The sequence below is a fragment of the Camelus dromedarius genome, chromosome 9, assembly GCF_036321535.1.
Source record: "Camelus dromedarius isolate mCamDro1 chromosome 9, mCamDro1.pat, whole genome shotgun sequence".
In the NCBI taxonomy this organism is placed as follows: Eukaryota; Metazoa; Chordata; class Mammalia; order Artiodactyla; family Camelidae; genus Camelus; species Camelus dromedarius.
In genome coordinates, this window is record NC_087444.1 from 1,667,373 (window position 1) to 1,738,981 (window position 71,609).

The window sequence follows — 71,609 nt, forward strand, 5'->3', positions numbered from 1 at the left end:
ATGTCCTGGGAAAAAAGAGAAAAGCAAAGCACAGTTAAGAGGGCAACTGAGGAGAGTTTCTCAAGTCACAAAGATATGAGGAAATGTAAGGGCTAATGAAACTTCTGGGGTGACTAACAAAAGCAGGGGGTATGGGGGAGACAAGTTCTCTGTTCTCTAGAGCTGACGGTGAATGGAGGAGCTGTCCTGGGAACCAGGAGAGAGTGAGAACTGCGGGAGAGGAGCTACTGGGGCTGCTGTGGCCTTAGGTAGGGAACACGGCCCAGCCAATTTGGGCCCAGTGGGGAGGGAGCTGGGGAAACAAAATCCCGGCCTCTCTCTCCTGCCAGCTAACCAATCTCTTACAGAGTCTAGAGAGTATGGGAGCCTGGGCCACATGATGTGGTCCAGTCAGTGAAGGTCAACCTCCCAGAGCACAGGTAGAGTGGAGAAGGGTGAAGAGTGGACGTTGAACAGAGAACGTCCAGCCCGGCACTTCTTGTTCAGCTACTTTCCCCAAAGCTACCGTTTAAAATGCTGTGTTTTCCTTTCTTGAAATACTGCTGGCAGGTGGTTAATGAGGGACTTCCATGCCCTGCTAAAAAGTAGTCACCTTTCTTATTCCTGTCCCCACATTGTTGTTTACCAAATATGTTTCATGTTGTCTTCTAACAGCTGAAGTTCTCTGAAATGTCACAGCTGGACAGTTGGCAGCAGAAACGAGGAACAGCTTTTTAAAGGAATGTCTTGCCAGCTCCAGAGGCCCAAACCACCTTAAGTTAAAGGAAAGTCCAGGGGAGCTCTTTCTCTAGGTTCCCCCCCTCTCCAAATGCATAAGCAGAACAGTCTTAACTGGATATAAATACTTTATAATAGTCTCCTCAAATTGTCATGAAAAGATGTAAACACGTGGAAGGTACCACTGAATGAAAAAAAGATGGGACATTCCGAGAACAAGCTGTATCAGGAAATTGGAAAGCAACTGAGAAAAGATAGTGACTTCCTTTCCTCCGTAAAACAAAGGGATTCCTGCCTTTATTTTCCAAAGTTTGGTATCTGTGATAAAGTTACGTGGTTGTTTTTCACTGGAGTAGTAGGGAGCCCGGTCTAAGCAACGCCTCCCTCTGCGGACCAGACTTGTGAGGACCAGACTCAGAAGTCCAGAGGTGTGTCTGCAAACCACGTGGGCCAAAACCTATCAAATGAGGGCCATGCAGCCTTCGGGAAGAGAACAAATCCCATGAGGCAGAGTTTCTCAAACTACAGTGTGCACAGGAGTCATGTAAGATCTTTTAAAAATGCAGATTCTGATTCAGGAGGCCTCGGGTACTGCTTAAGAACCCGCCTTTCTAACCAGTTCCCACGGGATGCTGTTGGTCTTCCGAGCATGCATGGAAGAGCAGTCTATAAACTGGCGCTGCAAACTCAAGAGCCCATCCTGGCAGCAGAGGTGCGATACAGGAGGATACAACGTAACATGCTGGGAACCAGTGGGAAGCATGGGGAACCGGAGCACGCATGCTCAGACTTCAAGCCTTCAAACAGCAACCGTGTGCTTTCTCTATAAAAACTGTCAGTGGTTGAATTCCACCCCACCCAGTGAGCTCCCTCAAAAACACAAAAGGGCAGAAGGCGTTTTCCCGGTTTACAATGAGGTGCTAATTTGGCACGTTGAGGGTGCAATGGTTCCCAATGGAAGTGGCAGCCATGGTGCCAGGCAAGGTGGATGCTAACAGCTTTAGTTAATGGAACTTAATGAACGAACAAAATGTTGTCTCAAATATCAGTGCTGTCTATTTAAGTTAGAGGTTAATTGAAGATTTTAAGAACCGAAACAGTACTGTGTAGGTTTAAAGTGTCTTTAGAGACCAGTGAAGCCTGATAAAACCACCTACTCGCTTTACATGAGAATACTGAAGTGGCGGTTCAAATAAGCCGGGACCAGAGTGACCACATTTTCCAGCTTTCCAGAAACAGTGCCAGTTCATGCCCGCTGTCCCTTCAGAATTATCAGTGATTCCCCTTTCCACTCTCAAAATTATCACAGCTTAAACAGCTTTGGATAAAGTGTATGCTCACCCTAGCTACGGCACATAACGTGGTAAAAATCTTAGCATTAACTGAAGTTTAAATTTAAATTACTGACATGTATAGCTTATACTTAAACACAAAAACCTCCTGTGTTGAGTCTTCCTATGTAAAATCTGGTGCTCAGCGTAAACAAAGAATGAAGGGCACGTCTATTTTTTTCACTCTTCATTCCAAGACTATATTCAATAGATTTAATTTACTACAAAATGAATTCTAGAACATTGATCCGTGGACATAACAGAGTCACTTTATTGTCTGTGTTTCACTCTAAGATTACTTATTTTGTTCCTTATTTTGTGCTGACATAGGACTCCCACCAATATGTTAGTATGCAAAAGTTTTTTCCAAAAAAGAAGCTATGTGGATGTAATTTATTCTTCCTGCCACTAATATAATTACTTATTTTCAAATAAAGTAAGGAAAATATTTTAAGCAGTTTATTTTAAATCACAACAGTTCGCATAAAATGGCCTGCAATCAGACAGGATATTCCCAATATACCACCAAGATGGTTCTCAGTTGTGGGGGGAAGGGGGCCCAGGGGGAGGGGCAGACACAGACCAGCTCTGGCACACAGCCATGCCTCCTGTGTGGCAGACTTTAGATGTGAACATGGGTTTCCTAACGTCAGGCTGAGGCTTTCCCCACTTCCTTCAATGTGTCAGACATTGTGATATAATGTAAAGAGCAAACATCTGGAATTTGAGGGATGAAACTGGGGGAGGGGGAACACATAGAAAGATGTAATTTGTTAATGTTCTGGTTCTTAGGTAATAGTTTGTAGGTGTTCATTATACCATTAAAAATAAACAAACAAATAATAGATTATGCATGGCCCAGTGATAGCAGTGTGTCCATGAACCAAAGATTATAACTAATTGAAATCTATGCCAAAGGATGTGCAGATTTTTTTTTTTTAATTCTAGTACTGTTCTTAAGAGCTATATGGGGGAGGAGGGTATAGCTCAAGTGGTAGAGCACATGCTTAGCAGGCAGGAGGTCCTGGGTTCAATCCCCTAATTATATCCCCCACAAAAAAAAAAAAAGAGAGAGAGAAAAATTTAAAAAAAAAAGAAAAATTAAAAAAAAAAAGAGCTATATGACCTTGGGCAAGGCACATGACCTTGGGCAAGGCACATAACCTCTCTGAATTGAATTTTCGTAAATCTATATATTTAGTCAGAGTTCTCCAGAGAAACAGAACAGAAAGGAGAGGGAGAGCGAGTGGGGGAGACAGAATTATTACACGAACTGGCTCCTGTGATTATGGAAGCCAAGAAATCCCATGATCTGCTGATCTGCTGACAATGAGCTCGAGAACCGGGAAAACAGGTGGTGTGATGCAGTCCACGTCTGAAGGCCTGAGAAGCGGGAGTGGGTGGGTGAAGACCGAGAGGCGGGAACACCTGTGTCTGATGACGGGCGAAGGCGGATGTCTTAGTCCAAGCAGAGGGCAAATTCACCCTTCCTCCGCCTTTTCGTTCTACTCATTTTCTGACCAGTGGGTTGGATCTAGCCCATCTGAATTGGTGAGGGTGGTCTTTACTCAGTCTACTGATTCAAAAGCTAACCTGGAAGCACCTCACAGACCCACCCAGACAGAATGTTTCACCAGCTATCTGGAGATCCCTTAGCCCAGTCAAGTTGACACATAAGATTAACCATCACACAATGTTTGAAAAGAAGGGGGAAAAAACCTGCTTTACTACCTGCCTAACAGAATTATTAAAATGTTACACTAAAAAAATTTACGTGGGAAAAAAAGCGCAGTGCCTGCCTCCTTACAGGCAGTTAGTTTTCTTCTTTTATCTGCTTCCCCACTCAGTGACACTGTTGACACAAAACCTCTTTCCAGAAGAAGTTGTTTTTATATGTGTACGTATATGTATGACTGAAACATGCTGTACACCAGAAACTGACAAAACGTTGTAAACTGACTATACTTCAAATAAAAGAAATGTAAAAAAAATTGTTTTTTAATCACTTGACTGCTTTGTCCATTCTTTTTTTTCTTTTTGTTGAGACTTGAGCTGCCACTCAATCAGGTATTATTTGCAAATATCCTTTGTAACATACTCAGATTTGAGTTAAGATAAATGCTATGAACATTTAAGGGAGGAAGGGAAAATGGGAAAGTAACTAAGACAAGCCCAGTTCCAAATCTCTGCAACCCATGAATGTGACCTTATTTGAAAAAAGGGTCTTTGCAGATGTAATTAAGCTAAGCATCTCAAGATGAGATCATTCTGGATAATCTGGGTGGACCCTAAATCCAATGATAAGTGTCCTTAGAAGAGACACATAAGGAGAAACAGAGAGAGAAAAGATGATGGCCACGTGAAGATGGAGGCAGAGATTGGAACTGTGCTGCCACAAACCAGGAGATACCTGGAGCCCCCAGAAGCTGGGCCAGGCAAGAACAGATCCCCTCCTACAGCCTTACTGACACCTGGATTTCAGACTTCCGGCCTCCAGAGCTGTCAGAGAATAAATTTCTGTGATCAGCTATCCAGTTTGTTACAGCAGCCCCAGGAACTGATGCAGGAGCTAACGTCTCCTGCATGCTTGCACTCTTCCAGGAGCTTCAAACGTGTTGTCTCCTCAGCCCTCAAAAGAAGTCAGTCAAGTAGTATTACAATTGATGCCTATTTTTGGATGAGGTAGTTTGTCCACAGTCACAGAGCTAATGAGTAATGCACTGAGATTAAATCTAAATTAGTTTGATCATAAAGCTCATACACTATCCACTGCCTCATGCTACCTGCCAAATATATTATGGCTATTTAAAGAGAATGTGACATTAAAAAAAAAGGGATTTTTTTAACCCACAAACATACAAAGTAGTCTCACTGTATGTGTTGATAAATATTTTCCACCTGCTTGATACTTGAATGGAATGTTTAAGTAGAGATGACACAGCGCTACCCTATCAAGTGTGTCAGGGAGTGCTGTGCTTCAACATCGGTGTTTAGGTTTCTTTTCAGTCTTCTATCTTTCCTTTAAGGTGACCTTAGTTTTTCCGTGTATTCATTTAATGATTCATTCAACAACTACCTTTTTGAATATCTATTATAAGCCAGGTATTGTGCTAGGTGATGGTAATATAAAAATGAGTGAGATATCATTCCTGTCCAAGTTACTCCAATGGGAAAATTAGTTACAGCTTCTATGTTGTATAAAATAGATTGTACAAATACTTTAACCAATGTGTTGCTAAAATGTACATATCTTCTGCTCTACCCCCCCTTAACAGAAGCACTGGAGATTGAACCCAGAACCTCACCTACAAAAAGCACACACTCTACCACTGAGCTACACTTGCACCATACCTTCTGCTCTTTATTGATACTCAAACACTGAAGATTTCCCACCGTGGTGTGAAATATAACTTTACATAAGCTCAGTTTTATACAATCTGCATGGGACAAGTTGGCAAAATGACATAAATACATGTAGTTAGCAGCCATGACAATACATGGGAATGGATAAGGGTCAAGGAGACTTATAGAACTTCTAAGGTTTTTTGTAGTTTAGCTCAGACAATTGTGTGAATTTTCTGAACCCAGGAACAGGAGACTCTGCAGAGACAGTCTCATTAAGCAAAGTGACCAGTCTCAAAAGATGCTGAACATTTCTGTTAGTTAAACCTGTTAAACCCCATTTGTACTGAATACCTCTAGTAGGTGTTGGGAGATAATTTTCTGTTGCTCTCACTTTTCAGCACTCCTGTGAGCAGAATCACTGATGGCTATTGTTCTAGACTATCTTTTTGAGGATGTCTATATAGCCAACAGCTTTGGAAGACTGAGATAGCATTTCTTTCTGGGAAAGAGGGCAGATTTGTTTGCTCACCAGTGAAATAAAGATCATGTCTTTCACAAGGGAAGAGTTTGAGCAGGTTTGCTTGTGGCTGTCATAAAGAAAACTGAGGATTCTTGGGCTCGGAGTCCCTCAGCTTCTCTTCACTCTGTGTGTGCCACATCCACTTGGATCCACCTCTTTATTGTCCCTGTGGGACTTGGGGGAAAACACCAACATGTGTCTCATGCTGCCTGCGGTGCAGTAAGTAACAAAGTTCTCTGTCTCTGACCCAGCAGTCTCATGTCTTCTGCCAGCACCATGAAACTGCGACAGCCTAACTTCTCAGCATGCAAAGTAGGGTAACATTTGGCGCCCTCACAGGTCTTGCTGGTGCACCACTTCAAACCCTATCAGACACAGATCTCACTTCAGCCACTGCTGCTGCAGCTTGCTCCGTGTTGACCTCCACCAGTTCTGTGTAGAAGCAATTTGATAGCACCCTTGTTTCAACCTCTGAAGCGTCCCTCTAGCTGTCCGCTCTGGGGAACCTCCGACATCTCTGAGTGGCACACCCACAGGAACCCACCCAGCACTCTGGCATGTGCAGCCTGGACAGGCGGTTGGCATTGACCAAGGGAACAGAAAGCAGTGATAAGTACTTGCTCCCTCTTTTAAATCCAGATGAAAAGTTCTACAACACATTTCAAAAGCCCCCTCAGAGGCTTCTGCAAGACTCTACATCAGTCCCCCACGTGGGTGGCCAGCCCCTTAACAAATCCTTTCTTTTTTTTTTAACACTTTTATTGTGATATGATTCCTGTACAGTAAACTACACATGTTTCAAATGTACAATTTGATGGATTTTGATAGATGTCTAAACCAATGAAACCATCACTACAATCAAGATAGCTAACACTTCCATCACTCCCCAACAGGTGCAATTTTCCAATTCCCAATGTATCCCTTCCCACCCCCTTCACCCGCTGGTAACCGTAAGTTTGTTCTCTACGTCTGTGAGTCTATTTCTGGTTTATAAATAAGTTCATGTGTCCTTTTTTTTAGATTCCACATATAAGCAATATCATATGGCATTTTTCTTTCTCTTTCTGGCTTAAGCAAGCCAGACACAAACGAATTTACCTACAAAACACACCCTTGCCTTGGCTTCTCCTCTTTCCTGTCTTTCATGCCTGCTCCCTGGAATCACAGAGTTTAATGAACGTTACTGCTCTGAAGGGGAACTCACACAACGACACCATCTCACATGTTCTGGCTTTAGCAATTGTCATTTTCCCATAAATTAATGTCTGGACTATTTGAAGAGTTGTTATCACCAGTGTTGGGACTAAGCTGTTTAGTGCAAAAATCCTGGGTTCTAGCAGAATACCAGTGCTTTCTGGGTGCCTTAAGAAGAGTGTTCAGTTCCTCTATTAGTTTCTTTCATAGAACTTCCTAAGCTCATATTGAAAAGAAGAAAATGTAAAATAATAGCCACAAAAGGGCATGGAAGAGGTAAGTGGGCATATTCCACGAACACGTTAGTTTCTATAACTGCCTACTCAAGATTAAATTTAGAAAAAAAGAAAAGAAAAAAGACAGGAAAATTTGGGATGCAGGTTGTTAAACCAATTTTACAATAAAGTGTTCACTTTGTTCACGCAAAGTGTAAAGTTTAGGGAACTTATCCTTCACTTTTAATATTCATGATGACTATCCATGGGTAAACTGCAGTGGAAATGTGGTGGAAAGAACGCGCTGGCCAGGGGTCTTGCTACAAGGGAATACCCTGTAAAGTTAACCTGCTTTGACAAGTTCCAGATGTGCTTCATCTGACCAGAATTATTGAGACACTGGAGCTGAGCGTAGATCAAGGAAATGTGGTTTCTTGCTATATAGAAGGTGAGTGTTTGTATAATCAATTGTCTATCTTACAGAGTCTAAAAAATAGAATATTTTTTAACTTTAATCATTTTTGGTAAGACTGCTGTTATGTTTTTTGTGTGCTTTATGAGAGAAGGCACCAACAATTTTCATTTTGGGGCCTCCATTTTCCCTTCTCTTTTATATTTTGCCTGCCACCCTCAGCCACTTTCTTAGTCATGTGATGGCTTGAAGAGACGGTGGCCATACCTCCGCAAAGCCTACAGCTCCCTAGCTTCAGGGATGGCTCGTAGGCAAGGGGCCCTCTTTAGCTCCTTATCATATATTCTGAGATCAGAGTTACCCTTTCTGAGGAAATTCCAGGCTTCTAAAGGAGTGCCATAAAGATTCTCTGAAAGTTGTTGTAACTTACAATTTGCTCCACATTTTAATGCGCAGCTGCTACTCTATCCTTTTCATGTGGCTCGGAAGAAGGAATGTGTGAGTAACAACATAAATGTGACTTAGAATATGAAGAAGAAACAGAATCTTTGCTACTGAGAACAGTGAAGTAACTTTCCCGGCTTTACTGTAAGCCGTTACCAGCTGTACGAACGCAGGAAGGAGAGGCTCAGAGGCTCTTTGCCTTCACTTCAGGGAGGCGCTGAGTGTTTGCTGGCTTTTCCCTCCTCATGCCAAAATCAAACATGGCAGTCACGGTCCATCCATAGCCACACTGCTAACAAAGCCTTCAGGATAAGCGTTTGTGCCATATTTCCTCTCTCTCTGCCTTCTGTATTTTTTCTCACACAGAGAGGGTGAATTGGGGCTCTCTTGTCAAGAAAAAGAAACTACCATGAGAAAGCACTAATCACAATTCTTTTTGGGAGGGGCGAAGGTAATTAGGTTTTTTTAAATTTATTTATTTATTTATTTATTTATTTATTTATTTATTTATTTATTTATAAATTGAAGTATAGTCAGTTTACAATGCTGTGTCAAATTCTGGTGTATAGCATAGTAGTTCAGTCATACATATACATATATATATATTCACCTTCATATTCTTTTATTTATTTATTTATTTATTTATTTATTTATTTATTTATTTATTTATTTATTTATTTATTTATTTAATGGAGGTACTGGGGATTGAACCAAGGACCTCATGCATGCTACGCATGCACTCTACCACTGAGCTATGCCCTCCCCGACCAGTCACAATTCTTAACTGTTGTACTTAACAAATATTAAGCATTTGTGTCCTTTCTGCATATCAAATAGCTGATTGTATAGTAAAGATTTCTTCTGCACTCCTTAGTGGCACTTGTTTAATTTGTATTCTCATCCAAAATGCAAGCTGCTTTTGTGATGCTCCTGGAGTTGACAAACTTTTCCCATAAAGGGCCAGACAGTAAATATTTCAGACTTAGCGGGCCACACATCTCTGTGGCAACTGCCAACCCTGCCACCATAGGGCAAAAACAGTGAAAAACAATACAGCAATGACTGAACATGGCCATGTCCCAATGCAACTTTATTTATGACACTGAAATTTGGTTTTCATGTAATTTTCATGTATCATAAAATAGTATTTTTTAAAAGTATTTTCAATAATTAAAAAACATAAAATCCATTTTAGCTTGCTGTGAGTACTAAAAGAGGCAACCAGCTAGATTTGGCCCATAGACTAGTTCACAGATCACTGATGTTTTGATATTGAACTTATGAGAGTTACAATTTATCAACTGTGTTTAAGGCTTCAGAGTATATTGTGCCTGTGTTTCCATTTTAAATTCTATTTTAGTATTTTGAGGGAGGGGCAGGGATTTACAGCCTAACTGCAAAATTCTTCTTTGGGATAAAATTTGGTATTTAAAACCTAAAACAGAGAGGACAATTGTTCTAAATTGAAAAATCACTAGCACTGAACCCAAACTAACATTGTGCTGTGTTAAACTATATTTTAATAAGTTGTCTTAAAAATAATGAATATTCACCTCTTTAAGTGCTTTAAATAAAAGTTGTCTAATTATAATCTTAGTCTGGAATTTAAAGACATACAGGAATATTAAAGGCTTCATACAATATCGATATATCATTTTAAAATTTTACTCTCAAGCATACTTCTTTTCCAGCAAAAGGGCACCAAGACAAAGGCCATGAACTTGGAATTTCTAGGGATTTTTCAAAATCTCAAATCATCTTTAAAGATAACAAGAAAATAGAAGTCAAACCATTATGACTTCATTGTGGCAGGTATTTTTTCCCATTAATGGCTGAAGTGAAACTGTCAGCCCATTTCAGAGTGGTATGAGATGCCAGCAAGTTTTAGTCCCAGGAGATGAAACCTGACGCATGACAGTGCTGCTCCTTGACCTCTCAGTCCTAACAGTACTTTACACTACGCAGGAACCCAGTGAACACAAAGAAAATCTCAACTTTCATAAATTTGCATTTAAACTTAAAAAATATAAATTTGGTTCTATGAGTCTCTGAATTTCAGTAAAAATAACAGGATTTATTCCAAAGTGTTTGAAATCTGTATGTTTTAGGGGAAAAATATGTTGTTTTCTTTGTATGCTTCAATCACCTATAAGTATGAATATTTTTTCTCCCTTAGCAGATTTCCAGTTATTTCTTACAGAGTTTCATGTTCTTTATGTTTTTAATTTTGAAACTGGGTTACGACTACCCACAGGTACCACAAAGATGGATAGATGAACAAGATAAAAGGCAACAAGATAGAAAATATTATACTAACTAGATTGGCTTCTTTTTTTTTTTTTCCTAATTGTCAGACAATTGTATCCCTTTAAAACTGTGCTACAAAACAGTATCTTCTTTTCGTTAACAGACCGTGTAATCACTTATACTGTACTTCCAAACTGAATTTTAAATTTAACTTAACCTGAGATATTTATTTGCTAATATGTTAAACAAAACTTTTTAAAAAATATAACTGAAGTCTACTGGAAAAACTGGATATCCACATACAAAAAAATGAAGTTGGACTTTTACCTAACACGATATACAAAAAAACATTCAAAATGGATCAGAGCCCTAAACATAAGAGCTAACACTACATATCTCTCAGAGGAAAACAAAGGGCAAAAATTAGACTTGGTAACAATTTATTTAATATTACACCAGGGGCACAGGCGATAAAAGAAAAAATAGACAAGTTGGATTTCATAAAAATGAAAAACTTTTGTGCATCAAAAGACACTCTCAACAGAGTAAAAGGGCAACCCATGGAATAGGAGAAAAGATTGGCAAATCATATATCTGATAAGGAACTAATATCCAGAATACATAGAGAACTCCTAAAACTCAACAAAAACAAAATCCAATTCGGAAATGGGCAAAGAACACAAACAGACATTTCTTCAAAGGAGAGACATCCAATGATCAAGGAGCACTTGAAAAGAGGCTCGGCATCACTAATCATTGGGAAAACACAAATCGAAATCACAATGAGATACAACCTCACACTCATTAGGATGGCTACTATCAACACAAACAAAAGGAAAATAACAAGTGTTGGTAAGGACATGAAGAAATTAGAACCCTTTATGCACTGTTGATAGGAATGTAAAATGATACAACTGCTATGGAACGCTGTATGGTAGTTCCTCAAAAAATTTAAAATAGAATTAGCATATAAGCCAGCAATTCCACTTCTGGGTATATACCCCAAAGAAATAAAAGCAAAATTTTGAAAAGATATTTGCACACCCATGTTTACAGCATCATCATTCACAGTAGCTAAAATGTGGAAGAAACCTAAGTGTCCACGGATCAATTAATGGATAGTCAAAATGTGGTGTATGCATATAACAGAATATTATTCAGCCACAGAAAGGAAGGAAATTCTGACATATGCTGCAACATGGCTGAACCTTAAGGCGATCATGCTTAGTGAAACGTCAGTCAGGCATAAAAAGACAAATACTGTATGATTCCACTTCTATGTGCTACTGATAGTAGTCAAATTCATACAGACAGGAAAAAGAACAGTGGTTGCCAGGGGCTGAGGGAAGTGGGGAGTGGAGAGCTCTTGTTTAATGGCTAGAGAGTTTCAGTTTTGCAAGATAAAAAGAGTTCTGGGGATGGATGGTGGTGCTGCTGCACAACAATATGACTGTACCTAATACCACTGAACTTAAAAATGGCTAAGACAGTTAAGGTCATGTGTATTTGACCCCAATAAAAATTTATTTTAAATATAGTTGAGGTCTAATATACACCAAGACTTTTGTAATCAGCGTCCTGGATTCAAATTCCAGCTGTTCCACTTACTAGCTTGTTGTCATGAGCAGTTTACTTAGTCTTTGCTAAAGCTCATTTTCCTGGCCCATAAAATACTTCCAATAATTAAAGAATTAATGAGATAGCACATGTAAAGATCTTACTACATATAGTGCCCAGATGAGAGCCTACGACAGTGCCCATTCAGTGTATCCCCTTCTCTTCCTCTCATTACACCAATAATTCAAACATACATCAAATGGGACTGAAAGGGAAGCCTTGGAGGTTTTCTTCTACCGCACTGTTATTGAACTCTCCTAATTTCCATTCAGGAAGTCTGGATGGGAGGGAAGCCCCCTAGTGTGATCGCAAAGAATTTACGTCCCTCTGTGCCACTTCTGTGTTCTTTTACCTGCAAATGCCCATCTCCCTCACCATTCCAATTCAAGGCTAAGCTTAAACATTATCCACCTACCTCAACTAGAGCTGGGCCCTGGGGACAGGGGTGGGGGTTGGAACCACTGGCCTGAATTCTCTCTCAACTGTCCACCAGGTTTTAAAAAATAGGCCTATGTATTTGAGGGGCAGCAAGCCAAAAAGAAAGTAGTGCCACCAGCTGCCAGTTTCTTTTTGTGAGCCCACACCTGTAAACAGGAATATCTGTTCTCTTTGTTCATATTCTCCCACCATGGGCCCCAGGGCAGCTCACTCTCTTGTTTCAGGTGTGTTCTCACAACAGAAATGTGTCTGGAGGCAAGTGCCATGTTAGTGACCCTTCCTGGACCACAGCTTCGACTGCTACTGACTCTTATTTTCAGGGGGAGGCTAAACAATTTTTTAAAAAGTAGAATCAAGTCTCAATCTGTCACCCAGACAAGCAGCATACACATAGGAAGTTCCTCCTGTGTCCGGAGCTCAAGCTGTCCCCTCTCCAACCACTAGGGGCCCACTGCTCACTAATCCACCTCCCTCCAAAATGGCTACATCAAACCATGAAAAGAGGGGATGTATTCCTCATTAGCTAATTTGTTCCCACATCCACTCATTAGAATCACTGACCTAGTTATTATTGCTTCCGCTGTTTTCTCTCGCAGACGAGACCACATTTGGCAACACTAGAAACAACATTTTTGCGGTCACATCGGCAAGGGTAAGAACAGGGTTGTTACTTTTGCTTTCTTGTAAACCTTTTGGTTTATAAACAAACTAGACGCATGCGTCCCTTCTTTCAACATCCCTCAAACGGAAAGAAGCACAAGCAAAATAGAAAGGCCATGTATGCAGCATAAAGCCTCATGTAGGAATAAACTTTAAAATTTGAAACTTTTCCAAAAAGAGATCATCTATTTCAAGTTCTCACTCTCACTGGCTCACTCGCTCCCTAAACATTTATTGAAAAGGTCGCCTGGCTTATAGCCTCTTCCTCCTACAGTTTATTTCCTACATTCTCCCCTAAGTGACCTTAGTAAAACTCGAGCTCATTTCTCTCTTCCCCAGTTAATACCCTTTACTAGCTCTCGATCACCCTGACTTCGAGAATAGCACACGAGCTTCATGATGAGGTTCCTGTTTATTCTCTAGCTTTTCCCTACCAGTCTTTCTCTATTTGTACTGAAATAATACCAAACAATTTATAGTTCCCTGAACACATCTGTCTGTTTCAGTCATCCTAGAATGCCTCAGAGAATACTTCTTCCTTCTCCTATCACTGGTGAACTCCTATCCATTTTTCAAAACCCAGCTTGGACTTAAACTCCCCCTAAAAAAGTTTTCTGATTCAGAGTTAATAACTCCTTTTTCTATGCACTTATTTCATTCTACTCACTTATTTTACTTGACAAATTCAGTAACATTCGACAAATATTTACTGACCTACTTAATACATTTCAAGTACCGTGCTAGGAAATTTCATCATCATTGTTGTCATCTTGGCTAATACACAGACTTCACTATGCGCCAGGCACTGTTCTAAACCATATTCATTTATTAACTCACTGACCTGAGTGACAGCTCTGTGAAGTAGATACTCTTACTACCATTATTGTGTAAATGAAGCAGCTAAATCCTAGGGAGGTTAAGTAACTTGCCCGTGCTCACCCTGGCAGTTTAGCTTCAGAGTGCATATTCCAGACAGGCCTTGTCAATAACAACTCTACTGGGCAAGACTGACATTAACAGGCAAATTATAATAAAATGTGATAAAAGAAGGAAAACAATGCTATGGAAGCGTGCATCTGTAGACCTCATCTATTCAGTTTGTGAGGCTTCCCTGAGGAAAGACATCTTAAAGCTAGGTTGGTGAAGGATGACCAAGGAGACGGTTCACTTCAACCCCTAGATACCCCTAGTCTAGCTGAAGAGGACGTCACACTACTGGAGGGAAGAGTCCTCTTCTTAGTCATCTCCATACGGCAGGACCTACTCAATTGCTACACACAGCAAGCACGAGGAGATATTTATTGAATGAATACATAAATTAAAACATTAGATATCTTCTATGAGCTCTATCAGACGCTTTAAATATTTCATTTAGTCTACATATGACAATTCTGCAAGGCAGTTATTTTTCCCTCCCACATTACTAATTGAGAAACTAATTTGCGTATTTCAAAATTCCTTGATGTTCCACTGTGGTATCAGAACTGACTCATGGACAGCTCTTTGACTTTTAAATAAATAATAATTTTATTTTTGAAATAAACATTTTTCACTGTGAAACTCTAAGTGTTTTGCCCCATGTATATTTTACAATAAATATCTAGGATTTTATTTTATAACATGCGGGTTTATTTCATGTGAGCATTTCTGTCTTAGCCCACTCAGGCTGCTTTAACAAAAATATCATAGACAGGGTAGATTAAACACCATTTATTTCTCACAGGTCTGGAGGCTTGGAAAGCCCAAGATCCAGATCCAGACAGACTGTGTATCTGGGGAGAACACATTTCCTGGTTCAGAGACAGGAACTGCTTACGTCTATGACTATGGCTATGTCCCTACCTGGCAGAAAGGGTGAGGCAGCTCTCTGAGGTCCTCTGTGTGAGAGCCCTAATTCCATTCACGAGGCTCCACCCTTATCGCCTAGTCACCTCCCAATAATTGCCATGTTGCCAAACCCATCGTCACTCCTGTGTCCTCCCTACTTGACTTGCATGCGACATTTGTTATGGCTGAGTACTCCCTTTCATCCACAAAGCTTTCCTCTCCTGACTCCTGTAACATCACACTCTTACCTCACAGTTACTCCTTCTCAGTCTCTTGCTGGCTCTTCTTCCTCCTCTGTCCAACTTTGAAATGTTGGAGATTCCCACAGCCTAGTTCTGTCTACAGTCTTCAACTCACTAATCTCATTTAATCTCAAAGTTTTAAGTTTCACGTCTAAACTCATAACTACTAAATTCATGTCTCCAGCCTAGACTCCATTCCAGACCAGTCTGTTCATCTGTTTACTTGACATTATCATCTAAATATCTATAGGCGTCTTGGGCTGGATCATTGTCATGCCCTCCAGCCAAAGGCCATCAGGAACAAGTTAGGTTTACGACTTGTTTCAGTAAGTGAGAATGTGCACCACCGAGAACCATGCGGCATCTCGGTAAGAGGGGATCAGAGATCTGGGTTCGTGTTAGGTGGTTTAGGGAAGGGTTCGAGGAGGAGGGACTGTGCTCTGGACTGGAAGCTGCACGAAGGCAGGAGTAATTCTGTAATTGTGGATCTTAATGAGCATTATCTAGAAGGACTGAGTAGTACCTACTGGACAAAGATTAACACTGTAATTAGTGAAGCAGCAGCAGTCACTCGTATTGGCCAGGATAAGGAAACGTCTGCTCCCTTTCGTGGTTTGGACAACGCTTACGTTTAGTCTGCACCCAAACATGATTACAGAGTGGCCGTGCTTCCGTCTTGATGCATCACGGTCTCCGCGTGGCCTCGTCCGATGCGGACGCTCGGTGGACCTTCCCCCAACTTCCCGCTTACCCGCGTTCCCACCTCTGCATCTGCTCTGTCCTTCGCCTCGGGGTCTTCTCCTCACTCGGCTCCCATCAGCGGCGCCGCCTTCCCAGCCTCGGTCGCACCCTTCCATCGTCCTTCCCTCAGAGCACGGGGCAGATCCAGGCGGCGCCGCTCGCCAGCTCACGGCGGCCGCCTCCCCGGAAGCTGGCTTCGCGGAGGGAAGGCGCTCCTTTCCCGCGGGTTCACGCCGGAGGCCCGCCCGGGGCCAAGGGTCGTGCCGCGTGTGCCGAGGCCGGCGGACTGGCTGCCACTGGTCTCGTTCCTTCAAACACAGCCATGAACGACGAGCGACTGCCTTCTTGTGTTTGTTTCCAACGGGTACGGAGGGCACTCAACTAAAAGAACTAAAAAGAACTAAAAGCGGGGGTCAAAGTGAACGGCTTGCCCGGAGTGAGTGCCCAGTATCTCTGGTCACTGCGCGTCGGGATGGGCTGGGATTTCAGTATCTGAGACTTCTCTGAATTATCCTCTTTCCTGAAAATACTGTTGGATCCTTAGCCACACGGTTCACTCCATTTCTGGTAAAAGATCGTTCTCGGTCTTTACACCTGCGACCGCCCTTCCAGTCAGCACGGCCTCGGGGAGGAAGCCCGCCACCTCGCGCAAGCGCCGGGAAGCGCGCTCCGCGCCGCCCAGTGCGCATGCGCAAGTCGAAGCGGCGAGGCGGGAAGCGCCGCGCAGGCGCGTTTGGCCGACTCGCTAGGCGGGAGCTTCTGGCGGCGGTGACCCGGACATCTGGGGAGCCGTAGAAGTCTTATTCCTTTAAACCGTGAGTTTCCGACGGTTTGTCCCATGGCGCGGGGTTGTGAGGGACTAGAAACGAATTCTGGATGGTGACTTCGGTCTGGTCGCCGCGCAGTCCTCCTCCCCCCGCACCCCGGGTCCCGCTGCCCCGGGGCGGGAAAGTCGTGCGCCTGCGCACTAAGCGCCCCGCGCGCTCTCGGCTCTGAGAGAGGCAGGACCTTCCCCGCGGGGCTCGCGGCCGGTGCCGCCGGAGAGAGCCATTGATTCCCCTCCGCTTCCGCCCGGGGCTCGCGGCCAGTGTCGTACAGCTCTTGCCGGCTCGCATGGGCCCTGGACGAGCCTCCCGACGCCCCCTTTCACTAGTCAGCCGACTTCCTCCTCCCGCCGTCCCGACTGAGGCCCCCGCCCCGGTCCGCTGTCCCCGGCTCCCCGGGTGCCCTGCCTCCTCCCCGCGGTCCCCCCCGCCGCCGGCTCGGGAGGCCCCCCGCCTGGCGCGTTCCCGTCGGCCCTGCCGGAGTCTCTGGCAGGTGGAAGTGGAGCCAAGGGAATCCTTAGAAATGGCTGTTTTCCTTCCTCTGGGGATTTGGACATACGGTGCGTTTTTAAATGTTTGCCCCTTCGGGGACAGTAGCATTTCTGAGCACTTAGTTAACTGAGTGACTCAAACCTCTCATCGTCTCCAGTGTTCTGATTTTCACAGCTGCTTCGCTCCCCCTGTGGGCATGACCCCATAGCTGACATTTTGCACCCCACTTGCTTTGTGATGGAGGCTTCTTTGGGGATTCAGATGGATGAACCAGTGGCTTTTTCTCCCCTGCGTGGCTGGTTTCAGGCGGATGGCTCGTTAAAAAAACATGAGCAGAATTTTAAACTACAAGGTATGTGTTTGTTTCCAAAGGTATACAGGCAACAATTCTGTCATTTCGATTATTAAAAAAAAAAAAACAAAGCCCACTTCCTGAATCTTCAGGTGAGTTATATGTTTATACAGGAGCGTTTTACAAACCACTTAAGCTTCCTAAGATCTCGATATAGGATTAGATTGCATTTCAGAAGGGGGATTGCATTTCAGAAGGGGGATCGTAGTCCAACCATGTCATTTTACAGATGAAGTTGCTGAAGTGTAAATATTAGTGGTTATCTGAGAACACAAAATTTCTTGATACTCAAACTGGCATTTCCCTTCTCCTAGACCTGTGTTCTTGTTTCTACTCATCATATTGCAGAAAGCTTGAATTAAGAAATCCTCAGTGGAGGGGTTTTCACTTACGTATTTAAAAGCAGACTTCACTGACAGAAGTGAATGAAATGTCTGTAGCAGTTGTAAGGAACTGTATCTCAGTGCACATCATGAAGTGGTGTTTGACCCTTACCCAGACTTGAAATGGGAAGGAGACGGTCAAACAGTGTCTGACCTTGTACACTGTGATGTGCACCCTCATTCCTGGTCTACTACAATGCCTGGGACGTGGTAGGAATTTCATAAATATTGGTTAAATAGGAGTTCCAATTGATTGTTGTTGCTGTTTTTCACAAAATGTATATGTAGCTAAATCTTCTTTTCTGTCTTTGCCTTAAGTATATTTAGTACTTGTTCAAAATAAAATTTTGACCTTTCATCCATGATAATCTACTTACACACTACAAAATAGATTTTAACGTCACCCTGGAAAAATATGACTAAAGCTGCACTCATTTTGGTGTTAAAATGAGTACCCTTTCTGATGTCCTTATTTGGTGAAAGCCACTATTCCAGTTACCTATGCTTAAAACTTTAGAGTTATGCATGGTTTATGCTTTGTATTTGCCCTCCACGTCCAGTCACCCAGCTTACTTCTTTGTAATGTGTGTGATGTTGCCTCTTCCTGTTCCCACTTTCACATTAATTCATTGCCTCACACTTTGCTCCTGAGTTACAATGAAGTTTCTTACTCAAACTGCCTGCTTTCACTTCCTTTTCATTCTCCAGTTCATTTAGTACACTGCCACTAGAATAATCTTAAAATGCCACTTTCATCCAGTTTCATGGTTGCTGTCCCTCTTCCCTTCCATTTTTCTTGCAATTGTCTGCTTTTCACAGTTCACCTTTTCCTTATGTCATAACACAATGACAGTCACTGTATTATTCTTCTGGTATTATTTAGTACTCTGTGTGTCTTGTCTCTTCAGTTATACTGCAGGCTCCTTAAAGGCAGTATGTTGTGTAACTCCTGATGTATGTTGTGCATTAGGCAGAGTGTACGAATAAATGAATCTGACTTGTCCTTAGGATTGTGTTCGGATAAAAGCAACTATTCTAAAACTCTTCCGAAAAGTGGGGTGAATTTTATTCCAGATTTCTAAAGTTTTGTGGCTTTTATGTAACAGAACATTGAACATTGTAAACAATACCTTTGATAATTTATAAAACATGCTGAAGTTCTATTCATATGGTTTTTATTCGACCCTTAATAAAAGCTGAGTTTATATCAAAATATAACTTCAATAAGGGGTTAAGTTGATAAAGTCCAGGCATATAACTGTCTCATGATCTAATGAGATTGACTTTTCCTTGATGGAATAACTTCTAAACGGTGGGACTTCTTGTATATCTTTGTGTCCCCAGAGGCTAACAGTGTCCAGTGCATAGTAGGTGTTTGAAAATATTTGAATGAATGATTTAATGCTCTTGCATAAAGTAAAATTCTTAGTATAATGGGTGCATACAATGGCTCTTTCTATTAGGACGTTTGTGAGCTTTTTAACTTTTTTTCTGATAAAAATTACACATGCTTATTGAAAATATCCAGTTATTGTCACTGTTGGCATTTTGTTATATCCCTGTACTCTTCCAGTGCGTGCAGAGATACGTTAAGTTGGGATCATAACCAACTCACGTCTGAGCCCCACTTTTCCCTTAGCAGCATACACCTTGACCGTTCTTAGAGTGATCAAGTGCTCTGTAGCTGGGCTGCCGATGTCCCATTGTGCGGTGTGCTGTGATTCATTTAATTGTCTTTGCTTGTTGAACCTTTTGTTTTCCATTTTTTCCTATTAAGAAAAATGCTGCCGTGAACCAAGTACCTGGTATAGTATTAGATCAAGCGTTTACTTCATTCTTTCAGCAAGCGTTTTTATAAAGTGTCTACCATATGCCAAGTTTAGTATGTTATAAAGATATCTTTGGTGAAAGAATGAAGTATGAACTGTATGTACACTGTTGAACTGTACTGGAAGGCTTGCTTTTGGTGTGTTATGTGGGTACTCTGAGCCCACACTTCTAAAATGGATTACAGGTAACTTCCTGGTTTGCCTGAGACAGACCCAGTTTGTGCCTGTTTTCACAGTGTAATTATTAGTACCCCCTTTCATTCTCAAGAGTGTTCCAGTTTGGGCTAAATTATATGATCTCCCTAGTTACAGGAGGCATTATTTTAGGCAGTACATGCGGCCCTGGAATAAGCATGATGTATTTTCCGTGAGTGTGAGTTCTACTCCATGGTAAATAATTGAAAACATTTCTTTTATATTACGAATATTTCTTAAACGTCTGTTATGTGCAAGTACCTTTCCAGATGCGAGGAGTGAATCAGTTCATAAAACACAAAAATCAGTACCCTCAATCTAATGGATAGCGACAGAAAATAAACAAAACAAGTAAATAGTATGTTTAAAAGTGATTAGTGCTGTGAAGAAAATGTAGATGGGAAGGGGAGGTAGGAAGTATTGGGGGAGGGAATTGTGATTTTGGTAAGTGTAGTTGGTCAGAGAAGTCCTCAGTGTGGTAACATTTGAACTAAGACTGGAAGGTGGTGAAGGAGTGAGCTCTGCACATGTCTGGGGAAGAGCATTCCAGGCAGGGGAAACGGCACGTGCGAAGGCCCTATGCATGGAGTGCGCCTGGCGTTCAGAAATCGCTAGGAGCTCATGAGAAGGGAGTGAAGTCAAAGACAGGTGAGGAAAGGAGGTAATTCTTTGACTTTTGTGTGGAGCAAGAAGTGAAACTATTAGTGGTTTTTTGCAAAATAGCGATATGGTGTCTTAGCTTTAACAGGATTGCTCTGGCTGCTGTTACAGATAGATTATAGGTCATCGAGGGTGAAAGCGGGGACTCTAGTTAAGGAGGCTCTTGCTATAGCCAGCTTGGATATAGTGTGGAGCAGCGAAAAAAATTTGCTTAAAATTGCAAAACAGAACCCTAGACCTGCATGTATGAAATACGGGCATTTAAACAGTATTTTAATTTGTGGACTTTCCAGGGTCTTTCCCCAGTCCTCAATGTATATATTCATTGGTCTCTGCCTTTAGCAGTATTTTCTAACTTTTAACATGAGTGCTTTTTCTCCTGTCTGCTCTTATCTCCCACTTCAGAATTTGTGGGGTTTTCATTCACATTGGTTGTCAGGAAGTTCTCTGTTGTTCAGAGACATCCAAGTTGTTCTCCAGTGACAGGAAACCTTAATGTAAACGAAGTTGGACTTTTGTAACTCAGCAAGGTTGTGAGCACATAGTGAGTTGTGGTGTGGGAGCACCTTGGGCTTACATGGTCATTCACATGGCTTGTGCATTACAGTATTTTCTTACTACATATTTTTTCTTCTTGTGATTTTGAACAGCTAACTAGCATCTCCGAAATTAATGCCAGCTCATGCTTATGCTAAGGGAAGTTCCAAAGTATGGGACTCGTAGGAAAACCATAGAATATTGTGGTTGGGAGGTAAAGTTCGTCTAATCCAACTCCTTTGTTTTACAGCTTAAGAAACTGAACTCTAATGTGGTTTAGTGATAGGAGTTGAATCCAGACTCTTTAGATTCCAAGCTTTATTTATTTTTTTTAATAACCAGCACTGTCCGATGGAACTTTCTGCAATAACAGGTGTTTGTATGTTATCACATGTGGCTAGTGTGACTGAGGAAGTTAATTTTTATTTTTGTTTAACTTTAATTAATTTAAATTTAAATAGTCACATGAAACTGGTAGACAGGACAACTCTGTATCATCCTGCTACAAAGTTTTCAATGTTATTAATCACATACACAACAAAACACGCACACCAGCACTTCAAAACATTTAGTAATAAAAAGACTACAAATAGTTCTTAAAGTGTTTCGTCGGACCTAAACACCATGGATTGTAAGACACACCGTGATTTCATGTACTGCTCAGAAATGATGCCAGTTGCACTATCACACAATGCTTTCTTATCTCATGGAATTTTTTATACTTCTTGGAAGAGTTCTTTTAGACCTAGTTACACAAGTAATTGTATATCTCTGGGACATACGTGAAAAGAAAACCATTTCAGAACTGTCTCTTCTGAATCTTTTTGTGCTCAGACTCACTGGTACCCTTTTTCCTCACGATATTGTTCACATACATTAGTGATGCAGAATTTCTTTGAAGAATTCATTTTTTTAAAAAAGCCATTGTTAATGGGTTCTTAAGAAGAGCCCAATTTTGTGGAGCTGGCCTACATTTGATTTCTACCTCACCACCTCTGCTGTTCCTCCCTACAGCCACTTAGCTCTTAAGGGTTAAATGTGAATGCTCCTCTGTGATTTCTTGAATTTTCTTCAAGTCATTGAGACCTATTGTAAGTTTTAATGCTAGCCAACAACAGTTGTAAGTTGCATCCCAATTTCAGAGTTGTTAAAATTGTTTCTTAGAGTCAGAGAAATATAGTAGCAGATTGGACATACCGTGTTAGTGACCATTTATGATGTCTTTTCTCTGACACTGGAATTTGAAGCTTGTTGGTCTTGACACTCATTAGGAAGGTTGTAATTGACTGTGACAACTATGACTGCTAGAAAGCCAACTTTTCCCCCAGGCCTTGGTTTTGGTTTTAGAGTGAGGTGGTGTGGTAGGTTATGGTGAGGTGATTGCTGTTGTCTTTGGCTTCATTCTGTTGTAACTTCTGAACTTTTGCTGTTTTTCTACAGCTATTTCTGAATGCCCATAATGATAGTAATCATTCATTCGTTCAACAAACGTGCCAGGCCCTGTTCTAAGACCTGAGCACATTGTGGTGAATTACATAGGCGGGAGCCTGTGCTGGTGGAACTTACATTCCAGTGGGCGGAGACAGGCAGCAAACAAATAAATAACCAGGATAATTTTACATTGGATAAGTACTCTAAAGACAGTAAACAGGGTAACGTGGGTAACGGGAGAAGTGCTGACTTAAGTAGGATGTCAGAGGTAACTGAGACGTAGGAAGCCGTACGAAGTTGTAAAGGAAGAGGATTTCAAGCAGAGGGAATAATAGTAAGAGCAAAAGCCCTGAGAAATAAAGTTAATAATAGTAGCTACAACAGTAAGAATCACCACTGTCATTTAGTATTTACCATGTGTCAGGCATTGTGTTAAAAGCTGCCGTAGTGTTTGGCATATTATTTCATTTAATAGTCACAGTATTTCAGCAGCATGGGTACTGTTATTACCCCCTTTTCTACAGATGGGGAAACTGAGGCTCACAGAGACAAGCTGTGTGCTCAAGGTCACACCAGCTGGGTAATAGTGGATCCAGGATTTTAACTTAGGCTTCTCATCTCCAAAACTGGTACACATAATTAGTGTTATATTGCCTCTCATATTGAAATTCATGAAGCTTCTCCAGTTCACGGGCAGCGTAGATGAAAAGGTGAGGGAATTTGGGGTTTTCCCATCTCCTTCGATGGGGTGATAAAGTGGGAGAACTACTGGATTAGGTCTTCTTGGCCTCTCATTTGGTCTCCTCCTCTTAATGTTCTCCTCCTGAAATTCACCCTCCACTTGTCATCTTCCTGCTTAAAAACTTTCCATGGCTTTCATTTGCATTCTCTGCCTTTCCTTCCTCCCACGTTGAATTTCATTCTCTCTGACTCTCCCCTCCTGCACAATAATCCATGCCTTTTTCCTTTTCCTTTTCCTTGTCTTTCCGTACTTAGTAGTTCCTTCCTAAAATGCCTTCTTGCACTTTGTCTACTTGGCAAATGCTTCAGAACACAGGTTAACTGTCACCTGAGGCTTCCTGGCACCTTCAGCAGTGTTTATTCCCTTTCTACCTAGTAATATATGCATTCCTCTGTTATTACAGTTGAAATCTTGTACTAAAAGTGAGCTTTTAACATGTCTCTTCCACTAGACTAAGCTCCTAGGGAGCATGGGGACTTCATCAACTTGGTTCATTTGTTTTCCAGTGTGCAAATTGCTGGGCATTTTTAAAAAGAGTGTTTGTTAAATGAGTGAATCTATAGACTTACCAGCAGTACCTCTGAAATTGGGCAAGTGATTTAACTTCTCTGAGTATGGTTTCTGTACCTGAAGGATCAGGATAGTTATTTCCTTTCTCCCAGTATCACAATGCTGTTATATAGATCTGAAAAGATAATACATGAGAAAGTGCTTTGAAAATGTGTTAAACTATTCGATGATGCCGAGTGTTATTATGGTCATTTATCTGACGACTCTCAAATATGTAGTTCTCTTTTGTATCCAGTAGTTTATCACATTTTGTATTTATTATTGACTGTATTTTAACCATGTACATTTTTGTGCAGAGCTTATATTTATTTAAAAGTAGTGATTTATCCTGCTGTTAGGATATAGGGTACTACTAGAAATTGGGACCATTTTTAAAGAATATTTTTTAACATTCCTAAGATGTTTAGTAGACCTTCTCTCTAGGGTATACTGTGAATATTCAATACATAAAACCTGTCCCGGCCTGTAAGATTTTGTATCTTTGGGGGAAGGAGATATTTTCAGGAAGACTGCTTTGTGTCCTTGTCATGCCATCTAGTGATCACAGCACAAATTGTTTAGTTATTTTTAAAATTTAGCTTCTTCAGTGCGTTGTCCTCTATGCAGTGACAGTGTATCTGTTAGCATGTAATTTCTGAGTAGTAGAAATTAGGTGTGAGTGATTCTGGGACGTTTCAGTTTTGTCTGCTGGTTCAAGAGGTGTGGGAGTTAAAGCAACTTGATGGGATTTTAGTCTTATGATTTTAAGGTTCATTATAGCTATTTGATTTGTAATTTAATTACTTACATTTTAGAAATTATTGAGTTTTTTTTAACCTAAGAAAATATAAAATTTACTCTCACTAATTGTAACTAAATTCTTTTTTCCTTGGTAGGTGTTAAAAAAGACATTGAGAAGCTTTATGAAGCTGTGCCACAGCTTGGTAATCTGTTTAAGATTAAGGACAAAATTGGAGAAGGTAATTTGGGGATATAGGTCATTATCTTTATAAGCTTTTTTCCTCCTGTTTTCCTTTGTATAACCTTGATTTTCATTATTATCTCTTATTGGAAAAAATACCCCTTTTAAAATAAGACCATGATTATATTACTAACTATGGTAATAGCTTTTCTTTTTTCTCCTGGAAAGAATGAAAGAGTAAATAAATATTTGTAAAATGGACAGTCCTTTGTAACCTTTAAAATTTTAGGCCATTATAAGTATTGATATACTAATAATGTATTATTGATAATTAATAAAAATGAAAAGTTTAAAATTCAAAGGGGAGGAATTGATCAGGGAAAGCCAAATCTTTTTTCTCTTTTTCCATTACAGTTAGGTAGACTTGTACATTGAAACCTAAGTTGGCAAAATGATGGAGTTAAAGTGGTACGTCAGTGTTTACATAAATACCATTGAGACTGACAGTCATGTTGATTTGACTGAAGGGTGAATTTGGCAGGCAGATGTGAAGGGAACGAGAAGATAAAAGATAATAGAACTTCTTGGTGGCTATGCTGTTAAAAACTTAACAGTTAAAAAAAAAACAACTTCTATTTGCTTCATTGCTTCCTTTTCACAATGAAAAGTGTCAGATGAGAAAAGGGTAGGTCAGTGAGGGAAGAGAGGTTAGAAGGTGATGATTTGGGATGTAAGAGGCAAACATTTATCTCTTTCTTCTTACCTTTTTCTGCACGCTGACTTAGTATGCAGAACCTTTGTTCTGGAAAACACTGGTATCCTCCTAACAAGCTGAAGCTGGTCCCGGGGGGCGGAGGGTGGAGTGTGTTCCGAGAGGCTGAGTGGGTTTGGAAACTAGAGCACGCGTAGCTCCGTTTTGGTTACTTACGACGGACTCCAGAACACTAAAGTCTAGAAAGTTTTGTAGTAAAGAGGTCTCCCAATTTGTTTTAACTTAGTATTTCTCAAGTTTAATTGACCACAAAATCTTTTTACTTTTTCTATTTAGTTTCACGGTAAATTTAAAAGTTGAAAAAACTTCTTAAAATAAAAAATTTTGTAGGTCTTCTTTTCCCCTAAGACTATTATCATTTTTACTTCTAGGAGACCTGTATCGAAGTCTCAGTCATTTCAAATAGCAAAATTGTAGAAAAATACCTACTAGAATGGGTCATATGGGAATATTTAATGCTAACCCAGTCAAACAGACTTCTGTATAACTTTGGTGAATTAATATACCCCCTAGAGAACTGATGACAGTTAAGAATTTATTAAAAATTGGAAATAATTAGTATTTACAAATGTGTTTACTTTTTGTATTCAGTGTCATTAAAATTTTAATGATTATGATATTTTTATGTGTTTCAAACAATTTTTAAGGACTATTTTAGCATTGTCTCATTTTTAAAAACCAAATGTTAAAAAAATCTAATAAATTGTTTTACAGGCACTTTCAGCTCTGTTTATTTGGCCACAGCACAATTACAAGTAGGATCTGAAGAGAAAATTGCTCTGAAACACTTAATTCCAACAAGTCATCCTGTAAGAATTGCAGCTGAACTTCAGTGCCTGACAGTGGCTGGGTAGGTGATTGGAAGATGTTTTTAACTGAACTGCTGTGTATAATTTTTAAGACTTTTAAGTACATGTCTAATAGGGTGATGAGACTGTAGATTAAATATATTCTTCAGCCAGGTGTTTGCAATTTGTGGGCACTTTTCCTCTAATCTTGGAATGACTAGTTAGGTTTATATTAATTTTTAGAGTAGATTTCCCTTGAGGCTCAGCTTGGCTTCCTGTTCTCTGACCACTTCTTTTTCTATTCTTCCTGCCAAATCATAAACCTTGGCTTGCATGGTCTAGATATTTTTTCTAATGTGGGGAACTCATATTTCACATCTCCCCATGTACTGACAGCTTCATCTCATACTTCATTTCGAACAGCAGAGTCATCTGGTGTGTCTTTCCCATTGGTGTCTGTGCTAGGTCGTTCTGTCAACACAGAGACATGATATGTCTCTTGTCCTCCCTGTACTGCTGCCCCTCTTCCAGCTGCTCTATCATTTCTTTGCTCCCCTTCACAGCCAGATTTCTCAGAAATTACCTGCACACAGTTTTCACTTCCACACCCCCCTTTTACCACACGCACGCAGTGTGGCTGCTCTCATCTGTGCTAAACTGAAACTGCTTTAGAGTCACCCATGACTTCCATTGTGGCAGTTCACGTTCCTTTTTCTGTTCCCATGACTCCTGGGAGTGTTTGACGTCACTGATTTGAACCTCTGTCTTGACTTCTGTACTGCCACATGCTTCTTGATTTCTTCCTGCTTTATTTGGCCTTTTATTTTCAGTATCCTTTGCCAGTTCTCCCTCTTGTACCTGACCCCTAAATGTTGGAGTTCCTCTGTGCTTCATCCTGGGGGTTGCTATCTCTAGACTCCCTTAGGTGACGACATGTATTTCCACACGGCTTTAAATATGTAGTAATGATTCCCATACGTGTATATCTAACCTCAGACCTCTTAACTGCAGATTTGTATAATCCACCTGCCTATTTGACATTTCCAGTTGGGTACCTGATAAACATCTCAAACCTAATAAGCCAAAAACTAAATTTTAATCCACCTTCACCTGCTCCTATAAATACTTGTTGCAACAATCTGTTTCCATCTACCCATGGCAGCAAAGGGCACCACCATGTGCCTCGTTGCTCAAGCCAGAAACCTAGTAATCGAACCCAGTTTCTCCATTTCTCTCCTAGTCCACATCCATCACCAAGTCCTGGCAATTTTACCTCCAAAATAAGTCTAAAAACTCATCCATATCTTTCTGTCTTCTCAACCACTATCTTCGTCCAAGCCTAGATTACTACAGTGGCCTACTGCTTTTCTTCCCCTTTTAATCTCATAGTCAAAAAACAACCAGAGTGATCTTTAAAATATAAAAATATATATGTATGTCGTGTAAATTGGATACTGTTAGTTCCACCACTTACAGTTCTTCAGGGGGTTCCCAGTGTTCTTTGAAGAAAAAGCCTCCAACTTTATCTTATGCCAGTGTTTCCACCTGTGCTCCAGAAAGAGGACTCACGGTGCCCCAGTTTCTCTTGCTCCTCACATTTGTCCCAAGGGCTTCGTCACCTCAGGGCCTCTGCCTGTACTGCTTTCCCATCCAGGAAGGCCCTTCCCCGTCTTTGCATGTGAACTCCTCGTCCTTCTGCTCTGAGCAAGAGTGGTAACATTTCAAAGAGATCTGCTCTGAATTAAATTAGATTCTCCTGTTTTCTATTGTCACAGCACCTTTTTATCTCTTTTAAAACCCTTATCATAATTTGCCACTATTTATTACGTTGATTATTATCCATAATGTCCACTAGATAGTAAAATCCATGAGGGCAGAAATCTTGTTAATCTTAATTCACCATCCATGCTTTGATACAGTATCTGTCAAATAATAGTGCCCACTAAATATCTGTTGAACAAACATGCCTATTTCTTTGTTTCCCCCCTCTGTTTATTACAGAAGACAAGAGGGGAGATGGCCTCTATATGGCATGACTACATACCTTCTAGTCCCTAAATAAGATTATTCCTTTGTCCACACTTTAAATATCTCCCTCCACCACTTTTCCTTTCCTTGTTCTTCAAAAGCATGTGTGCTGAAAAAAAGTCTACCGGGTCTTGCTTCCTTTCTAGCTCCCACACTGGTTTTTATTCTTTTCTTTACCAGATGTTTCAGGCAAACTGTCTTTATGTTCTGCCTCCACTGTATCCTGTTTTCCCTCCTTAAACCCTGTTTGGTCTCTTCCTTTCCACTTAAACTGCTCTTTGAAAATGAGCTCATTCCTCTGTGCCAGTTCACTCCTCTCGGCCAGACTGAAAGCCTTTCCTCGGTCCTTATCTCTTTGACATGCATGCTGATCACCCTTTCCTTCAAAACTGCTCACTTGGGTGACGTCCCCATGTGGGCTTTCTGCCCCTTCTTCCTTATCTTGTCCCCCAGCTTGAGACTTTCCCAAGGCTCGCTTTTCTCTTTGTTTTCACAGCTTTAGGTATCACTTCTCCACAATACTGTCACTGGCTTACCCTTGACTTCTCACTTAAGATACATTCTTGTAGGTAGATGGCATTAAAATGATGAGGTTTTGGTTTTTGATGCTTCTTTTCCTGCTTTCTCCGCCTATTTGTTGGTGTGCGTTCTGTTTTCTCACTCAGGCTCAGGAGCGTGGAAATCCAGTTTTCCCCGTTTTCCTCGTCTTCTGTGAGGCAGCGTAGTCCAGTGGTTAAGAGCACAGATCTGGAGCAAACTGTCTGGTTTTAAACCCTGGCTCGGCAACTTACTAGTTCAGTTACCTTGGGGAAGTTCCTTAACCTCTCTGTGCCTCAGTTTCCTTATCTGGAAAAAAGGTGGGGAGGAAATAACAGCGTCACCCTCAGAGGGCTGTTGGGAAGGTGAGGTGAACTTTTTGATAGATGTGAAGTGCTTAGCTCAGCCTGGCACGCAGTGAATGCTCGATAAATGTTAGCTGTTATTATTTAATTTATCTATTACTGTTATCATCATATCTGCTGCTAAGTCTTGTTAACTCATTTTTGTTACTTACCTTTTCCTTCTCATTTGGTCACTTTCCCAATTAAAACTCTTAATTATCTTATTTTTGAATTATAACCTCATAACTGGTACTTTTTTTTTAAAGCTTTATTTTTTGTATAAGTCAGTTAAATGTGTATACTGTTCTATACGGTGATGGTTTTAAGTTAGTTTTCTAGCATTTATGCATTGCTAAAATAGCATTTTTTAAAAAACTGAGTATAAAGTTTCACTTCATTTGACCTTTCCTCTAAAGTTCATTGTGCATTTTTCCACTAGGGGGCAAGACAATGTCATGGGAGTTAAATACTGCTTTAGGAAAAACGATCATGTGGTTATCGCTATGCCGTATCTGGAGCATGAGTCCTTTTTGGTAGGTTTTAATATTTCTTGAATTTTTATTAGCAAAATATTTCATTGAAAACAATCTTATGAACTTATTCATAACTTTATTTTAGGACATTCTGAATTCTCTTTCTTTTCAAGAAGTACGGGAATATATGTTTAATCTGTTCAGAGCTCTGAAACGCATTCATCAGTTTGGTATTGTTCACCGTGATGTTAAGCCCAGCAATTTTTTATATAATAGGCACCTGAAAAAGTAAGTATGGGAAACTACCGGAAAATATTTACCCTTGAAGGAATTTGTACTATGGGGTCCATCTCTTAGACATAGAACATACTGCAACAGATATTTTTCCATTTCAGATTTTCATTGTAGGTGGGGAAGGGAAATACACTTAAGGAGAAGACAAAACTGTGTTAGTAAAACAGTGTACATTATTAGATGTACCATGGCTCAGTGAAAATGGCACTTAGCTAAGAGAGACTTAGAAGGGTCTGGGGTTTGGTGCTTGGTGTTTATTTCTGCTTTGTTACCTCACACGTTTATCTCTGGGCTTCGTTTTCTAGTAAATAAGGGGATTGGACTGCGTGATAGCCAGTTTCCTGTTTGAGCTCTGTTTTGCTTTTATGTATATTTTTTATGCTAACTATATACACAGAGGCATTGTAAACTGAAAACTTCAATATTGCTGTTTGTACGGTGGATCATATTGAGTGTAGTAAGAACAGAACTATAACTTCTTGGGCTTTTACACTCATGACTTTTTAATTTTTCTTTAATTAAATCAGATCTTTAAACCATGATTTTTAGTTTACTTTTCGTTTAAACTTGTTTAATTAAAAATTATCTGCTGTGATGCCATCTCTGGCACCATCAGAGAGCAGAGACATGTTTACATATGGCTTTCCTGGTCTGCCTTGTCAGCACAGGCCATTGGAAGAAGGGGAGAAAAGATTTGTGTGTGTGGAGGGGGATAAGTCTTCCCTTAATTTTCAATCCTAGTTAGCTGTTAAATCTTTGTCTTGTCTGTCAAACTTACTTTTCTTTTTTCAAGAATATTATAAATCCTTAATTTATCCCCAAAAGAATCACAGTGTCTGTGTGAGTGCGGTTTGAAAGGATTATGATGTCACCTAAGCTTTAATTGTTACAGCGGTTACAGAGAAGTAAAAATGCTTGCTTTTGTTTCATAGGTATGCCTTGGTAGACTTTGGTTTGGCCCAGGGAACCCATGATACGAAAATAGAGCTTCTCAAACTTGTCCAGTCTGAAGCTCAACAGGAGAGTTGTTCACAAAATAAATCCTACGTAATCACAGGAAACAAAATTTCGAGTGGCCCAGCAGCACCTAAGGAGCTGGACCAGCAGCCCACCACCAAAAGTTCTGTTAAAAGGCCCTACACAAATGCACAGATTCAGACTAAACAAGGAAAAGATGGAAAGGTTCTACCTCTCTTATTTCTTAAATACTAATGTGGTTTTAGACGTGTACTTCATCCAACAGAGGGAGTTCTAATTCTAGGATGATAACTTGCCACTAAAAAAAATGTTTTTTTGTTAATATATTCAGTTGGTGTCCACACTAAGCTTTACAATGGATTGTTTTACAATTTCAAAACAAATTTACTTGGTAGATTTATAATGTCTTTGTCATCACAACTGCATTATATAACAAAAATGGAAAATAGTAAATTTTCCCTGCATGTGATAAAGTTCATATTAATTATCCTTTTTAAAAGAAAGCATTAGTTATAGGGGGGAAATTCTGAAGTGTCTGTCTCCATTTTAGCTGCACAGCAAAATGTAACATCCATGCAGGTGGTTTTGGAATTTTTTAGTAATATATGTATCTGTAGACTATGATAACATTGTATGGGGTGAAGGGTTCTGTCTAGACTGTTTTCTCCTTTTGCAGAATTGTTTTGGTGCCTGAGAATGACTTGGATGCAGCTGTTTTTGTTTTATGTCGCTTAACTCTTTCAAAACTGTAACAGAGTACAGCTGGCAGGAAGTGTTAGCGATGTAATCCTTATTTTCCTTGTTTCTGTTGGTATTGTAGGAGGGATCTGTAGGCCCTTCTGTCCAGCGCTCTGTTTTTGGAGAAAGAAATTTCAATGTACACAGCTCCATTTCACATGAGAGCCCTGCAGTGAAAGTAAGTAACGTAGCTTAAGAGTGCAATCATCTGGCAGTTGTACGCCGAAGAGAATTTAGGGAGTGGCTAGATTAGCTTTTATTATCAGTATGTTTTTAAAAGAGTTTTGCTTTGGCAGAAGATATTACTGCTTTGAGCATCTAGTCAACACTTTCATTTTCTCCAGTTTTTTCTGAACTTTTCTTGTGGAATTTTTCATCATTTTTGATTAGTTGACCTTGTTGCTGTTTCTTTAAAGGAACATTTAGGACGTTAAGGCTCTTACTTTCCTGAGCTAGAATGTGATCTCCCCAACAGCTAGCGCGTTTGCAACAGTTGATGGCGTAAAGGTGTCCGTAAAGGTTACAAAAGTGCCATCAGTGTTAAGTGGCTTTGAACTGACGTGTGGTGCCCTGCGGCGGCCGGACGGCGGGGCCAGCGAGGCGCAGCTCTGCTTTCAGCTGATGTGCGCGTGCAGTTTGCAGCTGTGGAAGGAGTTAGCACTAGAACGTAACTGTTTATACTTTGTAGCGTTTCAGGAACCTGAGTTCTAACAAAGTGTAATTCAGAAATTCACCAAACTGGGACTAATTAGTAAACTTTAGTATGTTTATTCAACACAAAAACCTGAAAAGACTCCTGTTGCTTTTCGCCACACTGGCATTTGAGGCATCATGTTAAATGACATGAAAATAGAGACTATGACTTTTCTTTTACAGCTTATGAAGCAGTCAAAGACTGTGGATTTACTCTCTAGAAAATTAGCAACAAAAAAGAAGGCTGTTTCTACCAAAGTTATGAGTAGTGGTGAGATGAGGAAAGCTGCCAGTTCTTGTCCAGCTAGCCTGACCTGTGACTGTTATGCAACAGATAGAGTTTGCAGTATTTGCCTTTCAAGGTAATGTGTTTTGATGGTGCTATAAATTCACCAGCATGTGTCCAGACCAGATGAGAAGTTGCGTTGATTTTGGTGGGCAGTTGATCTAAGTGAAAGGAAACAGTGAAGTTCTGTGAACTGCACAGGCACTAGTGCGGGTTGGTACCTTGAAGAGCAAACGACAGCTGTCATCATGTTTTTTCACTTGACATGCACATGCTCTTTGGAAAACACACTTGCTTTTTACATGCAAATACTTTTGGTAGCGGTAGGGATAACTCTTTTGAAACTTTAGAATTGCGTGTTTCACTCGCTAGCTTAATCTTGATTTCTTTCTACCTGCCTGTGTAGAGTAACCTGAGTCAGATAATAGAGCTCCTCTCCCACCTCCAGCTCTTTGCTACATAAATTTCTTTCCTCCCTTCAGGACTTTAATAAGCTTTCATGAGCCTTTCCTGATGAACTCACATGTGTAAGTGAACAAGAGTATCAGTAGTTAATAATCACTCCAAAGAGAATTTTTGTACCTCGGAGTTCCTGTCGTCTTCTATTCTTCTGTTATGCCTCTTATCATTTACTACCTCTTTTTATGCCTAGAAGCTACTTAAAACCTTTCTGGAGTTGGCCTTGGGAACTAGTGTTGGGGGAGGGATCTCCAGAAGCAAAATCTAGAGGATTTTTATCACTGAAATATCATTTGCTTAAAACTTTCATTTATATAAGTATCAAGGTAGAAATTTCCGTGAACTAAATTGATAAATGTTGTTTTTTGGTCTTAAATAATTAAACTTTAACATAACTAGAAAAATCTTATTTTGCCATCATAAGACGGCAGCAGGTTGCGCCTAGGGCAGGTACACCGGGATTCAGAGCGCCGGAGGTCTTGACAAAGTGCCCCAATCAAACTACAGGTATGTTGCACTGGAAGTACAGAACCTGACTAAACTGGTCGCTGCGGGTGCGTGTGATGGTGTGTCTGTACCTAGAAAGAGCTGCCATGGGGCAGGAACCCAGGGACATCTTGCTGAAGAGCTGAGTCCTGCTCTTCACTGGGATTGTGGACTTTACAGAAGCGCATTCAGTTGTTGTATGTTTATTCCGTGCTTGCTAATAATGTAGAAAAGGGATAGAACTATCTGCTTGCACTCTAGTCAGGATATAATCTCAAATAATTATATAATAACCTGTTGTGTGTGGTTATAAAACTTCATACAGAGGATTTTAGGGATATTCTTATCTGAAGGGCTCATGGAAGGAAGTTCGTGGAAGAGGGAGCATCTGAGAAGGGAATGTAAATGGAGTGGAGGGTTCTCACGAGCAGAGGGACTTAGAAACAGCATGGCCATACAGGAAACAGTAGAAGTTTACTAGTGTTGCTGGAATGTTTGCTGGAAATCAGGGGGTGGTGAGAAATAAGCCTGAAAAGAGGTAGACAGGATCAGATCACACTTGTTATGTGGCCTGGGCTGTTTCCTGTAGGTTTTTGAAAGTTATTCAAGGGAAAGAAGTAGTAATAGTTGTATTCTAGATGGGTCATTCTGGCAGGTGTGCAGGGAGGACCAGGTCCAGGTGAGAGATAATGAACACCTGAATGAGGGCAGTAGTCATAGGAATGAACAGAAAAATGAAGAATTGCAAAGGCAGAGCTTGGTGGCTAATTGGATGTGGGATTTGGGTGTTAGGTGGTGGGCAAAAGGCATCAGGGTGTTTATCAGATTCCTAGCTTGGAGGGACTTGAATGGGTGCCAGTAACCAAGATGGAGAATAAAGAAGTAACTGGGGTACAGGGAAAGGTAAGGATGATTGAGGGCATAATTGGTTTGAGATATTTGTGAGACAAACAGAGATATCCAACAAAATAAAAGTAAGTCTGAAGCTCAGGGAAGTCTGGGCTGCAAATACAGTTGAGTGTCATGATTACTATGCAAATGGTAGTTGAAGCTGTGAAGTGGATGGGCCGATCAGGGGAGTGTACAGGGAAGGAGTTGGAACTCTGGGGAACCTCAGCCCCAAAAGCTTGGGGGAATCATTGAAGGAGCAGGCAGAGGTGCACAGGGAATGAAGAAAGGCAGATGATGCGGTGGCCAAGAGATGAGAGCAGATAACTTGGTGATACTGGGAGTTCAACAATTAAGAGAGAAGGCGTCCCTAAACTTTTTTTTTTGTGCGTGTCTTCACATGAGGCTGAGCTGGTTTTACTCTTAACTGCCAGAGTTCTGGAGATTAAAGTTTCCACAGCAAAAGTTAGAGTTAGCACCTGGCTGAAAACGAGCTGCTCATGTTCAGTACTTTTCACAGAAATGAAGCACTTTGGCCACTATGGTTTGTAACTCTTGAGGAGCATCAGATTTTTTCCTACATAGCTACTTTTGATTTATTTTGATGTTATAAAATGTGCATTTACTTAGTGACGAAATATCCTTTTAAATTCATCAACATGTTACTCAAGAAAGAAAAGATTGTATTTTGCATTAAGGGTGTTAGACCAGGGATTCTCAAACCTGAAATTACATTAAAAGCACCTGAGGAACTTTAAAAAAGACTTTAATAATTTCATTTGCAGCAACATGGATAGACCTGGAGAGCGTCATTCTAAGTGAAGTGGGCGGGAAAAGAGAAAGAAAAATGCCATATGATGTCACTTATATGTCAAATCTTAAAAAAAAAAAAAAAAAGGGAAAGACAGACACAAATGAACTACTTGTATTTATAAGTTAGATAATTGATTTCTTGAATGTGTGTGAGCACATCTGACTGTCCTTTATGACTGGATTACCGCATTCTGTTGATTCTTATTTTGTAGTTGGCTTCATTCCTTTGATAACTATGTGAGTTTAAAGATCTAAAGCTCTAATCTGTTCTTAGAAACAAGGAACAGTACATACATGTGAACTAAAAAAGAGACTGATGCCCAAGCCCTACTCCAGAAGAGTAAATCAGACCCTCTGACGAGCTGGGGCCAGGGCATCAGAATTTCGTTTAAGGCTCTCAGGATTATTTGAATGCGCAGTGAAGGCTGAGAACTACTGATGTAGAAACAGAATTGTAGATTGGAGTTCTTTTTAAAGTTTGTTTTCCATTACAGCAATTGACATGTGGTCTGCAGGTGTCATATTCCTCTCTTTGCTTAGTGGACGATATCCATTTTATAAAGCAAGTGATGATTTAACCGCCTTGGCTCAGATCATGACAATTCGTGGGTCCAGGGAAACTATCCAGGCTGCTAAAGCTTTTGGTAAGCAGGTTTGCATTATAGAACAAAACAAATGTCTTTTATTATCGCCTATAAATCACTTTAAAGTTCAGCTTTACAACCTGAAACAAAAGAATAAGGAATAAAATCTTAACTCCTTGTAGTTGTGTTTGACTTTATTACATAAATATTTTTCATACTATGTTTTAATTTGTTTACTGTGTATTTATTAAGCATCAAGTGTCCTTGGGCCTGCCTTTAATGATTGTAGTCTGTCCTGAAAAGTAAATAGTTAAGTATAATCCAGTGTCGTGAGGACTGCAGTGGGGAACGTAATGGAGTGTGTGTTAGCGTCAGGTCCCTTAGGGTTAGAGCACCTGAGAAGGGAAATGAACCAGAACACCTTTACTGATGGAATAGCGTTGTAAGCACTTACTGGACATGAGACGTCATCTCCTTAACTGCACGAGTTCTTGTACTTCAAAACCGGGCTCTGCAGTGTGCTTCATGGGGCACCTGGGAGTTCCCTCGCCTTGCTTTGGCCAGCAGCTTGAACTCATGCCCAGCTCGTGCTTGTTTTCCATGCACAACTGTAGTTAATACTTCTCAGAGTGGGTGGATGTGATTGAGTCATCATGCTGCCACACAATATGAAACACTCTTTTGGGACAGAATTTCTGTCAACCCACCTCCAGTGTAGCTGGGCTGCGTCTTGCCCAGCCCCAGAATCAGTGGGGCTTAATTAGGGGCACATTTGAGGATTTTCTGAGGAACTTCAAGTAATACATATGCCTGTCTGACCCCATCTTTTCCTGGAAAATATGATTCAGAAAAATATGATACATAGAAAGGGTCGAGGCTTGTTAGTTTGAAAAAAACAAGCGATTCTGACCAACAACTACTTCTGAGGAAAAACCACTGCAGAAATGATTGTCCCTTGCTTCAGCACCAATGCCATGGTCCTACCCGCCAGGAAAAGATAGCGGTGGTTGTGAAGAGAGCTTCATAATAGATGCTTACCAATAAGTGTTCCTGCAGCAGAGTTGGTCTACAATTTGTGCCTTTCTTGAGCCTGTTGTAAGAAAGTTCTATCTCATGGTAGTAGGGTGAAATATTACACACACGTGGGGAATGGAGCCAGAGAAGGAAGGCAAGATTGACACCTTGAAAATTACCTTCTTACATGAGTGTGTTTATTTTCAACTGATTGAGAAAACTTTCATCTGCTATTAAGTAACTTCATGAGAAGCCTATAAATAGAAAGTGTGTCTCCAGAACTCAGAACATTTTGCTGGAGAGCTCCAGTCACTCCAGGGCGAGCGCCATGACAGCAGGCAAGGGCTTTAGAGGCTTGTCATTGTCGTGTTTGCGCTCATCTAAAAAAATAACGCTATATAGTGCTGTCTTAGCTTCATCACTGTGACTTTTGTAGCTGCAGCTGACCCTTGAACAACACGGGTTTGAACTGTGTAGATCCACTTATTTGCAGCTCTTTTTTCAGTACTGTGTAATCCGGGACTGGTTGAATTCGCAGGTTAGAACTGTAGATACAGAGGACAGACTATGTAAACTTACATGCAGATTTTTGGCTGCGTGGGGGGTTGGCACCCCTAACCCCCTTGGTATTCAAGGGGCAGCTGTATTTCAGTCCAGTCTTCCTGTAACTTTGGGCTGAATACAAAAGGACTCAGAACTCAGCAGCGACAGCAGTGTTGCCCTTGATGACCCAAAGGGCAACCTTACTGGAGGTTCCCAGAAGAGTACTTCCACTTCTCGTGTGCTGTGTGTAACCTGCCCCCATCCTCAGTCCCTAGACCTGGCCCGTTGTAGCCTGTCCTGAAGTGCTTGTTGAATTACATCAGATAAATTCAGAAGAAGACCTTGAGCTAAAAGAGATACCTGGGGAGAGGGTATAGCTCAAGTGGTAGAGCGCATGCTTAGTGTGCACTAGGTCCTGGGTTCAATCCCCAGTGCCGCCTCTACAAATAAATAAATAAATAAACCTAAGTACCTCCCTCCCCCTACAAAAAAAATAAAGAAATAAAACAAATGCCTGACACAGTAGTCTGTAATAAAATATTTTTGATTGAGTGTAGTAGTTTAAATTATTTTCCCTGAATAATGAGCCCTCTCTGGACACGTAAAAAAATTAATTCAGGCGCATTGTATAGCTTGAGATGCTATAATGCATAATGATAGTGATCTGACTTCAGAGCAGCCTGTAAATTAAGGAATAAAACTATATGACCATTCTTTTCTGGCTATAATTTTTTAGAGAGAATAGGAATAATAAAAGTAAAAAAGGATTGACATTGTACCCTCACAAACTTAGTCTTAGGTAATTTGTTTTGTCTCCTCACTGCCTGCCACCCACCACCACGACCTTTTTTTTTTTCTCCCATTTTAATACACCTCTCTCCAGTAGAGATGAGAATACATAAAAGTAATGTTCTGTCATCCAGAGCTGGAGTAACTGCTTTGTTAACAATCCACATTCCCCAGAAAGGAATCTAAATGCTGTCCAGCTCACTGTTCGGAGCCATTTCTGTTCAATGAGGAAGTACACGGCAAAAGTAATGCACTGTTGTCTCTCTGTGTGCATGACTTATTTTTGCCCGTGTCTGGTCATTCTTTTGGGAAATTGTTTCAAAGACATATTTTTTAAAATGGAGATCCAGTTGGTTTATTAGTTCATTCAGAAACCTTTATTGGGACTTCATGTGTACTGGATACAGCAGAGCAGCTGTCGTTGCATCTCTTTTCTCAGAGCTTAAGTTCTAATGGAAGAGCCAAAATGAACATGCACATACTGTCAGGCGGGTGTACTGGGGAAACCGAAAGTGGGGAGGGAGTGAGGGGGGCTTAGCTGTCGAGTAGGCTGGCGAAGGACAGCATCATGAGGGTGTGATATTTGAACAAAGACCTGAGAGGTTAAATAATGCCTTTTTGTCTGGTCCAGTAGGCATTAACTGAGAGCCTGGTATGTACTAGACATGGTCTAGGGTTGAGGGATTCAGAAAGATAAGATAGCCCACATCTGCAAGGAGTTCACAGCCTAGTAGGTGAGACAGACATATTTTATCAGTTACAGCACAGGACTGCAAAAGCAGTGATAGAAGTCTTACAGGATACGACAGAAGCTTAAAATGACCGGCCCTCTGAGAGCGTCCGGCCTCACAGAGGTCCTGCTGGAACTGAGTGGTGATGCAAGCAGGAGTGTTCTGGGCACGGGGTGTGCAGGGTGTTGTGACCAAAGACAGGAACCGTGTCAAAGGCACGTGGAGGCTTGGGGAGGGGAGAGGGATTGGAAACGGCAGCCTTGTGAAGAGCGTGGGGAAGTGGAGCCCGGCAGAGTCCGGGGAGGCCTTCAGGTAACTTGCAAGCCACTGCCTTCTCCTTACCGTCCCCCACTGTACAGTCTGACTTCAGCTGTGCGATGCGAAACGCAGCTTGCGGTGTGTGACACGCGCTCATGTTCAGGGCAGACACATCCACGAAGCATACGGCTAGACTTGCATGTTTCTCGTGGGAGAGGCTTCTGAAATGTTCAAATGGTATAAAACATACATTTTTTCTCTTTTAGGCAAATCAATACTGTGTAGCAAAGAAGTTCCAGCACAAGACTTGAGAAGACTCTGCGAGAAGCTCAGAGGTATACACTCTAACACTTCTGAGTTAACAAGTGGTCCACAAAGGCCCACTTCCCATGACCCAGCTTTCCCTGAGAAGACTGGCCACGGAGCTGCTCAGCTCGGGCAGACACCTCAAGCACAGCTCTCGGGGACCTCGCTGTGTAAAGGGGACAGCACTGGGGACAGCAGTGGCTGTGGGGGTCACATTGATGAGCATACCGCCAATGTAGAAGGCTGGGATGAGGTACCTGACGAAGCATACGACCTGCTTGATAAACTTCTAGATCTAAATCCAGCTTCAAGAATAACAGCAGAAGAAGCTTTGTTGCATCCATTTTTTAAAGATATGAGCTAATGATTGTTGTTCTTTAAGTTTGCTGTTGTGTATTGTGAGGTGAGGTTTGTTACAGCCATAAATTCTTGATTAGACACCAGGACAGAGTAAATAGTTTATTTTAAAATTTCAGTATCTGCTTTCATTGCAGATTCTAAAATACAGATTAAGATTACTTAAAATGCATGGGCTAGTTCTGTGGACTGACAAAATGATGTTTGAGTTAGATCTACCTGAGCAGAGTCGGGTGTTGAGTTTCCCTAATTACTTGTGACTGCCACATGCAGAAAAAGTATATAGGGGTTTCAAGGTTTAAGTCTTAAAATTAAGGGTTGTGATAGGAATTATGTGAGTCAGAAGACTTCGTTTACTGGTGTCTCTGAGCTGTGTGCACGTCTGGGAAACAGCCTGGTGCTGGTGCTCTAACCATCCTGTAGGTGAAGAAGATATTTTTCCTTCTAGACGCATATATTACACCTTTTATGAACACTAAAACAATGAGGAGATACTGGGAGAGGGATTGCTTAAAATTGAATTTAATTTATTAATTTAAAATAGTATTTTGTGAAAGCAGTTTTTGTGTGAATTGCTATGTCTTTCTTAATGGTTTCTCTTGATATCTCTACCTTGTCTACCCCCATGTAACACATTCTCCTTGGAAATTTTATGGTGCTTTCCACAAGGTTTCTGGGTGCTTTGCTAAATATTGCCTGTGTTTGCAATTGGGAAATTAAAATAATATATTCACTGGTTGATATAAGAAGCCATAGGACCAAGGTGAAGATAGATAGTCCAAAATGCTTTTCTTTTTCTCCAAATATGTGTGGGGTTTTTTGTACTGTCTTAGGTATAATTTGGTAGCTGCTAAAAGGAGAGAGAACACGGAATTGAGAATATTATTGGAAGTTTCTGCTCCGCCTGGAGCCATTCAGATCTGTGTCCTGTTTTGACGGAGTTGGTCCTGTGCAGAGGATGATCACTGGGGTCTTGGTTAGGCAGGGACAGTGATAAGGAGGCAGGCAAAGTAGAAAGGACCTGAGAGAGGTTTGTGTGTTAGGACTCTCCAGAACGATGTACATCAGTGACAGCGGATCAGATTTCCTGTGGGAAATGAGCCTGGGGGTGTGGGTCGGCTGAGGTTTCCCACTTGGTGATCGTAGAGTTTAAAACAGCTCTGGGCCATGTAACATCCATTTTGTTGTTTTGAGCATTGAAGTTACTATATCTCTACTCCATCTGTAAGTATTATTCATACACACACACACACACACACACACCCCATTATCATTGATCTGTTGTCTTCTCATGCTGTAATCTTTAAGAAAAAGACTTGAATGTCCTTGAATTTGTATGTTTAATAAAGCTGTCCTTTTACATTTTTTATGTCAATGTCAGACTACTCATCTGAAAAATACCTTTTTTAAAAAAAGCATTGACCGCTAGGAGTGTTTCCTTCTGAGACAGATGAATTCTCTCTCTTCAGCAGATGGAGGATTGACAGACACTGACCTGCCTCAAGAAACATATGAAAGATAGATGTCGTTTTTTAGGTAGAAAAGGCACTCATTGACTTCTTTTATAGGATATTTGTCACAAACAGTAAACAATAAACCATCTTAGTATCTAAAAAGAAGTCTTTACTCAGCTACAAAAGTTTTTAATGTGGCTCACAGTCCAAAGTTAACATATTCTCAGAAAATTACCAGGAAGAAAAATTTACCAAAAGTGCAGGTAAGAAGACATATTAAGAGAGTCTAGTATTCCAGGCTGTTGCTTCAACTTGCCATTAATGTCTTGTGAATAGAAATGTTGAACTATTCAACTTTTAGAGTAGAATTTGATTGTATGCGAGGGATGGTAAAGAAAGCCAGTGTTTTCAAAGATACCCAGTGTTACAAATCAGTTCTCGGAATTTCAGCCCCACCAGAGAATGTTGCCTCAATTTGAGGTGTTACCTAGATAAAAATCAGCAAGGAGCTTGCATGTGCATATTCTCCAGGTTTTTCAGCCTTCTGAACACTACAATGGCAGATGTCTCCCTAAAAGATGTTAGGCAGAATAGTCATTCCTGGGGAAAGATTGAGAAGGTAACTAGTTAATGCCGTTTCCTATTATTAGGGAAGTTCCCAGAATATTCAGCAATTTTTCATTGTCAGCTTTTTAAAATTCTTACTGCTCACTCTTGAGATAAAGCTGTTGTCGGCGTTTGCATTTAATAAGCCTTGGGCATTTAGAACTGTTAACGTAAGAAGCTGCCAGTATTGGGTTTTGAAACGCTGCAGCGCTAGCATTTTAAATGAAACTTTTCCTTATAAGGAGATGATTATAGTTGTCTTAATGACCTAAATAAAAATGTGGCTCAAGAATGGTTATTCCAAAGAATTAAACTTAGTTTGTTTCAAAATCTGAACAAAAGTCATCAAGTGGTGTTATTAATCTCAAGTTTCTGGCATCAGCATTTTAGGAACAAAATGGTGTTACAGATGTCAGAATATTGATTGCATAAAATCTTGAAACCCACAAAACTTGTAGGCTTAGGTCTTAGTAATTTTGCTGTTTATGTAATTTCAGCCCTACGCGTCACCGAAAAGTTATTTATCTTAAGAAACTGTGGCCAAATTTGGCGGGTAATGCTGTCTGCCAGTGTCTGCAGATGTATTGTTTCCGCCTACATTTGTGCGTGCTGTCTGTGGTCTGTAGAGAACACTAGCCAACGCCAGGCAGAAATGTCAGTTCTCTGTTCGGAGTTTTTCCTGTTCTTAGAACTGATGTTGCCTTTGCCTAGTTGTGTCAGATTCTGTGTTTGAGCCGTCTTCCTTTCTTGAAAGGTGGCTATTATCACCCGTGTACTAGATAAGCAATCAGAAGTGATTAATACTGTGTCACATGGCAGCAAGATTTTCAGCAGAGTGACCACAAATCTCAGTGCTAAGGCAAGTACGTAGTAAGTAGTGACGTTTTAGATATCTGAAGTGGAAAGTCACGATCTTCAGAAAGCAGTTGCGAGTTGGCTGAGAAAAGTAGAAAAAGATGTTCAGAAAAGTGATTGAAGAATAGTTTGAGCTTAATCTGTCATGCTAATTTTTTTTTTTTTGCTTAGTAGAAGAAAATGAACTAAGAATAAAATTTCCCTGACTTTTTTGAGTACTTTAAAAAATAACAATATATTAAAAAGAATGAGCAAAAAACTTACTTTATAAAGCTTTTATTAGGCAAGAAAGGTAACTAGAAAACAGATGTAAATGGTTTAGAATTTTGATGCAAGCATGTAGCATGTGCAAAATGCCCTTTTAAATTTAATACACAATGCTGTCCCAGCCCTTAAGCAGATTCCATCTTAGACCCTACTGAAGCAGCTCTTTGAGGAAAGTAACACTAGCTTTAACACTGGGAAATGTAATCCTGTCCTGGGAAACAATAAGGAGCTGCTAGATTCATCTCTAGCTTGGATTCAGAGAAAGCCAAGGTCACTCCCTCAGGTACCATGAAGGTGACTCTAGGGATGGGCTCCCGACCTCCTGAGACCAGAGCAACAGGGGGTAGGGGTCACACAAATCAGAGAGGGGAAGAGCCATCTGATAACTCTAACCAGAATTTTTGCGTACGTTTCTTAACTACACTCTTCCTGGTGTGTTTTACATGTTTGTATTTAACTGTGTGTTCACCTTTGCGTAAATTCCTCCTGTAGCTTCTCTGAAGACTGTAGCATGTGACCTAGAGGCGACTCCAGCGAGGACAAGACAGAGTCAGTCAGAAGCGGGTGTGCGGCCCCGCGGCCTCACGCTGTTGTCTCAGCTCCGGCCGCAAGCAGAGGGAGCAGCGGGCCAGGGCATCCAGCCGCCTTTGAGTTTCTCTAGACTCTCATCTTAATAGCTTTTTTACCTGATGGAAGGTTCTTTATTTCTTCTGGCACGTTGCTGGTCCTCCTACACACAAACGTTCTGACTGAAAACAAAACCAGCCCCACTGCTGTGTGTGTGTGTATGAGTGTGTGAGTGTGAGTGTGAGTAATCTCAGACAAATACTAGCAGTGCTCCTCTACACTTGTCCCTCAGGCTAGTGAAATGAGTGGTGTTCTGTGAGTGCGCTTTCTGTCATTAGGACTTTTTATTTTAAAACTATAAATAGATGGCATAGCAAATGTGTGCTCCTCTTTAAAAAAAACTTACCGCTTTCATGTGTTGAGCACCAGCATCTTCCCATCTCCTTGCTGTGTGTTACGAAGAGATGTCTCGTTTGTTTGCCCCCATACAGTGTGACTAGGAGTGTGCCTGGCATGTCCTGAGTGGCTATTCAGTAAATAGTTGTTAAGTGATACATTGAAGCTAGCTTTAATTAATTTGCTTTTTTGGCAAAATAGAAGCCAAAAACCTCTCTTAATAAGGGTGCCTATTTTCCTGTTTGGTGCAATTTATTTGCTAGTGAGTGACACCAAATGGTAAGACAAAGGAAATGCCTCATTCCTCCTTACATCATCTCTTTCCAGTCAGCCATCTGCCACCCTCCACCCCCTAACAAGTCATTTAAATGAAGGCAAGATTTTGATGCCAGGCTTTACGGACTTTTAGTTGCCCATCGCTCTCTGTACTCGGATGCATTCACTGTCCCTGGGCAGTCAGCAGCCCTGCTCCTCCCTCTGCAACACCTCTCCTCATCAGTCCAATCCAAATGACCATCCCCTTGGTTTCCTATGCCCAGATGGTAAGAAGGTAGTACTGTTTTAGGCGCCCCCCCCCACCTTTCTTACCAACCGTTTAGAGACCCAAGCGCTCAGTCTAAACTTCGGGTTGACTGAGGACCTGATACCAGGAGTTCTTTCCAAACCCTACCAGAACAATCCCAGCCTAGAGGCAGCCCCTTTTATTCCAACTGCTTTCCCTTGGTAGTCTGTCCTAGGATTTCTCAGCTCCTCACCCCCCCCCCCCATCTGTATCAGTTCTCATTTTTCTCCACTCCAGTTTGCTGCTGCTCCATTCCCATTGCTTTGACCTCAGTGGAGACAGAACAGCTGGTGGACATTCTGTTTGTAATAACCCTTAACATCCTTGTAAAAGAGGCAAGTGAACAAAATTTTTATCATTATAGTCATGGTTTCAGCTCCTACTGTATGCCAAGCACCATAACAACAACAACAACAACAACAACAACAAAGCAGTCTGCCTGAAGGACTGGTTAGTGTGTGTAAGCCCCCAAGGGAAGGCATCGTGCACACCCCTGGTTATGCCTTGCCGACGCGGGGCATCTTCACACACGCAGGACCGTATTCATCTTGGACTTTCTGTGGCAGCTTCTGTTACAAAAATGTCAGTTCTCATTGATGTATTCTAAGGATTCCAACATTCTCTGTGTCCAAATTGCATTTGTAGGAATGTCTTTCTCAACTATAAGTAGTGTGAAATTGTCAGAAACGCGTTCTGGTTTTTTTTTAGCTTTGAAAACATGTCCATTACAACCTATGTGGCATTTGAGGTTCTCTGCTTTGTGAACCAGCGGATGTGTATATTGTTGAGTGAGATGGAGAGCCTGTTAATGCCTTTTGAGCGCCAAGTGGGGCCTTAAGTATTTTCATTGAGGTTCTGACACTTAAAAAAGTATAGATGTAACAACTGGGGAACTAATGCCCCTTACTCATCCTTTGTCAATTAAAAATAAACCTGACTAGAGGCAGCATAACGTGAAGGAGTCAGCCAAGGCTGGCTTTTTCTCCTGCTGTGAGCCTTGATGTCCTCAGCTGCAGAATGGGGTTGATACGCCTTCCTGTTGTTCGGAGGAACGAGTGTAACTTGACACAGCACGTGACAGTTTCCCTTTCTGATCTTCCCCCTCAGGGAACAGAGCCCAAGAATATTTATTCCTGTTTCTTCCTTAGCCTTTTTTTATTTTTACATTTTTTTTTTAGAACATCAGGGCTTTTAAACTTTTGAGTGGAAATTTGCCATAATCTGGGATGCTGAGCCTGACACTAATGCTGATTTTCCACGCATTGTGATGCTCTGTCTGCCCACCAGGTGGCAGGAGTTCCTTGGGCGTATTCTGTCAGCTGTCAGACACATTTGGACTGGTGCATCAGTAAGGCTGCTAAAACAGACAAGGAGGGACGCAAAAATCCTGGCCCTTACACAGTCGAAACCGTTTTACCAGACAGGAGGAGCTAGCCGTCATCTACCACACGCTCATCTTTTCCAGCCACAGACTTCTCATTTGCTCTGCTCTTTTCTCTGGGGCTTTTGCATTCTCTGCCTCCTTTGCCTGGAACTTCCCCAGCAGACCCACCATTGTCACCAGATGACTCCTGCTCATCCTGAAGGGCCCCCTTCAGACATCAGCACCTCTAGGGAGGCTTCCTCGGCTGCTCACCCCGAGTTCCGTGCACCACACCCTGCTCCCCGACCCCGGGGTCTGCACAGTTCAGTGCTGATCCGCTGACTCCTCAGACTGGCCTTTCAGTGTGCTTACCCGCTGTCTCTGCCTCTGGAGTCTAGAACAGAGCTTGGGGCAGTTAACCCCGAGCACTCAGACCCCTGTGGTAAGGAGAGACTGTGCTCTCACGGCGCCCTGTAGCCTCCAGTCGTCCTGGGTGGCGCTTACAGCGTCTATCATCAGTCTTCTCTGTATCACCTACTAGACTCCCCATGGCAAGAATCCTGTCAGTTCTGTACACCATCGAATCTCCAATGCCTGGCATATAATCAGGTCTCAATAAATAGTTGTTGAAAAATGATCACACACAATAGGCACACCATATGACCGCAGTGAAGCAGATGGGTTTGTTTTTTGAAGAGCTCGGTGAAGCAGAGGGAGAGGAATGTAGCAGGTGCGAGCAGGGACCTGCACGAGGCTGTTCTTTTTTTTTTTTTTTTTTGCTACAACAGCATCTGTACGTTCGCAGTCAGCCAGGTGGGCTTTTGGTAGCAGCTGCACTAAATGAACAGGTTTTATGTTGGCCAGAATTCTCGAATGGATTTAGAATTAGAATTAATGTCAAACTTTGTAAGAAGTTAAACATGGTTTGCAGAGCAAGAGTTTGGGAGGCTGCAGAAGGTTTGAAGAGGTAGGAAATGTTTCTGAGCAACCATCTGGTGACCAGATAGACAGGGTGATGTAAAAATATGCAGCGGGAAGATTTAGATTTAGATTTAGACAGTTAGTTACAGAAACGAGGCTGAGGTAAGCTAGGAGTTTGGGATTGACAGATACACATTACTACATATAAAACAGCTAAACAACAAGGACCTACTGCACAGCACAGGGGACTGTATTCAATTGCTTGGTATAAGCCATAGTGGAAAAGAATCTGAAAATATGTGTGTGTAAATGAAGCGCTTTGCTGCACACCTGAAACCAACATTATAAGTCAACTACGCTTCAATTTAAAAAACGAAGCTGAGGTATAACGTCCGGAAAAGGTCTCAGACTTGAATATGAGAAGTGCCTCTAAAGACGCGCCGCGGGCCTCCAGCAGCGTGTGTCGGAGGGAAGCAGAGCCGGCCTCAGCCAGAGCCAGGAGAGGCCTAGGTCACGCCCGTTTCTTTAAAGAGCTCACTGTATTACTTTTAAAAGAATAACAAAATGGCAAAGCAGGTTTACAAAAATGATAATTTTAACATATTTTATCTAACAAATTAACATTTTAAACCTATATATAATTTGCAGTGTATGTTATATATTAAGTTAAGCCGTGTGAAATTGTTGATACTCAGCCATTTTTCTGACCTTGAAAAAAAACTGTTCGGCCTAATACAACCTCAGCTGGAGGTAAATGTCAGGAGTCTACATGGGAGGCTCTGCCCGCCCTCCTCATGACTACGAGGCGTCAGCCCAGCGCCCTGCCCACCCCGGCTCCCCGGTGCTGGCTGTGGCCCTGAGCTTGGGCGCACCCCATCCGTGCGAGCACAAGCCCCCGGCCTCCCGGCAGACGCGCCCCGAGCCCCCCGCCCCGGGGCTGGAGGCCGCCGCCAGGAGCAGGCGGCGCTCTAGGGGTGAAGTCGGCGCTCTAAGGGCGAGGCGGTGCCCGCTGCGGCTCTGTGAGTCTCCCGGCGCAGATGCTGGTGGCCTCTCTGTCCCGAAGCAAGTACCCAAGCCAAAGAAAATGCAGCAGAGCTGGACACCAAGCGGGCCGACGGAAATACCAACCAGCTGGCTCATTTGCTCCCTCAGCTGACCGCCCCCGGCCGCCCGCGGCTGAAGGGGAGCTGCTCGCTCGCTCGCTCGTGCCCTCCTCACGGGAGAAGCCGTGCGAAACGGTTCCGTCCTTGCTTCCCCGGGGCTCCCGCTCCCAAGCACGTGCCCCCTCCAAGCTCGGGAACCGCCCCGCTTGCCGGCCTCCTTCGCCCCCTGGGCCTCTGCGTCCCGTCTGGCCTGCCCTCTCCTGTAACCGCTGACCAACGACAAGCCAAGCGGCTGGTTGGTGATCGAAGACGTCATGGCTGCCCCCCCCCCCCCCGCCCCGGTCAGGTCCCACGCCGACTGTCCCTGACCCTGAGAGGTCGGGACGCGCACCTGGTGCGCTCAGCGGAGCGAGGTTGTCCTGACAACCCCAGTGGGACCAGGATGTTTGAATTCCTCTTCTCACTCTCACCACCGTAACGTGAGGTGGATCCAGATACGTTGCAACAGCATGGCCTTGGGCCTGCAGCCCCTGCGCTACGACACATCGCGGCAGACTCCTTGTATGGCAATGTTACCAGCAAAGGCCTCCCCTTAACCCCGTCAGTGAGGGTTCTACAGGCCTGCCTGTCTGTGCCCCCAGATCTGACGTCTTCGCAGGAGCATAGGCGGGGCTCTGGCGATTCCCCTCTTCCTCCCAGATGCCGTGTTTACATGCCCACCTGAGCAGGGGCTTGGCAGCGGCACGCGAGCCCCCTGAACCTGACGCTTCCCTGAGTGCACGTTTAGGGGGTGACAGATGTTTGAGTTGGCAGCCGCGCTGCAGGAGGTGGAAATGAGGACGTGTGCTCCTCTCCGCGTGGACTCATGCACAGCTTCTCCGGCCTGTGGTGAAGCTGCGTAAGAAGGGAAGTCTGGGCTCAGGCTTGGGTTCCTCTGGGTGTGAAGTTGAGGGATTCCCTCCGCACTGCAAGCCTCACAGCACTTCACGCCCTTTCTGGACGTTGCTCCCTTTATCCTGCCGTGCGTCGTCACAGTTTGTGCGCTTGTGTTACCCTGGAGCCAGGTCTTACCGATTTTCACATCTCAGCCTCATGTTCCCCCATCCGGGGCCTAGCGTAGTACTTTGCAGAGTGAGCCTTCAGTGACTATTTGTGGAGCTGTCAAAGATGCTTTGCTTTGGAGCTGTGTTCATCCAGCCCTTCCATTATCCAATTTTCTTTGGGGAACATAGTATTTAAAATATTGGAAAGATGGCTGTGGGCGGCTCAAGTTAGGATGTGTTCCTGGGTCTCAACAGCTCCCTCTTCCTTTCAGAGGGTCTCTAACACACGGGAGCGGTCCCCCGACGATCGCATCAGTGTAAGGTTTCCCTGCCCCCTTCCAAACACACCCCCACCAAGGCTGACTGACCCAGGCTTACACCTGACCAGGCGGGCTCCCTCGCGTCTGAAACTTCCGGACAAGTGAAACATCAGAGAGTGGGCTGGAGCTGAGTCCTGTGCAAGGGTGGGATCTCGAGGGGAGACTCAAGGACTTACATTGCTGAGACCGCCTTCGTTCCCACTTCATCTGGGGTCTGGTCCTTCAGCTCCACCAATTACTTGAGCCCCCCATGTCCTTCCAGGAAATCCTTTTTGCGCTCAGGGTGGCTAGAGTCAGTTTCTGTTGCACGAACTCAGAGGACCTGAGCCAGTGCAATGATTGAAAGGGGCACAGAGAAAGCCTGCTAGGCTCTGAGGCCTGAGCCTGCCTTCTGCCTGCTGTGCGATGTGGGACCAGTCACGGCCTGCGGCGCCTCTCACACCCGTGAGTCAAGCCAGTGCTGCTGAGCGGACACTGACGGGCGGATAGAATTGTAAGATGCAGAAATGGCAGAGGGAGTTCATCCTGAGAATGAAGACTAGCACAGGCGAGACAAGGGTGCCGGAGCGCAGGGGCCTGTTAGGGAAGCAGAGCTCCTCCGGAGCATGGAGTTCCTGGTTTTAAAGCATAAATTTTACTATTGTTCAAGTGTCCCAAGACCAACCGATTAGGAGAGGACTGCCACTGAAAAGACAGTCACCCTCACAGGTCCCCGGAGAAAGGGGCGCCCCGCAGCAGAGGGGGCCACACAGGGAAGACTCAGCTTGGCCGGGAAGCAGAGGAGCAGGGGAGTACGTGGGCAAGACGCCTTACTGTGGTGTCTGCGGGGAGAGACGGGCAAGACAAGGGAAGCAGTTTGGGGACTGGCAAGTCTGAGTAAGTCCAGAGGGCTCGGGCACAGAGAGTGGCCCTAGTTGCTCGGTGCCAGGGCCTGGGGTGTCTCGGGCAGGGGAACAGCGGTCCTGGGTGTGAGAGCCCCGTAGAGGAGGCACCTGGGGATGGGGGCTCTGGGTTGATTGGCTTGCCTTTGAAAGGTACCTTCAGGGGCTAGGCATTTACTACCTCTAGGCTTTGGCTAGCCCTGGGAGGAGCCGTCCCTCGGGTCAGCAAGGCCCCAGGTGTGAGAACCAAAATACAAAAGAAAGCAAACAAACGTGGTTGATGCATTCCTACTGGAGAGCAGCAGGACCTGAGGGAGCAAGTGGGAGTCGGGACCAGATCATAAGGAACCACAGATGCTAGGCTAAGGAGTCTGGGTTTCATCCTGCCAGTTCTGCAGCACCCCGAGGGCTTTGAGCAGGGGATGACATAAGAGCTATGTGCTGATATCTTTGGACAGGATGAGGCAGAACACAGATCAGATCAACAGGACCTGGTGAACTGGATGTGGGGATGAGGGAAAGACAGGAATAATATTTCAAGCCATTGTGATTGGAAGATATTATTACTATTAATAGATACAGGCATCTGAGGAGAAGGTACCTCCAGTAGGAGACTGGGCAGGAAAGTGGGCAGAAATGATGCGATGGGTTTCAGAGATACTGAGAGGGAGACGGTACCAGCACATCGGTGTGACCACGATCAATATTCAGCTCCCATGTACTGTTGCTTCGTGTAATTATGTGGCACTGTGTCTCAGCTCCCCAACCATGTCAGAGGACCCCAAAGACTCACGTCTCACTGTCTTTGTCCCCCCAGTACCTAACACAGAGCCTCACTCCCTCGGTCCCTGCCCTTTGGGAGGTTATCATGGCTATTTCCCAGGGGGCACATCCACCGAGATTTGTCCACGTGAAAAAGGAACCAGTCGGGGCTCTCTCACTGCTTAGCAGGGGTCTAGGTGTCACCAGGTGACACACCCAGGACACAGGTAAGAGACTTAGTTCCAGTGAGCTTTGGAACTCACTGGAGTAAGTAAATGAAGGAGCTTCCTAAAGATTCTCTAACATCTTTTCTGCTGCTAACATTTTGTGAATCATTTTTGAGACTCAGTGATGCTACTGAAGTACCTAGTGGATCAGAGAAGCTGCACACTCTTGTCTTGTCAGTATCGACTTTGGGCAAACGTCTTCCTGCTCGAGTCCAGGCTACCAAACCTTACCAGCCTGAGAGGCAGTCAGTTCTGAAGGTCTTATTGCCTTCCGGTTGCCTTCATCTTCCTTTTCACTCTGGCCTCCATTTATGGCTGGAGTAATGACCCCCTCCTCCACGTTGGTCCGTTTGTTGGGGGTGAGCGCCTCCCAACTTCTGCTTCAAACACACCAGGCAAATGTTCAGCCCCTGACACGAGCCAGGACTTCCCTGGAGTGTTCTGTCGGATGCGAGTGTGCTGCTCAGTGGCAAAAGATCCATGATGAAGAGAACAGTCAGGAGAAAGAAGAGGGGAAGAGAGTCACGTTTATCGAGGGCCTCTGGTGTGTGGCCCCTTCCGGGTTCCCTGGATGCCCCTGTTAACCACGCCCGCAGTGCCTTGAACTACCGTACGTCACCAGACTTGTCGACGTTCAGTTCAGTGACTCTCTTCCCGTTAGACTGTGCTCCGTGAAGACAGGGACGAGCTGTGTCTGTCTTGTTCACTTTCCTAGTCTGGGTCCTCCCAGAGTGCCAGGAAAGTGACGGCTGCTGGGGAAAGAGGAGACGGAGGAATAAATAAATGCAGGCAATCCGGGTGGTTCTGCAGAGCGGCAGTATTCCCACTTTGCAGAGGCCGAGGCTTAGAGGGCGTTAACGGCCTGCCTGTGGTCACAGGTTGGGAAGGTGGGCCCCTTCTGCAGCCCTTGCACGCCCTCTGTGAAAGCTGCCCCACGAGGGGAGCCAGAGCCAGGCTCTATGTCTGTTCTTTGAAACAGAAATGGACCGCAGATAACTTAGGCAAAACAGAAGTTTTTGGAATGATAGCAGGGGCTCACAAAACAGCCGGAGAGTGAGGAGCCCAGGGCAGAGCTGGGATTCAGGCAGTAGGTGTGAGTGAAGGCTGGGTGAGGGGCCAGCACCAGAGCGTCTCCTGCAGTTTTGTTTGTTTTTCTCCCCCATCCTTATCCATCTCTCAGCTCAACTCAGAGTCCAGGAGGAAGAATCTGATTGGCCAGAGGAGGGCAGTGTACCTGTGTTGACAGCCCCACCAAGACTGTACATAATGAGGAGAGAAAAAAGAACCCCAAATCCCCCAAAAAGAAACAAAGTGATCTTACTAAAAACAAGCAGGAGCACGTGCTGGGCGTTCAGAAGCACAGCGAGTGTCCACTGCACGCCGCTGCCTGGAGGCTGCCCGGGTCGGGGCCAGGAGTGAGTCGTCGCCTCAAGCCACGGCTTTCCCCTGCTCCCCAGGAGGCCTTAGTGGGGAAGGGGAGGGGGACCCGCCACAGAGCCATCTCTGAATGCCAGCTGGGCTCCTCCTTAGAAGGTCCTGAAGTGCGGAGGAAAGTGGAGGTCACCCCCGCCCCCGCCCCGGCCTGACTGGCTTTGTGTGTTGCTTCTGTTGTTAATTCACACCTTCCTGTGGGATCACTTCAAATCCCTGTTTCCTGATGATCCAACATCCGTCTTCAATCAACTGGCAGGGGCGAAGCCTGCCAAAACCTCAGGTAGCAGCCCTGCCCAGCACCGTTTTCAGTCACATCCTGTGTTCACAGCTTTCCAGTCCAGCTCCAGATGCCAGTTTTGGCTTGTGAAGATTTCCACGGCCTCCCGCTAAGCTAACACTCACAGGCCCCAGCCCACGGGCACGGAAGCCTGCTCAGGCTATATTCCGTCCACGCCGGGCTCCAGCGCCCACCCTGCTCTGGGCCGTCACCACCTTGCGCAGGACGCAGCGTCGGCGATGAGCCCTGACCTCCCCAGCCCTGTCTAGGGGAGAGGTGTGTCTTAGGGACCCATGACCACTATAACTTACGTCACAGCCTATGGCACAGCTGTGGTAGAACCAGGCTCCTGGCCCCTGGCCCCAGGCTTCTTCGTTAATAAAGCCGCTAAGTCAGGTCAGTGAGGGGCCTGTGGTTCTGCTAGGACACCCCAGGGAGCCCAGAGCTGTGCGGCTACTGCAAAGCTCTGAACAGGCCGCAGGAGCACCTGAGCAGGATTGTCGCTCAGCAGATGCCTGCTGCGGTGTCCAGCCCCAGGTGAAGCTCTTTGCATACATGCCTTCCGTGCTCACAACTGTCTTGCTATTTTTTTATCAGCTCCGTCTCGCAGAGGCTCACAGAGGTTAAGTCATTTGTCTCGAGTTCATATGGGTGGCACACGGCAGAACCAAGATTCAGGCCCGGTCTCCTGGCTCCAGAGGCCTGTATTTCTCCACTGCACTCGAGTCCCTCGCTGTCTCCCACAGGTGTATCCTCTGCCCCTGTGACAACTACACACACACACGCAAACCACGCCCCTCCCCAGAGAGCTCTCTGGGAGCCTCCCCGTGCTTCACTGAAGTATAATCTACACGCTGTAAAACTCACCATCCTACGTGTGCAGTTTGACAATTATAGCAACTTTAAACAGTGGTGCAGCCATCACAGCCATCACAAAGCCCAGCTTTAGAACACCGCCACCACGCCACAAAGTCCCTTCTGCTCTCCCCACTGCAGTCCCCACCCCCACCTCCACTCCTCTGCCTTGCCGCCCCTGTACTTTGGACTTTTCTGGAAGTCTCATATTAACGAAATCTTACAAAACGGAGTCTCCTGTGTCTGACTTTTTCTACTCTGCCCGTTTTTGAAGTTTATTCATGTTGTTGCACGTGTCAGCGGTTCATTCCTTTTCATTGCTCGGCAGTTTTCTGTTGTACAGATGAGTTACTAGATTGTGTTTGCTATAGATCAGCTAATAGACATTTGGATTATTTCCAGCTTGGCGTGCAGGGCAGGGAAAACAATTTTCCCGCTATCCTTCTGAGTTCTTGGTTGAGACCCCTGGAGTAAAAACACAGTAACACAAGGAAAACAAAAGGAAGTTTATCAGCACGTATACCTTCAAGTATATACCGGAGACACCTAGGAAAACAGGAGTAGCGCCCCGAGGTGGCCCAAGCCGCTAGTTCCAGTACCATCTTCAGCTGAAGACCATTGGAAGTCGTGGGCGGGGAGCTTGAAGTCTGTGTTATCTCCACGGTAAGGTTCTCCTGTGACTCTGAGTCATTCTCTTTTCCCCGGTGCAGAGAGGGAGATACCCTTACAAATGGACGTTTCTTTCATAAATGGAGACTTCACCTGCAAGGAGTCACTTCTACTCTGTTTTCAGAGCTTCTCCTGTAGCTGACGTTTCTCAAAGTAATCCTTATGCCAAAGAGGCATATTTTGGGGTGGCAGATTCTGCTCCCCTTCAAGGGCTATCGTAAGTTATGCAGCTACGAACACTTGCATGTGTTTATGTGGATATCTGTCTTCATTTCTCTTGGGTAAATACTTAGGAGTGAGATTGCTGGGTCATATGGTCAGCATATATGTATCATTTTGAGGAACTGCCTTATTATCTTATCCAAACTAGCTGTAGCACCTTATATTCCCAACGGCAAAGTGTGAGAGCTCCAGTTTCTCCGCGCCTTTGCCAGCACTTGGTACTGTCAGCCTTCTACTGCAGCCGTTCTCGTGGTAGGCAGGAGTCGTCTATTGTAGTTCAATTTGCATTTCCTTGTGACTAGTGATGTTGGCCATCTTTGCATATGCCTGTTGTCCATTTGTATGTCGGCTTTGGTGAAACGCCTATTTGTCTGTTGCTCATGTTTAAAAAATCAGTTTACTTACCTTACTGGGTTGTAGGACCTCTTTATGTATTCTGGATGTGAGTGCTTGATCGGATTTGAAATGATTTCACGTATTTTCTCCAGTCTGTGGCTTGTATTTTCATTTTTTCAGTGGTATCTTCTGAAAAGCAAAAGTTTTAAATTTTGATGAAGTCCAATTTAGCAATATTTTTCTTTTAAGGATCATGTTTTTGGTATCATATCTAAGAAATCTTTGCCTAATTCATTTCAAGAAGGCTTTTTCCTATGTTTTTTCTAGAAGTTTTATAGTTTTAGCTCTTACATTTAGCTTTATGACTCATTTCAAGTTTTGCATATGGTATGAGGTTCATTTTTTTTTTTGCATATGGCTATCCAATTGTTCCAACATCACTTACGGAAAAATCTATTGAATTACCTTGGCCCTTTTGTCGAAAGTCAAATTAACCATAAATTTAAGTGCTTATCTGGACTCTGTTCTGTCACATTGATCTACACGCCTCTCTTTGGGTCAGTACTAGCCTGACTTGATCACTATAGCTTTAGCATGGGTCCTCCACATTTGTTCTTTTTCAAAATTGTTTTGATGTTTCTAGCTCCTTTGCATTTTTGTGTAAATTTTAAAATCAACTTGTCAAATCCTACCCAAAAAATTTGCTGGAATTTTGATATGGACTGGATTGGAACAGTGAATCAGTTCAGGGACCGCTCCTGTGCCAGCCAGTGACATCGGCTCTTCCAATCCACGAACGTGGCACATTTCTCCATTTGTTTGGCTCCTTAATTCTCTCAGCAGAGCTCTGAGGGTTTCAGTGTGCAGCTCTTGCACTGCTTTTACTGCAATTGTTTTTATGTATTTTATCCTGTTTTGTGCTACTGGGAATGGAATTATTTTCTTAATTTCATTTTTTGATTGTTTGTTAATCGTGTATCCTGCAACATTAGTAAATTTGCTTACTGGTTCTAGTAGACTTTTATAGATTCCTTAGGCTTTTCTATACACAAGATGTCACGCCATCTGCAGACAAGGGCCGTTCTCGTCCTCCTCCCCCGTCTGCACGTCCTTGTGCCCTTTTCTCGCCCGCTGTGCTGGCCCGGCCTCTGGTGTGACGCTCAACAGAAGAGGTGAGTGAGCGTCCTCGCCCTTTTCTGCCCTGTGCGTTTGATGGGTCCTGGGCGTTCTCTCTCTAAGGGAGCCCTGATGCCTCCTCCAGAAGAGGAGGTCTTTTTCTCTTGTTCTCTCTTCCCACCCACCCCTGCCTTGTCTTAAGGCCCAGCTTCCCGCCACCACAGCTGGTCCTGTACTCAAAGCCTTTCTGCTTACTTAGGGGGTCCCGTCAGCAGCCCCTCCTGCCTTCTTGGCTCTGTGCCTAAAAGGCTTTAGAAGCTCCTGACGCCCACGTTTCTCTCTCAGAGGTCCTTTTGGAGCCTCTCATCCTACCAGCACCGGCATTTAGCACCTCCGACGAGGCGCCTGCTTTTTTGGCCCTCTTGCACCAGGGATTCAACGAGGGGGACTGAAAGTGAACTGCAGTGCGTGGAACTCTGAGGAAGGGTTTCCCCAGCTCCCGGAGATGCTGGGGCTGAGACTCGGGAGAAGGCCTGACAGCTGAGACCCTCCTAACGCTGTGGGGCCCTGCAAGGAGCCTCCTCTCTGAACCCCAGCTGCCTGTACCCCTTCCTCTCCCACGCTTCTCAGAGCACCTGCCGAACCCCAAACAGCCTAATTCCTCCCAGCCTCATAAACGCACGTGTTCATCTCAGCGTCCTCGGCTATGCCCCCCCCCCGACGCCTCCCCACTTTCCTCTGCCTGCCCGTGGCTTGCCCATCCATCAGCACCTCACTCCAGTTTTCCCTCTTGCACAAAACTTTTCCTGATCACTCTGGCTCCACCTCACCACAGCTGTACTCAACTGCCACCCAATTTAGCGCATGATCACAGCAGGTTTCCACCATGTAATTAGTGTGGACTTTCCCAGACCACTTGGATGTAAGAAGCTTCACATTTATTTGTCCTAAATCATGATCTCTGGCTTGGCCCCACTCACCAACGCTGACAAGAAATCCACTATTGGACACCAACAGGAATATCTCCTCCTCTTAGAGGCTTGTGTAGTGGCTGTAGGAGCAAGTCTTCATCACTTGCCCCTCATCGCTGCTGAGTCACTGTCTACACCCCAAAGCCCATTACTTAGGTAGTGGGGGCCAAATACGGCCACCATGCTGAGCCCAGTGCAACAATCTAGTAGTGTTGCTGACCAACTGACAGATGGCGCACACTGGTCCCCTCCTGCCACCCTCTGACTTGTTCATCGTGCCTTCCTTCCCTGTGGAGAAGCCTCCCAGCTCTCCTTGACATGCACAGTACCCTGCGTGGCCATCCTGGATTGGCTAACTTGCCCCGACGTGATTAGTGGGCGGAGCCAGCTGCAGCCCCAGCAGGCAGTGCTGGGGTAGCAGCAGACCCAGGTTTCCCCCACCCCAGTAGTCCCTGCCCCCCCAAGGCGCCCTGCACCCTGGGCACCCCATTCTTGATGCTGGAGCCTGGAATTATCTCATGGTTCATGCTCTTTCTGCCTGCAGGGTGCATGCCTGTCTCACTGCTTTGCCAGCATTTCCATAGCACGCAGGGGGCCGGGAATTACAAAAGTTACTTTTCTCCAGTCAATTTAAGCCAGCCTGGCACAAGTCCCTCATTCTCCTTTGTCAGTGAGGCAAAGAGTCAGTTGTTCTCCCAGCTTTGTCTTGTAGCAAGGCAGCCCTTTCTCTGCCCTTCCTCTCTCCCTCAGAAGTCCTGGTTGTGCCTTTCATCAGACCCTGCTCTGAAGTGCGTGGAAAATCTGCTTCTTTCTGCCATTCCCTTCTGCCCAAGTGAGGCCACTCCAGGACAGGTAGGCATAGGGACAGGGAGAGAGGAAGTAGGTGGGGACAGTTTGCAACTGGCAGCTCATTAGTTGGAAGTTATTTTACTGCTGGGCAACAATGATCAAAATAACACCGTGGGGAGGTCTCCAAAACCCCAGGCACTGTAGGTTCCCTGACCATCCTGCCCGGGAGGGCCGGATGTGGTCTGGTCACTGCCCCAGGCGCTCACCGTCAGCGCTATTAGAGGAGACTGCCCTGTGGGTCCCTGACAGATTGAGGTAATTCCTTCTGATTTTTAAACCCCAGTGGCCTTTCAGGGAGGCCCCCAACCCCTGCTAGAGTTTGTTCCTTCCTGCCTGGGTACTTTGCTTTTCAGTCCTTTACCTCAGCAACATCCTCCGTCCACTCCCACTAAGCCCCCTAGATTAGCTCCTGCAAACCCTAGTGTGAAATTCCCTTCTGCCTGGAGGCCTCGCCCTGCTCACTGTCCAGCTCAGTTCTCGACTGCTTTTTGTTTTTTTTCCAGCACCCAGGTGTTCTGTTTGATTTCTTTTGCATGTGTTTAGCAGGGCTTTGAAAGGATCTGGAATCTTATCTTAATTTAAAATTCCCTAAAGCCGGAGAGCGTGCTTTTCCTTACCCCCCCCCCCCCCCAGTGCCGCTTTCAGTTTCTGGCCCTCAGTGCTGACCAGGCCCCACGAAGCCTCACAGCCAAACCCCAGGACGTCCGGGGTCTGCTATCAGGACCCATCAGGTCTGCTATCCTCCTGAGGCCAACCACCCACCACCCCCTACCCCGGATCTCAGAGTCACCGGGGCCCTTGATGCCTTCTCTTGCGTGAGACCGAGCTGTGTTCATTGAGATTAACGGGTTGGCTTTCTGTTTGTATTCCCTCAACCCAAAGAAAAGGCTGGGTGGAAAAGGCAAGAGGGAATTCCCGTAGGGGAATTACTTAAGAGCAGTCTTTCTGAGCCTTTGAGGCACAGCAGAGAGGTGACTGAGCCTCGGAGGCAGCAATTTAAACAACCAAGGTGATGCCAACTACAGTTACAGTTGAGAATCACTGGGGGATCCTTGCCGCTGAAATGGTGGTCCTTGGACAAGCAGCGTCGGCCTCATCCGGGAGTTTGAAGGAATGTAGAATTCCAGGCCCCACCCAGACCTGCTAAATCAGAACCTGCGTTTTAACAAGATCTCTAGGTGACGGTGTATACACTGCTCTATCAGGGACTGCACTGGGACACGAGCTTAAACTGGGGCACCTGGACTTGCGGCCACCCTCCTGGAAGGGAGCCGGCAGGTGGGGCCGAGGGGGGAAGGGAAGCTTGAGCAGCCACAGCTCAAACTGGGCCCTGGTTCGGGGATTTGGTTTCAAGAGCCTGCCTTTCTGTCCCCAGCTCCCCGCCTGGCAAAAGTCTCACAAGTGAACTATTTGTTCTGCTCGCTGGTTGTGTTTGTTGCTAGAAGCGGGCAGGGTGTGTTCGCAGGAGCCTATGGGGCTGGTCTCGGCGGGACCCCTGCACTTGTCACGACCCTTTATTCCAGGCTCACCCATACATCCACCTCCTTGTGCAGAGGCTCATCCATCAGCAACCTCTGTTTCTTTGAATGTTCTGTTCCTACAGCCTGTTTCTACTTTTTCTAGATCTTGACATTTTGGCTTTTTATCCTGTTCCAGGCTCATAGCTTGCTTCCTGCCCTCCAGTGTGACTCCTCTGTTAACCTTCAGTCCTTTCACAGATCATTCTTTTAGCGCCTTCTGTGCACCGCAGCAAGCACTGAGGGTTCAAAGGGAATCGAGACGGTCCCTGCTTCCAGGGCTTGCAGCACTGCTGGCCGTCCTCACTGCGTGCCAGGGGCTGTGCTACGTGCTTCACTTATGTAACCTAACGTCATTTCACAAGCTCACCTGTGCGGTTGCCCCCACTTTCTAGCTGAAGAAGCTGAACTCAGAGTCAAGACATTTCCCCAAGGTCACAGTTAATTCATGGCCCAGGAGGGATTTAATCCCGAGTCTGATTGTTTCAAAAGCCGGCCTTACGCTGGGTACAAGACTGCCTTCTTCGTCGCTGTGTCTCCAGCGCTCGGGACAATGCCTGCACGTGTGCCATGCAATCAACATTCGTTGGAGAAGAATGTCGTTCTGAACCATCTCCTGGGCTCCACCCTTCAGCCACAGAGCTCTTCAGATCTAGGTCCCTGGGCACCTCTGGGCACCTCCTGGTCCACAGACCCAGCCTGGCATCCAGGGCCCCCCTTATTTACCTCGGCCTCTCGGGGCCAGGCAGTCACACCAGGAAACCCCTCTCCATCGTGTCTGAGGAAAGTACATCTGGAGTGAATCCAAGATTTCTATCTAGAAAACACCAAAAAATATTACCATGGAGTTTTGTAATTTATACAGCAGGTAATAAAATTGTTGCAGGCATTTACGTAGATGGACACGGCGCATCCTCACCCTCCTGGCGGAGTGCAGGCTGCCGCATTCTGCCGGCCGCCTCCCACGGCGGCTCACGGGGAAGGCCCGGTGCCCGCCCCTCCTCAGCCTACCTCTCTGCCGCCTCGGCAGAGACCCTGAGATGTATGCTTTTTCTGTTCCTCTAAAGGGGAAGCACAGCACAGGCCGCAGAGAGTGATCCAGGTTTCCTGCGGTGCAGACGGGGTTTTCATTGTGATTGTGTTGTGGCCTTTCTTTTCTGTGCACCTAATGGTCAGTGAGAAAGTGTCCTGGAGGCTAACATGGACTGAAATTGTTTAGACAATCTAAATTAGAACCCTGTCCCCATTAGGCCTTCCAGAGCGCTTCCTTAGGACTGGGAAGTACAGAGCAGGGGTCAGTCTCATCCTATCGGCAGGAACCTGGGACAAGGTGAGTGAGGGCCTGGAGTCCCAGGGATGGTTAGTGCAGGAAGGAGGCAGGACACAGAGGCCTCGGTGCCTCCGTCCACGACGCCACGTGTTGTCCCCTGAGCGGAGTATTTTGATCCTCTCTGTTATAAGAAGACTCAAATGAAATACATCTATGTCTATACATTTTTCATATTCTATGCTTTTCTTTTTTGCCACTCTAGAAGTGTTACCATTTTTCATGAATTCACAGTGAATATGAAGGTTGGCGAGGTCATGATTAAAACCTTGAATTTTTAGAGTCAGGAAAATCTGTCTCTACCTGGGCAAGTTAATTAACGTCAGTTTCCCGGCCTGTAAAAAAAAGTTTTAATCCCGCCTTCGCTGGCACGTGCCGTGAGGAATTAAATAAGTGGTGCATGGAAAGCGCCTGGCAGGGCGCCGGGCACACAGCACGCGCTCAGCGAGGGTTAGCTGCTGTGACGGCGCTAAAGCTGTTGTTACGTGAGGCCGCCTTTAGCACATGGATGGTTAGCGAGGCTGGAGCCTTGCTCGTGCTGCTCCCCGAGGAACCCCTGCTTGGGGAACCAGCGAGCCTAGCCCATCAGGGCCCGGCTCCACGCAGTTCTGTTTGTCAGTTTTTCTCTTGACCTGTTTTCTGACCATAGCTTCTAGCTTCAGGACCGCCACCACATCCCTGTAGGTCGTTACACCCGTTTCAGACAGGACTTCCAAAACGGAGATTTTAGCTGACTGTCTGAAGGTATTCCGTCCTGGAATAACCCCCCGCACGTCGCTGTGGATTCCTGGTAATTCGGATCAGAAGCGCCCGTGCCTCAGGGTCCAGGGACGTTAGGCCAGGCGAGGAAGTCCAAGCCAAAGGACTGCTAGCCCTTTTGAAGGAGGGAGCTTGCTTCCTGCAGCCTCTACAGCAAACATTGCATCTTGGGCATCAAATTACCTGAGACATGTTGCAAAAGAGGGATTTAATGTATGTGAACTGCTTTGGATTCAAAACTACATACACCTCTGGGACTTTGTCAAGTCTAAAGAAGGAATTCTCCAGGAATAGACTTCCTCCAATGGGTCATTGAAAAAATTTTGCACGATGTTGGTGTCAGTCAACACTGGTTTTTCTTCAGTGCAGAGTGATCGACAGAGCCACTTCAGAGTTCTCGTGCGGGCCGCATCCCAAGCTTGCCCATTCAGTATATTTGCAAATCAGTTTTAAAATAAAACATTTGATTTTTCACTCCTATTTGACTGCCTGCCATCCATTTCTTTGATAGCATTTATGGAGCCCCTACTATGTGCTAGCCATTCCGGTGAGAGGAGACATCGATAATAAAACAAACAAACAAACAAAATGTACAAAAAAGAGACTATCAGATACCAGGGAGCCACACAGAGAATTATAATCGGGGGTTCAGTAGGGAGAGACTGGGTGCCTGCTTTACATCGAGCTGTCAGCAGAGCATTCTCTGAGGAAGAAAATGACAAGAAGAACCTTCCTGGGAGGGGGAAGACCTAAATCCAAGGCTCTAGGACTTGAACGAACTTGACATTCTTTCCCTAGTCTCCTCTGTTCTACCACTTAGACTGTAAACTCCAAATGTCAAGAAGATGATGTTTTTATGATGAGAAAGTGATTCCTTCAACTAGCCGATTACCTCCTTCAGTCTTGTTTAAACTTTCTAAAGTGTGAACCAGAAATTTTCAGGAAATTTCTATAATCTCTACTTTGATGAATGCAACCAATGTACCCAGTTGTTCAAGTAGAAGCCTGGGGTTCATTCAAGACTTTGTTTGGTAGGCTGGCTATTTTTTATATGTTTTTTTTTTTTTCCTAGCTGGGAAAATATAATTAAAAGTGGTTACATTACCTGACTTAGCCTAGATAATTTCTTCTTTTCTTTCCGTATTAAACTTAGACATCTGCACATTTAGACAGTATGTGCTGGTTAGGAAAAGCGAGGCTAGGTTACAACAAATTGTGCCCCATGGTCTTTCTGTGGCTCTCCTCCAAGTGGTGACTCAGGGATCCACATTCCTCTCATCTCATATTGCAGGATTCTGGATTCACCACAGAAGGGACATTAAGAATCTGGACAATTGCACAATGAATTTTATGGCCAGGCGTGAGAGGAACATACATCATTTCTACTCTATTAGCTAGAATCCAGTCATATGGCCCCAACCTAATAAGGACTCCCAGAGGAGTCTGTGAAATGTAGTTTTTCCCATGTGCCTGGAAAACAGATGAACGACATGAGATTTGGTGACCCCTGCGTTAGGTTCCCTTCTTCGGGTTTAGCACAAAGTCTGACTTGCAGTAGGCACTGAATAACTGGTGGGCTGGATGGAAGGCAGGATGGGTGGATTGTAATCTAAGATCTTATGGCTAGTAAAAGAGTGAATAGAATGAATATATGTTGAATTGATTAGCTAATTAATAGAAAGTTCCATACTAATTCACAGTATGCCCGGAATTATAGGAAGAAGCCACAACCATACTGTTCAAAAATAGATGAGACTGGGGGCCCCTAGGAAATTCTTTTTATTATTTCAATACACTACCTTACTAGCCAAAGTCCCTCCAGCCTCCTCCCCTCTGAACCCGCTGGCAATCACTGTAGTTATTTCAAAGATTGGGAAATTATTCTGAAGGCAGCATGGGCTGTCGATGGCACTGACTTTGGCTTCCCTCACGATCACTCTCAGTGTTGCCATAAGCCCGTTTTTAAGGCTCTGAAGTTGGCTGCCCTTGAAATGAAATGGGAAAACCTGAGTTTGAGGGCCAGTTTGGTCCCCAGCCCAGTTCTCCAGCCAGAGAGTGAACAATCCTGTGTTTGTGGCACCCTGAGCCTGCAATGACCTTCTGGGCCAAGACGGATGCTGGAGGGAGAACATATTCTCTGAAATGACAGCAAAGGAAGGACCAGCCCATGGCCCAAGGACTGATGAATGGGCCCCTCTCTTCCCCTGGGACGGCCTCTGCGAGGCCCCATGCAGGGCTTAACTCTTTCCCGTCTTGAGCTCTGCGCATAGAGCCCTACCTGTCCTGTCGCTAGGCTGAAAATAGATACAAGTTAGTCCTCAGCGCTAACTACAGCTGGTACTTTTTTGAGCAATGATTCCATTCATGTATTTCCCACCTGTGCCTCAGAGGGCAAGGACGGCATCCGCTTTGTCGCTTTATCCCCCGGTACCTAGCACCGTGCGTGGCAAAGAGCAGGTGCGGCGGACGTTTGTTAAATGCATAGTGAGAGTGGGCAAACCTTGTCTCAAAGCCTAGGCTGTCGTGTTGCTTTGTTTTGGCACCATCTTCCCCAAGAGGGATCACTCCTTTCTCATTATAAACAGAAAATATACATCAAGTGGCTTCTGTGTTTGTTTTGGACTCAGTGAATCTGAGAGCCATCAAGGCAGAAGCTTGGGGTCAGCACCTTCACCAACTTTAAATTTGGGGCTGGTGGCAAAAACCTTTTTTCAAATTCTTCATACAAACACATATTCTGGATGAAATGACCAGTAGGACTGCTCCACAAATCCAGGGGGCAAACACTGTCATTTAGTTTTCTCACACAAAGCAAGTGGCTTACGCTCCCATGCTTTAACAGGTTGTGGCATTAGAAAGTCCAGCATTTCTGTCATGGGGCTGTCTTCTACCCCATGACTTGCCCAAAATCTCAGAGAATCATTTTGGATTAAAGAGGGGTCACCCTGACTTCCACACCCCAGTGGAGAGACGTTACTGATCACTGGTACACGGCGGGGGGGTGGGGGGGTGGGCCCCCACGGGCCTTCAGAGATGGCGTGCAGAGCTCTGCACAGGCTGCTGACGGTCTGTGTGGGGAAGTGACCCTCAACCTCAGGCTCAGCTGAGCCCAGACTGCCCCTCGCCTAGGGTCCCAGAACTGCAGGTCTCAGTGCCGACTGTCTTCCCTTCTGAGAGCTTTCCCCAAAGATCCAGTCACCTGAGGGGGCTGCATCAGATTTTACCAGGCTGTCCAGCTCTGCAGACCCCAAACTTCTGTAACTTTCCATCCCCAGAGACCAGGCCACAACAGGTCTGGCAACTTTTCCTTTTCAACCTTTGAAACACAAAAGATCCTCATTTTCCCTCATTTCCAGCAAATAGGGTTACCTACCACTCCTTCAGTGTGGTCACCCTGATGGTCTCTACGGGGCCCCACGCCCTAGGAGGCAGGAGCCACCCAGTGCCTCAGGATAGCTCACCCTCCCAGACTTTCTGCTCCCTTTCTCAGTAGAACAGAGAAGTGGGAGGAAGACCGGGGCAGGAGGGGGAGGGTGGCACTGTCACAGGAGCTAAGTGCCAGCAGGTCATTTCACTGCGCGGCTCCGCACACGCCAGCGGCAAAGGCAAAACCCTGCTTTGACCAAAAGGCAGATTTCCTCCTGTAAGTTGTACATACTCCGACATTGACCACACAAATTCAGTCAGGAGGAAAAGTGAGATGGCTCTGTTCCTCCTACACCAAAATAAAACCCTTATTCTGAGAAGAAAAAGTCTGACCAAGCACTGTCATTCCACCCCAGGAGCCCGTCCTAGACATTACTTGGAATATTATTTTGCATAAAAATGTAAATTATCTTACCATAATGTCCAGCAAAGATTCAGCACCTTGGAGCCAGACAGGCTCCAAGTTTGTTCTTTGGAATTGAGTTTAGTGTTGGTGGAGTAGGAACAGTGGTGGGAGGACGCCCCCCAGACACAGCCTCGCAAACACAGCGACATCCAGGCTGACGCAGGACTCCCTCCAGGGCCTGGGGCCAGTCGCCCAGGCCCCGCGCCTTAAAGGGGTCACGCAGCAGCTAAGTGCAGCTGTCAACACCTGGCTGCCGCAGGTGGCCAGGTACCGACTCAAAAGGCATGGTCCGGAGCACTGTGACCATCAGTAGGGGGTCTGAAAGGAAAACATCAAACCTCAGGGTGGTGGGAGGGGTTGCCACAAGTTACTAACTCATGAGACAAACCTTTAAGACCAAGGAAAATTTCCCAATACGTCCTACACTCTGTGAGGACGTTGTGAGAAGCAGATTAATCAAGTGAAGAGCTGAGCATGGATGCCTTCTGGTGCCTCGGGCCGGCTGCTGCGGTGCCTCCAACGCTAAGACTTAGAGAGTGAGACCCCCGGGAGGGAGGGCCTGAGCCTCGCGGACTAAGCCTGTGAGCGCTGGCGCCCCGCGCCCCCACCCTGAGCGCCCCCGGCCGAGTCACGCCGCTGGGTCCTCGGAGGGGGAGCACCAGTGCCCCATGCCCCACGGAGCGTCCCCGGCCGAGTCACAACGCCGCTGGGCTCGCGGGTTTTTCCCCCGCATGGTTTGCTTCTCTAACAATCACTTCAGAAGTTAAACAACTGCGACCAGTTGGCTCTGAATCCTGCGTTTTACAGGCAGGCGAAGAGCAGGGGCCGCTGGGCTTCCTGAGGGTTTGCAAGGGGAATTCGAGCGTGAGGGAGCTGCCTCCGTTCCCCTGCCATTGGTTAAACGTGATTCGGTTCGGTTCCGTTCCTGAGCAGGCATCCGGTGTGTGCGCACACCAGCACGGCGGGCGCTGCCAGTGCCCGTGGGGCGCGTCACCGAGCGGGGCCCACAGGCAGGGGGACAGGTAACTGCCGTGTGGAACAGAGACGGGAGTGACACCCCGTCCCGGGCGAGGCAGGGAGGGCTACAGTAAAGGGGGTGTTTGAGTTGGGCCTTGCGGGATGCGCTGGCCTTCTGGGCAAGACGGGAAAGGGCCCATGAGCAGAGGGAGGGCATTGATAAAAGTGAGGTCGTGAGGCAGGGTGTGGGGTCTAAAGGGAGCCAGGTGGGTGGTGGGTAGGGGTGGGCAGATGCTAGAACAATGGAGTTAGAAAGAGGGGCCCCAGTGTGGGGGGGGGTTGTATCTTTGTTCAGGACTTAGGCTTCAGGCAGCAGAAGCTCACTAACACAGAAGCCTCCAACATAGCACCTGGGGCGTCCAGCTTTCACGGGAGCCTGGTTCAGGATGGAAGTTATTTCCTCAAGGCCTCAATGCGGGTGCCAGAAATTCCCAGCATTCCACTCACTCCTCAGAGGCCTTCTGGAAATGTGCACGTACATGTCCCCTGAAGGGGGTACCACACGAATGCCCTGACCCCGCCCCCTCGTGCTCACTGCCACCGACACCTCAGTCACTCATTGCTGGAACTCAACAGCAGGCTTTGGGGCTCGGCTGCCTAGTTCAAAGCCCAGCTCTGCCGCTTGCAGCCAGGGAGCCTTGGGCAAGCTACTGCAGCAGCGAGGTGAGGCTCTGCCGGCCGAGAGCCGGCACCTGGGCGCACCTGCATTCCTTTGTCCTCGGGCACCATTCTCCACCCCATGCCTCCTCGCAGCTGACTGCCCTAGAACAGTGTTGACCATCAGAAATACAATGTGAACCACATGTAATTAAAGTGTTTTCCAGTAAACTGATTATAAAAAAGTAAAAAGAAACACTTGAAATTAATTATTTAAGCAAATACATCCAAAATATTGTCATTTTAAACATGTAATTAATATAAAAATCAGTATGGAGATATCTTACATCCTTTTTTGGGCACTAAGTCTCAAATCCAGTGTGTAATTCTTACAGCACCTCCCAACTTGGAATAGCCACGTTTTGAGTGACCACATGTAGCTCAATGGTCACACGTGGGTAGAAGCTACCACACTGGGCAGCACAGCTTTGGAACAATGGCCCACATGGCTGGACTGAAATAATAGCAGTAGTTAATATTTCTTGACTACCAGCTGAGAGGCCCTGGGTAAATTACTAAACCTGGCCTGTGTCCTCCATAAGAGAGAAGAAATAATACATCTAACATAGTGTTGGGAGCCTTAAGTTAGGACACATATCTGAAGGCCTGAATGTGATTATCATTTCCTCTTTGCCTTTGTGCATGTAGTTTTCTCAGCCTGGAGTTCTCTATCTCCTCCACCTGCAAATCCTTATTCATTTGTTAAGACCTTGTTCAAAGGTCACCTCCTCTAGGAGGCCTACCCACCTTGCCTATTAGTTAGCATCACGTGTTCCTGGCCCCGGACCAGCTTAGTACATTTTCAGACCTCTTTAGGCCTCATTCATTGAAGATGCAGATTTTCAACTTTTTAGCATCTCTGAAATCAGGGCACATTTATATTACAGTTGGAAATGTTTCTTCCTCTCTTGGTGAGATTAAAAAAAAAAAAGCAAAGGCATGATTGCAATATCTTAAGTATAGATTTAATACATTTTAGTATTTGCCTTTGTGTCCCCAGGCACTGGGCTCAGTAAATGCAATAAATGTGTCAAATGTTCTGACAACACTAATAAAAGTTTACTGCAATTACCGCACGTGTAAGTTATTTGGCTGCCTGCCTTCCCTTCACTCTGGCTGGTAACGTCTCCACGGGCAGGGACTATGCGCTCTTTCATAATAATGGGCTGGGCATCTGTGAGAGGCCAAAATGTAACACCTGGTTTTGGAGGAAAACGTGCCCTTCAGTTACCTGGAAGGGAAGAAGTCCCACCTCCTCACTGCGGCATGATTAGGCTTTAAGCTTTTCTTTACCAGAATATTTAATCACGGCATCAGGAAGCAGAAGATCCAGCGAGAGCGCCAGGCTGAGACATATGCACCTGTGGGAGCAGAGGGGAGAAGCAGCATTTCCCCTCAAAGCCATGCGTTTCCTCAGAACCCACATGGGGCCCCAAACAGGTTATCTTTCAAAAGACTCAGTACAGGGCAAGAGCTTTTAAATTCCAAGAGTTTTAACAAAGTCTTTCCCATCTAATGTCAGATTGTGCTGTCTCTCCCCAATTCATAAAATGATACACAAATTTTTTAAATGCCAAACAGCTTTCTTATCAAGAGAGCTCCAACTACAGCCAACTACCGTTCATTAGAGGGATTAAAAACAGTGCTTTGTCCAAAAGAAGCTGAAGGGCTGGGGAGGTGTGTGGACAAGGACCTCTTGTGCGTGGTGATGCCCAAGCGATGCCTCCGCAGAAACTCGGGATTTAAAAAGACCCCAATAGGAAATGTCCGGAATGTCCGTAGTGCTCCTGTAAGCAAGGATTGATGTTAAGATTTTGAGGTTATCTCAAAGCTGTTGTTTGAAGGTTTATCTTGATTTTTCCTTGATGAGTGGATTGGAATTTGAATCACATTAAAAAAAAAAAAAAAAGGACTCACTCTATTTGGGGATTTTACCCAACTAAATACACACACAGACAGTATGCCTCAAACTACCACCACCCCTCTGTGGGGGAATCTCATCTGTTCTTTGGCAAACAGTGCAAACATTTGGATTCAACTAAGGGTGTGTGGTTTTACTTTTTTTTTTTTTTTCCCTGAAAAGAAACTGTGGCTTTACAAATTCAGTTACTGTAAATTGCTCCCTGCCTCACTAAAATCTCAGGTGGGTTGGTTTAGAGTCCCAGGCCATGCTAGGCTGGGTTTGGGCTGCAGGGGCTCCTGGGAGCCCTGATTAAACTGGGCCCCTCTGCAGGCTTCAGCATCCTGGCTTTGAAAAGGAAAAAAATCACATACTCTCTAACTTCCTGTTTTCCCTTCACTTCCTCCTCTCCTCCAGTTCAATGTAAATGAAGTCACTCTGGCTGATGAACCAAAAAGGATCATCAAGTAGATGATCACCGGGTCCTTCCTGTGACTATTTCCACCCTTCTTCTTCTCCCATATTAACAAGCCTCCCATACCCAGCTTTTCCTGGAGGAGATTCCTGCTGACGGACTGAAGTCCTCCTAAGCGTAGCTACTAACGGGTTAGGCAGCTGCGAGTCATGTCAATGTGATGCCAGTCCCCTTGCTGAGCTCTGGTAGGAGCTCATGGCCCCCATGCAGCAGGCACGCCCAGTCCCACAGAAAAGAGACAGGTTCAGGAGGGCAGGGTCTGCAGCAGGGGTAGGAACAGAGCCTTTGACAGGGGAAGGGGGCGCTCTTAGCTGTCCACGTAGCAGCTGCCCATCAGATGCTTGCTCCGTGCAGGCACCTTTGCACAGGATTCCGGTGCATCTGGGTGTAAGAGGCAGCTGCCGGTTTTGACTCCTGAGGAAGGTAGACTCACCACACACGGTGCCCAGCAGCCCTCTCCTTCTTGCCCGACTCTTTCCCCTTAGTTAAGCTAAAGCAAAGCTGGCATTTTTTTCCCTCCCACAAATAATTTTACTGGAACTAAGGAGGAAGCTAAGGAGGCACAACACAAAAACACAGAGGCCGATGAGTTTTCAGAGTCACAGATTTCTTATCTGGCAGAGCTTCCTGGGGAATTGGCTTCCTCCCCTACCCGCACCCTCCATAAAGAAAGGCCCTGATCCTTTGTGTGCAGTGAGATAAACACATTTCCAAAGGGGATGGGCCCCTCTCTTCTAGAGATATTTCTTTCCCTTCATCCTGCTCCACCCTCTCCCCCAAGGTCCTGACACTAATTAAGAACATGATCAACAATAATACATTAAAAAAAAAAAAGCCAATAGTATTATGAACCGAAATTGAAAAACGTACAACAAAAAACTGACGTGTTATCTTTAAGCATATTGAGGTCATGAAAGCTTAGGAAATAGAGAACTGTTCCAAAATGAGAGACTAAAGAGATGTGACACCAACATGAAGTTCTGGACTGGTTGCTTTTTCTTTAAAGATTATTATTGGCAAAGATTGAGTGGAGTCCAAGGATTAGACAGCAGTATTGGGCCAATGTTAATTTCCTGATTTTGACAGTTGTGTTGTGATTATGTGGGCAAATGTTTTTGTTTACAGGAAATACTAAGTATTCTGTGGTGACGGGGCATCATGTCAGCAACTTACCCTCAAACGGTGAAGGAAAAAATGTTCTTTGTACCCTATTTGCAACTTTTTAAAAGTTTGAGATTGTTTAAAAAAATTTTTTTAAACTACTCTGTACCAAGAAATCCCATTTTTAGGAAGCTATTCAAAAGATACACTGTTGAAAATACAGAAAGGAAAGAAGGGAGGAAGGGAGAGATGGAGGGAGGGAGAGAGGGAGCAGAGAAGTACAGGGCTATTGTGTTTGCCAACAAAGACAAAAACTCAAATGCCTGTCATTAAGGGACGGGTTGAGTAAAAAAATAAGAAAGAGTAAGAAATAGCTCTGTATCCCACTACGGAGTGGTTTCTGAGATACAGTAAGCAAGAAAGGCAGGGCAGAGCAAACTGTGTATGTATAGTTGACCCTTGAACATGAGCTTGAACTGCATGGGCTCATGACACAGTCCTGGGTGGGCTGACTCGTTCACGTGGAACCAGGACACAGAAGACCGCCTGCAAAGTTGTAAGTGGAGTTTTGACAGTGCGGAGGGTGGGGCACCCCAAAAGCCTCGCCCAGCCCCTGTTGTTCAACGGTCAACTGTATATATAAGAAAAGGAAACATGTATCTGTGTGTGTATGTGTAACATTTTTAAAACAAGCAATAGAGGAATAATCATAAAATTTAAAAACAAATGATTACCTATAATATATAGGAAGAAACAGGATGAAGATGTGAAATAGAAGCCATGCTTTTTAGTGGGGAGAATATAGCTTAAGTGCTAGCTAAGCGTTCATGAGGCCCTGGGTTCCATCCCCAGCACCTCCATTAGAAATAAATAAACAAATAAACCTAGTTACCTCCCCCCACCCAAAAAAATTTAAAAAAAATTTTTTGAAGCTATACTTTTA

The 71,609-nt window shown here is 44.4% G+C and overlaps 1 protein-coding gene across 10 annotated transcripts; it reads left to right on the forward strand.

Annotated features, from left to right (window-relative positions):
- Positions 1 to 16,662: 16,662 nt before the first annotated feature.
- CDC7 (cell division cycle 7) lies at positions 16,663 to 41,392 on the forward strand. Of its 10 annotated transcripts, none has more exons than XM_010975731.3 (12): positions 16,663 to 16,765; positions 17,424 to 17,618; positions 24,841 to 24,924; positions 26,353 to 26,488; positions 29,775 to 29,868; positions 29,954 to 30,096; positions 31,035 to 31,284; positions 31,901 to 31,996; positions 32,695 to 32,873; positions 33,681 to 33,763; positions 35,938 to 36,087; positions 39,629 to 41,392. In XM_010975731.3, the coding sequence occupies exons 2-12, from the start codon at positions 17,504 to 17,506 to the stop codon at positions 40,030 to 40,032; spliced, it is 1,734 nt and encodes a 577-aa protein (XP_010974033.1). In that variant the 5' UTR covers positions 16,663 to 16,765; positions 17,424 to 17,503; the 3' UTR covers positions 40,033 to 41,392. The 10 variants fall into 10 exon arrangements, 8 of the variants coding, with proteins under 8 accessions (XP_010974033.1, XP_064344771.1, XP_064344770.1 ...); XM_064488700.1 differs by having other exon boundaries at positions 16,676 to 16,765; positions 17,510 to 17,618; XM_010975735.3 differs by having other exon boundaries at positions 16,679 to 16,765; positions 17,441 to 17,618.
- Positions 41,393 to 71,609: the final 30,217 nt, after the last annotated feature.

Coding starts and splice junctions, on each gene's coding strand:
- CDC7 (XM_010975731.3), top strand. CDS start 17,504: ATGGAGGCTTCTTTGGGGATTCAGATGGATGAACCAGTGGCTTTTTCT. Junction 24,925..26,352: donor TAAGGACAAAATTGGAGAAG/GTAATTTGGGGA, acceptor ATTGTTTTACAG/GCACTTTCAGCTCTGTTTAT. Junction 32,874..33,680: donor TGCAGTATTTGCCTTTCAAG/GTAATGTGTTTT, acceptor TGCCATCATAAG/ACGGCAGCAGGTTGCGCCTA.